The following is a 72,089-nucleotide window of genomic DNA, read 5'->3' on the forward strand; positions in this document are numbered from 1 at the left end:
TGGTCATTCCATTCACACCGCATATTGCATGACATTCGTGGTGTACGACATTTTAGGTTACTGCGTTTCTGCATTCATATGGTCTAGATACGGCTGATGTTATTCGTGAACTCATCAGGAATTGTATATTGCATCGCATTCTCGGCATTTGATATTTGGCTTTTATGATTCCTTATTTGCATAGTTGTTCTATATTGCTTACTCTGTTATCTTATGATTTATGATCTTGTCAGTATTTCTGCTTACTCTGATAATTCATGATCTTGTCAGTCTTTCTGCTTATTTCGATAATGTACGATTTATAGATTAGTAGCATTTCTGGTATTGCATGATGATGGCATTGTATTGAATACTTGGCACTTATCTTGTGCACACACTTACACCACCCTCTAAGCTTTCTATAACCTGATGCACGATAGATGCGTGCAGATGATGATAGGTTGCAGCAGTGTTGAGCTTGGAGCGTGTAGCGGTCTTCTGGAGCTTATTTTCGATTTATGTATTTTCCTTTTAGTATTGTATTTAAATGTTTACATTAGTGGATATGTGATGATGATGTTGTCTTTGTAATTTGGGTATACTTGTGATTATGCTTATTACGAGTTAAATGTACATTGACAAAAAAAGAAAAATCCTCCTTGTAGGATCCTAGGATCGGAATCTGGCATATGAATGATAGGAGCCGAGAACGGGGTACTACGGAGGCTGTCGGCACCAGATTCGGCGATCAGGATTCCTGTGAATCCGATTCTCGGGTTTGGGGCGTGACATCCCCAGCTCATGAGGTTACCATCTTAGGATGTTTAATGGAACCCATATAGGGAAAATACCATAACAAACCATATAGGGCGAAATCAAAACAAGCCACACATGACAAATGTTAAAATAAGCCACATAGGACGAATATGAAAACTATGCGATAAAAGACCATCCTTGAAAACTATTGGACACAACAACTCATGGATGGTAGGTCCACATCAATGGCTAATTTAAACCACCATTCAATAACCACTAAGCCGAAGGTCCATTACTATCACAACCAGTCGGGTTACATCCTAAGTATGGGTGTACACATATAGGTGGGGGTTTCCCACTGGCGTACCAGTTTAAGTTCCATAAGCAATCCACAAATAATCCACAAGCATGAATAAATATGTAGGATAAATATTAAGCAGGCAATATAGCAATTCAATTTCCACTAGCTACCACATGTGATTATAAGAGAGATATATTAATTATAAATTTAAATAAAAACTATAACTTAATCTAATGGAAAGATGGAAAGCTCAAGGGGAAGAATCATCACTTATAGGGTCGTATTCGCGTTCTTGGTCTAAGTTTTTTTATGGGCCAAAGTCACCTAAGGAATCACCTAAATTTATAGCTTATGTTTGTCAAGTATTCCTACAGTTTTGTCCAACTAATATGAGGGTTTGAAGGGACACGATAACAAGGCCTTTTAGTCTTTCGTTAGAGGGAATGGGCCCACCATATTTTTATCCAACAAGGTGGTCTCATGGATGGGCCCAAGTAAGAGCTTGGATTATAAAAAAAATCATTACAATAGTTGTACATACAATATGTGTTTCACTGTACACTATCCTCTGTTGGGGCATATGGCTTACTAATGATGGTTAGCATTGTCCCAGCATAGCCTATGTAAATCAGTATTGTCCCAATATGGTTCATGTAAATCGGCACCGTCTAACTATAAATTGGCACCATCTAAATATAGTTTATATGGGTCAGCGCCGTCTAACTTTGGACCTCGTGGATGCATCAAGCAGGCCATGGTGCAGCAGCGGGGCCCCTTGGTTGGACGGAATGGATATACAGTAATTACATCAAGGGGGGGGGGGGAGGTAATGATTTTCACCGTTTAAAATCCATCGGGCCCATTATAACGTTTATTTTTCATCCAATCTGTTCATGAAGACCTGAAAGGGAAAAACAATTTTCATAATGATCCAAAGCTTTTGTGACCCCAACGGATTTAATGGTGGCCGGTCAATCTTGCATTGATTTTGCCGTGAGGTCCACTTGATGGATGGATCTATTTTATTTTCCGTCTCAAGCCCGCAAGGAGGATAGACAGTTCAGATGTAACGCTTGCCTCGAGATGGGACCTCAGGAGCTTGTTGATGTCATCGCAACAGGTGGGTCCCACCATTTGGGTGGTACAGATGAAGCACATACACCTGGACGTCACCACAACAATCTTTTTTTTCTTTTCTTTTATAACTGTGCAGGGCAAACCAGCCAATCCTCGCCCGTCAGTGGGTCCCACGTGGGGCCCACTACGTGTGTGTATATATATATATATATATTTTTTTTTTTTAAAGAACAGGGTCCAGCATCCAGACCTGGACACTGGGACAGACGATGTGGGTTTTGAATACATCCATCAAGGTGGACTGCACATGTACGAATGGTGCAGATTCCACCTAGCATCATGGTGGGCCACAACAGTTGCTGACGTCACAGCAGTGGGTGCTGGGCCCACGTTGGCGTGGTGCGGCCCACCTGCAATTTGGTGAGGCTCAGCACAACCCACGACCCTCTGCATGGGGATTTTTTTTAAAGGCCGCTTTTCAGCCATTTCTCAGGCCGAAGACAGCCTTTTGTATAGGCCTTTGGTGAGGCTGATTCTAGCCCTAAATCAAAGCTCTTACAGGGACATTTTTGTCCCACTTTCAGATCCAGGAACGGCCAGGATTTAGCCTGTTTTCTGGCCCACTTTCAGCCCTAGGAACGGCCAATATTTCCTGTATTTTATGGCCCGATTTTGGCTTGGTCCTGGGCTCACTGCATGGCTGCTATCCAACTGAGTTTTCAGCTGTTTTTAGACTGGAAGACCAGCAGATTTCAGGTTATATTTTCCGCTGAAAAACCTACTGGTATCAGCCATTTTTATTGTGAACTCGGGCCTGCTCTTCGGCCTATTTGCATCACTATGAGAAAGAGGGATTTTAGCGACGAAACTTTTAGCGACGAAATAAATTTTCGTCACCAAAAGTCAGTTTTAGCAACGAAAACAAAACTTCTAGCGACGAAAATTTTCGTCGCTAAAGGGTATAAACAATGTTTTCGAAAATTCGAATGGATTACTTTTAGCTATGAAAATTTTCGTAGCTAAAAACCCTAGATGAGACTTTTAGCGATGAATATTTTCGTCGCCAGGGGCAACAAACAAATTTTAAAAGAATATTTTTAGCTATGAAAAGTTTCGTAGCTAACAATTAGGGATGAGACTTTTGGCGATGAAAATTTTCGTCGCCAAAGGCTGCAAACAATTTCGAATGGCTTACTTTTAGCTACGAATATTTCGTAGCTAAAAATCTTGGATGAGACTTTTAACGACGAATATTTTCATCGCCAAACGCTGCAAACAACATTTCACTCTACTAGTATGGATTACTTTTAGCTACGAATATTTTCGTAGCTAAAACTCCTGGATGAGACTTTTAGCGACGATTAGTTTAGTCGCTAAAGGCTGCAAACATATTTTCAAAAAATTGGAATGGATTACTTTTAGCTACGAAAATTTTCGTAGCTAAAAATCTTAGATCAGACTTTTAGCGATGAATATTTTCGTCGCTAATGGCTTTGAAAAGCTAATGGATTACTTTTAGCTACGAAAATGTTCGTAGCTAAAAACCTGGATATGACTTATAGCGATGAAAGTATGCGTCGGTAAAAACACTTTTACCTACGAAATATTTCGTAGGTAAAAGTCTCTTTTTTTAAAAAAAATATTCCATCTCAAATTTCCTGATATACACCTGTTAGAATATAATTCATCATATTCTTCCTGATATACACCTGTTATATAATATATTTCATCATATTCACATTCACATCCATCTAAACCCAAACTACGTAAATTCATCCAGACATAAATTACATTTATCCAAACATAATCTGCATCCATCTAAACACAAACAATCTTATGGAAAAAAATAAATAAAAAGAGAGAACATATGAGAGGTGATCCAGACAAATAAAAAGAAAAACAACCTTCAACCTTAACCTAAACCTAAACCTATAACCTACACTTAGGTTTAGGTTAAGGTTATAGATTTAAGTTATAGGTTTAGGTTAGGTTTAGGTTTAGGTTATAGGTTATAGGTTATAGGTTGTAGCTTTAGGAAATTGAGAAGAGGTTAAGGTTTAGGTTTAGGACATCGGGTTGGGGTTCGGGATCGGGTTTAGGTTGGGTTTTCAAGTTTAGGTTTAGATTTAGGTTAGGGAGCTAAGATTAGGATTAGGTGTAGGTTTATGTTTAGGGATTTGAGAATACGTTTCGGTTTTAGGCTTTGGTTTAGGTTTTAGTTCATAGGTTTAGGTTTTAGGTTTATGTTAAGGTTAGATTATAGGTTATAAGTTTAGGTTACAGGTTATAGGTTTTAGGTTAAGGTTTAGGTTATAGGTTTTGGTTTAGGTTAAGGTTATAGGTTCTGCTTTAGGTTTAAGTTTAAGTTTTAGGTTTAGGTTAAGGTTATAGGTTTAGGTTAGATTTAGGTTTAGGTTTAGGTCATAAGTTATAGCTTTAGGGAATTGAGAATAGGTCAAGGTTTAGGTTTAGGAAATCGGGTTCGGGTTCGGGATCGGGTTTAGGTTTGGGTTTTCAAGTTTAGGTTTAGGCTAAGGAGTTGAGATTATGATTAGATATAGGTTTAAGTTTAGGGATTTGAGAATACATTTAGGTTTTAGGTTTTAGTTTATAGGTTTAGGTTATAGGATTAAGTTTAGGTTTTAGGTTTTAGGTTTAGGTTAAGGTTTGGGTTTTAGGTTTAGGTTTAGGTTTAAGTTTTAGGTTATAGGTTTAGGTTTACGTTTAGGTTATAGGTTATAGGTTAAGACTTAGGTTATAGGTTAACATTTAGGTTATAGGTTTTGGTTAAGGTTTATGTTTAGGTTTAGGTTATAGGTTATAGGTTATAGCTTTAGGGAATTGAGAATAGGTTAAGGTTTAGGTTTAGGAAATTGGGTTCGGTTTCAGGATCGGGTTTAGGTTTGGGTTTTCAAGTTTAGGTTTAGGTTTAGGTTAGGGAGTTGAGATTAGGATTAGGTATAGGTTTAGGTTCAGGGATTTGAGAATACATTTATGTTTTATATTTATGTTTAGGTTTAGGCTTTAGTTTATAGGTTTAGGTTTTGATTTTAGGTTTAGGTTATGGGTTATAGGTTATGGGTTAAGGTTTAGGTTATAGGTTTTGGTTTAGGTTAAGGTTATAGGTTTTGGTTTAGGTTTATGTTTAGGTTTTAGGTTTAGGTTAAGGTTATAGATTTAGGTTATAGGTTTTCGTTAGGTTTAGGTTATAGGTTATGGTTATAGGCTATAGCTTTAAGGAATTGAGATTAGGTTAAAGTTTAGGTTTAGGAAATCGGGTTCGGGTTCGGGATCGGGTTTAGGTTTGAATTTTCAAGTTTAAGTGTAGGTTAAGTAGTTAAGATTAGGATTAGGTGTAGGTTTAGGTTTAGGGAGTTGAGAATACATTTAGGTTTTAGGTTATAAGTGTAGGTTATAGGTTTAGGTTTAAGTTAGGTTATAGGTTAAGGTTTAGGGAATTGAGAATAGGTTAAGGTTTAGGTTTAGGAAATCGGGTTCAGGTTCGGGTTTAGGTTTGGGTTTTCAAGTTTATGTTTAGGCTAAGGAGTTGGATTAGGATTAGGTGTAGGTTTAGGTTTAGGGATTTGAAATTACATTTAGGTTTTAGGTTTAGGTTTAGGTTTTAGTTTATATGTTTAGTTTATAAGTTTAGGTTTAGGTTAAGGTTAGGTTATAAGTTATAAGTTTAGGTTATAGGTTATAGGTTATAGGTTAAGGTTTAGGTTATAGGTTATAGGTTATAACTTTAAGGAATTGAGAATAGGTCAAGGTTTAGGTTTAGGAAATCGGGTTCAGGTTCGGTATCGAGTTTAGGTTTGAGTTTTCAAGTTTAGGTTTATGTTTAGGTTAGGGAGTTGAGATTAGGATTAGGTGTAGGTTTAAGTTTAGGGATTTGAGAATACATTTAGGTTTTAGGTTTAGGTTTAGGTTTTAGGTTTAGGTTTAGGTTTTCGGTTATAGGTTTAGGTTAAGGTTAGGTTATAGGTTATAGATTAAGGTTTAGGTTATAGGTTAACGTTTAGGTTATAGGTTTTGATTAAGGTTTATGTTTAGGTTTAGGTTATAGGTTATAGGTTATAGCTTTAGGGAATTGAGAATAGGTTAAAGTTTAGGTTTAGGAAATTGGGTTCAGGTTCAAGATCAGGTTTAGGTAGGGTTTTCAAGTTTAGGTTTAGGTTTAGGTAAGGGAGTTGAGATTAGGATTAGGTGTAGGTTTAGGTTTAGAGATTTGAGAATACATTTAGGTTTTAGGTTTAGGTTTAGGTTTAGGTTTTAGTTTATAGGTTTAGGTTTTGGTTTTAGGTTTAGATTATGGGTTATAGGTTATGGGTTAAGGTTTAGGTTATTGGTTTTGGTTTAGGTTTAGGTTTTAGGTATAGGTTAAGGTTATAGATTTAGGTTATATGTTTTCGTTAGGTTTAGGTTTAGGTTTAGGTTATAGGTTATGGTTATATGCTATAGCTTTAAGGAATTGAGAGTAGGTTAAAGTTTAGGTTTTGGAAATCGGGTTTGGGTTCGGGATCGGGTTTAGGTTTGGGTTTTCAAGTTTATGTGTAGGTTAAGTAGTTGAGATTAGGATTAAGTGTAGGTTTAGGTTTAGGGATTTGAGAATACATTTAGATTTTAGGTTATAAGTGTGGTTTAAGTTTAAATTAAGTTATAGGTTAAGGTTTAGGGAATTGACAATAGGTTAAGGTTTAGGTTTAGGAAATCGAGTTTGGGTTTTCAAGTTTATGTTTAGGCTAAGGAGTTGAGATTAGGATTAGGTGTAGGTTTAGGTTTAGGGATTTGAGAATACATTTAGGTTTTAGGTTTATGTTTAGGTTTTAGTTTATATGTTTAGTTTATAAGTTTAGGTTTAGGTTAAGGTTAGGTTATAGGTTATAAGTTTAGGTTATAGGATAAGGTTTAGGTTATAGGTTATAGGTTATAGCTTTAGGGAATTGAGAATAGGTTAAGGTTTAGGTTTAGGAAATTGGGTTCGGGTTCGGGATCGGGTTTAGGTTTGGGTTTTCAAGTTTAGGTTTAGGTTTAGGCTAGGGAGTTGAGATTAGGATTAGGTGTAGGTTTAGGTTTAGGGATTTGAGAATAGGTTTAGGTTTAGGTTTAGGGATTTGAGAATAGGTTTAGGTTTAGGTTAAGGTTATATATTATGGTTAAGGTTATAGGTTTAGGTTTAGGTTTATGTTTAGTTATAGGTTTTTGGTAAAGGTTTAGGTTATAGTTATAGGTTTTGGGATTTGAGAATAGGTTTAGGTTATAAGTATAGGTTTAGGTTAGTTTATAGGTTATGGCTTTAGGGAATTGAGAAGAGGTCAAGGTTTAGGTTTAGGAAATTGGGTTCGGGTTCGGGATCGGGTTTAGGTTTGGGTTTTCAAGTTTAGGTTTAGGTTTAGGGAGTTGAGATTAGGATTAGGTGTAGGCTTAGGTTTAGGGATTTGAGAATACATTAAGGTTGAGGTTTAGGCTTAGGGATTTGAGAATAGGATTAGGTTATAGGCTTAGGTTTAGGTTTAGGGATTTGAGAATAGGTTTAGGTTATAGGTTTAGGTTTAGGTTAAGGGTATATGTTATGGTTAAGGTTATAGGTTTAGGTTTAGGTGAAGTTTCTAGGTTTAGGTTTAGGTTAGGTTATAGGTTATTGGTTAAGGTTTGGGTTATAGTTATAGATTTTGGGATTTGATAATAGGTTTAGGTTATAAGTATAGGTTTAGGTTAGGTTATATGTTATAACTTTAGGGAATTGAGAATAGGTTAAGGTTTAGGTTTAGGAAATCGGGTTCGGGTTCGGGATCGGGTTTAGGTTTATGATTTCAAGTTTAGGTATAGGTTTAGGCTAGGGAGTTGAGATTAGGATTAGGTGTAGGTTTAGGTTTAGGGATTTGAGAATACATTAAGGTTTAGGTTTAGGTTTAGGGATTTGAGAATAGGTTTAGGTTATAGGTTTAGGTTTAGGTTAAGGTTATATGTTAAGGTTAAGGTTATAGGTTTAGGTTTAGGTGAAGTTTATCGGTTTCGGTTTAGGTGAGGTTATAGGTTTTTGGTTAAGGTTTAGGTTATAGTCATAGGTTTTGGGATTTGAGAATAGGTTTAGGTTATAAGTATAGGTTTAGGTTAGGTTATAGGTTATTGCTTTAGGAAATTGAGAATAGGTCAAGGTTTAGGTTTAGGAAATCGTGTTCGGATTTGGGATCGGGTTTGGGTTTGGGTTTTCAAGTTCAGTTTTAGGTTTAGGCTAGGGAGTTGAGATTAGGATTAGGTGTAGGTTTAGGTTTAGGGATTTGAGAATACATTAATGTTTAGGTTTAGGTTTAGGGATTTGAGAATAAGTTTAGGTTATAGGCTTAGGTTTAGGTTTTGGGATTTGAGAATAGGTTTAGGTTTAGGTTAAGGTTAAGGTTATAGGTTTAGGTTTAGGTTATAGTTATAGGTTTTAGGGATTTGAGAATAGGTTTAGGTTATAGGTTTAGGTTTAGGTTTAGAGATTTGAGAATAGGTTTAGGTTATAGGTTTACGTTTAGGTTAAGGTTATATGTTAAGGTTAAGGTTATAGGTTTAGGTTTAGGTTATAGTTATAGGTTTTGGGATTTGAGAATAGGTTTAGGTTATAAGTATAGGTTTAGGTTAGGTTATAGGTTATAAGTTTAGGTTACAGGTTATAGGTTATAGGTTAAGGTTTAGGTTATAGGTTTTGGTTTAGGTTAAGGCTATAGGTTTAGCTTTAGGTTTATATTTAGGTTTTAGGTTTAGGTTAGTGTTATAGGTTTAGGTTTAAGTTATAGGTTATAACTTTAGGGAATTGGGAATAGGTCAAGGTTTAGGTTTAGGAAATCGGGTTCGGGTTCGGGACCGGGTTTAGGTTTGGGTTTTCAAGTTTAGGCTTAGGTTTAGGCTAGAGAGTTGAGATTAGGATTAGGTGTAGGTTTACGTTTAGGGATTTGAGAATACATTAAGATTTAGGTTTAGGTTTAGGGATTTGAGAACTGGTTTAGGTTACAGGTTTAGGTTTAGGTTTAGGGGTTTTAGAATAGGTTTAGGTTTAGGTTAAGGTTATATGTTAAGGTTAAGGTTATAGGTTTAGGTTTAGGAGATGTTTATAGGTTTAGGTTTAGATTAGGTTATAGGTTTTTGGTTAAGGTTTAGGTTATAGTTATAGGTTTTGGGATTTGAGAATAGGTTTAGGTTATAAGTATAGGTTTAGGTTAGGTTATAGGTTATAGCTTTAGGGAATTGAGAATAGGTGAAGGTTTAGGTTTAGGAAATCGGGTTCGGGCTCGGTATCGGGTTTAGGTTTGGGTTTTCAAGTTTAGGTTTAGGTTTAGGCTAGGGAGTTGAGATTAGGATTAGGTGTAGGTTTAGGTTTAGGGATTTGAGAATACATTAAGGTTTAGGTTTAGGTTTAGGTATTTGAGAATAGGTTTAGGTTTAGGTTTAGGGATTTGAGAATAGGTTTAGGTTATAGGTGTAGGTTTAGGTTAAATTTATATGTTAAGGTTAAGGTTATAGGTTTAGGTTTAGGTTATAGTTATAGGTTTTGGGATTTGAGAATAGGTTTAGGTTATAAGTATAGGTTTAGGTTAGTTTATAGGTTATAGCTTTAGGGAATTGAGAAGAGGTCAAGGTTTAGGTTTAGGAAATTGGGTTCGGGTTCGGGATCGGGTTTAGGTTTGGGTTTTCAAGTTTAGGTTTAGGTTTAGGGAGTTGAGATTAGGATTAGGTGTAGGCTTAGGTGTAGGGATTTGAGAATACATTAAGGTTGAGGTTTAGGCTTAGGGATTTGAGAATAGGTTTAGGTTGAGGTTATAGGTTTAGGTTTAGGCTATAGTTATAGGTTTTGGGATTTGAGAATAGGTTTAGGTTATAAGTATAGGTTTAGGTTAGGTTATAGGTAATCGATTTAGGGAATTGAGAATAGGTCAAGGTTTAGGTTTAGGAAATCGGGTTCGGGTTCGGGATCAGGTTTAGGTTTGGATTTTCAAGTTTAGGTTTAGGTTTAGGCTAAGGATTTAAGATTAGGATTTGGTGTAGGTTTAGGTTTAGGGATTTAAGAATACATTAAGGTTTAGGTTTAGGTTTAGGTATTTGAGAATAGGTTTAGGGTATATGTTTAGGTTTAGGTTTAGGGATTTGAGAATAGGTTTAGGTTATAGGTTTAGGTTTAGGTTAAGGTTATATGTTAAGGTTAAGGTTATAGGTTTAGGTTTAGGTGAAGTTTATCGGTTTCGGTTTAGGTGAGGTTATAGGTTTTTGATTAAGGTTTAGGTTATAGTCATAGGTTTTGGGATTTGAGAATAGGTTTAGGTTATAAGTATAGGTTTAGGTTAGGTTATAGGTTATTGCTTTAGGAAATTGAGAATAGGTCAAGGTTTAGGTTTAGGAAATCGGGTTCGGATTTGGGATCGGGTTTGGGTTTGGGTTTTCAAGTTCAGTTTTAGGTTTAGGCTAGGGAGTTGAGATTAGGATTAGGTGTAGGTTTAGGTTTAGGGATTTGAGAATACATTAATGTTTAGGTTTAGGTTTAGGGATTTGAGAATAGGTTTATGTTATAGGCTTAGGTTTAGGTTTTGGGATTTGAGAATAGGTTTAGGTTTAGGTTAAGGTTAAGGTTATAGGTTTAGGTTTAGGTTATAGTTATAGGTTTTAGGGATTTGAGAATAGGTTTAGGTTTAGGTTTAGAGATTTGAGAATAGGTTTAGGTTATAGGTTTACGTTTTGGTTAAGGTTATATGTTAAGGTTAAGGTTATAGGTTTAGGTTTAGGTTATAGTTATAGGTTTTGGGATTTGAGAATAGGTTTAGGTTATAAGTATAGGTTTAGGTTAGGTTATAGGTTATAAGTTTAGGTTACAGGTTATAGGTTATAGGTTAAGGTTTAGGTTATAGGTTTTGGTTTAGGTTAAGGCTATAGGTTTAGCTTTAGCTATAGGCTTAGGTTTCAGGTTTAGGTTAGTGTTATAGGTTTAGGTTTAAGTTATAGGTTATAACTTTAGGGAATTGGGAATAGGTCAAGGTTTAGGTTTAGGAAATCGGGTTCGGGTTCGGGACCGGGTTTAGGTTTGGGTTTTCAAGTTTAGGCTTAGGTTTAGGCTAGAGAGTTGAGATTAGGATTAGGTGTAGGTTTACGTTTAGGGATTTGAGAATACATTAAGATTTAGGTTTAGGTTTAGGGATTTGAGAACTGGTTTAGGTTACAGGTTTAGGTTTAGGTTTAGGGGTTTTAGAATAGGTTTAGGTTTAGGTTAAGGTTATATGTTAAGGTTAAGGTTATAGGTTTAGGTTTAGGAGATGTTTATAGGTTTAGGTTTAGGTTAGGTTATAGGTTTTTGGTTAAGGTTTAGGTTATAGTTATAGGTTTTGGGATTTGAGAATAGGTTTAGGTTATAAGTATAGGTTTAGGTTAGGTTATAGGTTATAGCTTTAGGGAATTGAGAATAGGTCAAGGTTTAGGTTTAGGAAATCGGGTTCGGGCTCGGTATCGGGTTTAGGTTTGGGTTTTCAAGTTTAGGTTTAGGTTTAGGCTAGGGAGTTGAGATTAAGATTAGGTGTAGGTTTAGGTTTAGGGATTTGAGAATACATTAAGGTTTAGATTTAGGTTTAGGTATTTGAGAATAGGTTTAGGTTATAGGTTTAGGTTTAGGTTTAGGGATTTGAGAATAGGTTTAAGTTATAGGTGTAGGTTTAGGTTAAATTTATATGTTAAGGTTAAGGTTATAGGTTTAGGTTTAGGTTATAGTTATAGGTTTTGGGATTTGAGAATAGGTTTAGATTATAAGTTTAGGTTTAGGTTAGGTTATAGGTTATAACTTTAGGGCATTGAGAATAGGTCAAGGTTTAGGTTTAGGAAATTGGGTTCGGGTTTGGGTCCGGGTTTAGGTTTGGCTTTTTAAGTTTAGGTTTAGGTTTAGGATAGGGAGTTGAGATTAAGATGAGGTGTAGGTTTAGGTTTGGTGATTTGAGAATACATTAAGGTTTAGGGATTTGAGAATAGGTTTAGGTTATAGGTTTATGTTTAGGTTATAGTTATAGGTTTTGGGATTTGAGAATATGTTTAGGTTATAAGTATAGGTTTTGGTTAGGATATAAGTTATAAGTTTAGGTTACAGGTTAGGGTTATAGGTTTAGGTTTAGGTTATAGGTTTTAGCTTTAGGGAATTGAGAATAGGTCAAGGTTTGGGTTTAGGAAATCAGGTTCAGGTTCGGGACCGGGTTTTGGTTTGGGTTTTCAAGTTTAGGTTTAAGTTTAGGCTAGGGAGTTGAGATTAGGATTAGGTGTAGGTTTGAGTTTAGGGATTTGAGAATACATGAAGGTTTAGGTTTAGGTTTGGTGATTTGAGAATAGGTTTCGGTTATTGGTTTAGGTTTAGGTTATAGTTATAAGTTTTGGGATTTGAGAATAGGTTTAGGTTATAAGTATAGGTTTAGTTTCGGTTATAGTTATAAGTTTTGGGATTTGAGAATAGGTTTAGGTTATAAGTATAGGTTTAGTTTAGGTTATAGGTTATAAGTTTAGGTTACAGGTTATAGGTTATAGGTTAAGGTTTAGGTTATAGGTTTTGGTTTAGGTTAAGGCTATTGGTTAGCGTTAGCTATAGGTTTAGGTTAGGGTTATAGGTTTAGGTTTAGGTTATAGGTTATAGCTTTAGGGAATTGAGAAGAGGTCAAGGTTTAGGTTTAGGAAATCGGGTTCGGATTCGGGTTCGGGACCGGGTTTAGGTTTGGGTTTTCAAGTTTAGGTTTAGGTTTAGGCTAGGGAGTTGAGATTAGGATTAGGTGTAGGTTTAGGTTTAGGGATTTGAGAATATATTAAGGTTTCGGTTTAGGTTTAGGGATTTGAGAATACATTTAGGTTTTAGGTTTAAGTTTAGGTTTTAGTTTATATGTTTAGTTTATAAGTTTAGGTTTAGGTTAAGGTTAGGTTATAGGTTATAAGTTTAGGTTATAGGTTATAGGTTATAGTTTAAGGTTTAGGTTATAGGTTATAGGTTATAGCTTTAGGGAATTGAGAATAGAAATCGGGTTCGGGTTCGGGACCGGGTTTAGGTTTGGGTTTTCAAGTTTAGGTTTAGGTTTACGCTAGGGAGTTGAGATTAGGATTAGGTGTAGGTTTAGGTTTAGGGATTTGAGAATACATTAAGGTTTAGGTTTAGGTTTAGGGATTTGAGAATAGGTTTAGGTTATAGGTTATAGGTTTAGGTTTAGGGATTTTAGAATAGGTTTAAGTTATAGGTTTAGGTTTAGGTTAAGGTTATATGTTATGGGTAAGGTTATAGGTTTAGGTTTAGGTGAAGTTTATAGGTTTAGGTTTAGGTTAGGTTATAGGTTTTTGGTTAAGGTTTAGGTTACAGTTATAGGTTTTGGGATTTGAGAAAAGGTTTAGGTTATAAGTATAGGTTTAGGTTAGGTTATAGGTTATAGCTTTAGGGAATTGAGAATAGGTGAAGGTTTAGGTTTAGGAAATCGGGTTCGGGTTCGGAATCGCGTTTAGGTTTGGGTTTTCAAGTTTAGGTTTAGGTTTAGGATAGGGAGTTGAGATTAGGATTAGGTGTAGGTTTAGGTTTAGGGATTTGAGAATACATTAAGGTTGAGGTTTAGGTTTAGGGATTTGAGAATAGGTTTAGGTTTAGGGATTTGAGAATAGGTTTAGGTTATAGATTTAGGTTTAGGTGAAGTTTGTAGGTTTAGGTTTAGGTTAGGTTATAGGTTTTTGGTTAAGGTTTGGGTTATAATTACAGGTTTTGGGATTTGAGAATAGGTTTAGGTGATAAGTATAGGTTTAGGTTAACTTTTAGGTTATAGCTTTAGGGAATTGAGAATAGGTTAAGGTTTAGGTTTAGGAAATCGGGTTTGGGTTCGAGATCGGGTTTAGGTTTGGGTTTTCAAGTTAAGGTTTAGGTTTAGGCTAGGGAGTTGAAATTAGGATTAGGTGTAGGTTTATGTTTAGGGATTTGAGAATATATTAAGGTTTCGGTTTAGGTTTAGCGATTTGGGAATAGGTTTAGGTTATAGGTTTGGGTTTAGGTTTAGGGATTTGAGAATAGGTTTAGGTTTAGGTTAAGGTTAAGGTTATAGGTTTAGGTTTAGGTGAAGTTTATAGGTTTAGGTTTAGGTTTGGTTATAGGTTTTTGGTTAAGGTTTAGGTTATAGTTATAGGTTTTGGAATTTGAGAAAAGGTTTAGGTTATAAGTATAGGTTTAGGTTAGGTTATAGGTTATAGCTTTAGGGAATTGAGAATAGGTGAAGGTTTAGGTTTAGGAAATCGGGTTCGGGTTTGGGATCGGGTTTATGTTTGGGTTTTCAAGTTTAGGTTTAGGTTTAGGCTAGGGAGTTGAGATTAGGATTAGGTGTAGGTTTAGGTTTAGGGATTTGAGAATACATTAAGGTTGAGGTTTAGGTTTAGGGATTTGACAATAGATTTAGGTTATAGGCTTAAGTTTAGGTTTAGGGATTTGAGAATAGGTTTAGGTTATAGGTTTAGGTTTAGGTTAAGGGTATATGTTAAGGTTAAGGTTATTGGTTTAGGTTTTGGTGAAGTTTATAGGTTTAGGTTTAGGTTAGGTTATAGGTTATTGGTTAAGGTTTGGGTTGTAGTTATAGGTTTTGGGATTTGTGAATAGGTTTAGGTTATAAGTATAGGTTTAGGTTAGGTTATAGGTTATAGATTTAGGAAATTGAGAATATGTTAAGGTTTAGGTTTAGGAAATGGGGTTCGGGTTTGGGATCGGGTTTAGGTTTGAGTTTTCAAGTTTAGGTATAGGTTTAGGCTAGGGAGTTGAGATTAGAATTTGGTGTAGGTTTAGGTTTGGGGATCCAAGAATACATTAACGTTTAGATTTAGGTTTAGGGATTTGAGAATAGGTTTAGGTTATAAGTATAGGTTTAGGTTAGGTTATAGGTTATAGCTTTAGGGAATTGAGAATAGGTCAAGGTTTAGGTTTAAGAAATTGGGTTCGGATTCGGGATCGGGTTTAGGTTTGGGTTTTCAAGTTTAGGTTTAGGTTTAGTCTAGGGAGTTGAGATTAGGATTAGGTGTATGTTTAGGTTTGGGTTTTCAAGTTTAGGTTTAGGTTTAGGCTAGGGAGTTGAGATTAGGATTATGTGTAGGTTTAGGTTTATGGATTTGAGAATACATTAAGGTTGAGGTTTAGGTTTAGGGATTTGAAAATAGGTTTAGGTTATAGGCTTAGGTTTAGGTTTAGGGATTTGAGAATAGGTTTAGGTTATAGGTTTAGGTTTAGGTTACGGGTATATGTTAAGGTTAAGGTTATAGGTTTAGGTTTAGGTGAAGTTTATAGGTTTATGTTTAGGTTAGGTTATAGGTTTTAGGTTAAGGTTTGGGTTATAGTTATAGGTTTTGGGATTGGAGAATAGGCTTAGGTTATAAGTATAGGTTTAGGTTGGGTTATAGGTTATAGCTTTAGGGAATTGAGATAGGTCAAGGTTTATGTTTAGGAAATTGCGTTCGGGTTCGGGATCGGGTTTAGGTTTGGGTTTTCAAGTTTAGGTTTAGGTTTAGGCTTGGGAGTTGAGATTAGGATTCGGTGTAGGTTTAGGTTTAGGGATTTGAGAATATATTAAGGTTTAGGTTTAGGTTTAGGAATTTGAGAATTGGTTTAGGTTATAGGTTTTGGTTTAGGTTTAGGTTTAGGGATTTGAGAATAGGTTTTGGTTTAGGTTTAGGGATTTGAGAATAGGTTTAGGTTATAGGTTTAGGTTTAGGTTAAGGTTATATGTTAAGGTTAAGGTTATAGGTTTTGCTTTAGGTGAAGTTTATAGGTTTCGGTTTAAGTGAGGTTATAAGTTTTTGGTTAAGGTTTATGTTATAGTTATAGGTTTTGGGATTTGAGAATAGGTTTAGGTTATAAGTATCGGTTTAGGTTAGGTTATAGGTTATTGCTTTAGGAAATTGAGAATAGGTCAAGGTTTAGGTTTAGGAAATTGTGTTCGGGTTCGGGATCGGGTTTAGGTTTGGGTTTTCAAGTTCAGTTTTAGGTTTAGGCTAGGGATTGAGATTAGGTTTAGCTGTAGGTTTAGGTTTAGGGATTTGAGAATACATTAAGGTTTAGGTTTAGGTTTAGGGATTTGAGAATAGGTTTAGGTTATAGGCTTAGGTTTAGGTTTAGGGATTTGAGAATAGGTTTAGGTTTAGGTTAAGGTTATATGTTAAGGTTAAGGTTATAGGTTTAGGTTTAGGTTATAGTTATAGGTTTTAGGGATTTGAGAATAGGTTTAGGTTTAGGTTAAGGTTATATGTTAAGGTTAAGGTTATATGTTTAGGTTTAGGTTATAGTTATAGGTTTTGGGATTTGAGAATAGGTTTAGGTTATAAGTATAGGTTTAGGTTAGGTTATAGGTTAAAAGTTTGGGTTACAGGTTATAGGTTATAGGTTAAGGTTATAGGTTTTGGTTTAGGTTAAGGCTATAGGTTTAGCTTTAGCTATAGGTTTAGGTTTTAGGTTTAGGTTAGCGTTATAGGTTTAGGTTTAGGTTATAGGTTATAACTTTAAGGAATTGAGAATAGGTCAAGGTTTAGGTTTATGAAATCGGGTTCGGGTTTGGGACCAGGTTTAGGTTTGGGTTTTCAAGTTTAGGTTTAGGTTTAGGTTAGAGAGTTGAGATTAGGATTAGGTGTAGGTTTAGGTTTAGGGATTTAAGAAGACATTAAGATTTAGGTTTAGGTTTAGGGATTTGAGAATCGGTTTAGGTTTAGGTTTAGGGGTTTAAGAATAGGTTTAGGTTTAGGTTAAGGTTATATGTTAAGGTTAAGGTTATGGGTTTAGGTTTAGGAGATGTTTATAGGTTTAGGTTTAGGTTAGGTTATAGGTTTTTGGTTAAGGTTTAGGTTATAGTTATAGGTTTTGGGATTTGAGAATAGGTTTAGGTTAGGTTATAGGTTATAGCTTTAGGGAATTGAGAATAGGTGAAGGTTTAGGTTTAGGAAATCGGGTTCAGGTTCGGGATCGGGTTTAGGTTTGGGTTTTCAAGTTTAGGTTTAGGTTTAGGCTAGGGAGTTGAGATTAGGATTAGGTGTAGGTTTAGGTTGAGGGATTCAAGAATACATTAAGGTTTAGGTTTAGGTTTAGGTATTTGAGAATAGGTTTAGGTTATAGGTTTAGGGATTTGAGAATATGTTTAGGTTATCGGTTTAGGTTTAGGTTAAGTTTATATGTTAGGGTTAAGGTTATAGGTTTAGGTTTAGGTTATAGTTATAGGTTTTGGGATTTGAGAATAGGTTTAGGTTATAAGTATAGGTTTAGGTTAGGTTATAGGTTATAGCTTTAGGGCATAGAGAATAGTTCAAGGTTTAGGTTTAGGAAATCGGGTTTGGGTTTGGGTCCGGGTTTATGTTTGGGTTTTCAAGTTTAGGTTTAGGTTTAGGCTGGAGAGTTGAGATTAGGATTAGGTGTAGGTTTAGGTTGGTGATTTGAGAATACATTAAGGTTTAGGGATTTGAGAATAGGTTTAGGTTTAGGTTATAGTTATAGGTTTTGGGATTTGAGAATATGTTTAGGTTATAAGTGTAGGTTTAATTTAGGTTATAAGTTATAAGTTTAGGTTACAGGTTAGGGTTATAGGTTTAGGTTTAGGTTATAGGTTTTAGCTTTAGGGAATTGAGAATAGGTTAAGGTTTAGGTTTAGGAAATCGGGTTCGGGTTCAGGACCGGATTTTGGTTTGGGTTTTCAAGTTTAAGTTTAGGTTTAGGCTAGGGAGTTGAGATTAGGATTAGGTGTAGGTTTAGGTTTAGGGATTCGAGAATACATTAAGGTTTAGATGTTGGTTTAGTGATTTGAGAATCGGGTTCTGTTATTGGTTTAGGTTTAGGTTATAATTATAGGTTTTGGGATTTGAGAATAGGTTTAGGTTATAAGTATTAGTTTAGTTTAGGTTATAGGTTATAAGTTTAGGTTACAGGTTATAGGTTATAGGTTAAGGTTTAGGTTATAGGTTTTGGTTTAGGTTAAGGCTATAGGTTTAGCTTTAGCTATAGGTTTAGGTTTTAGGTTTTGGTTAGGGTTATAGGTTTAGGTTTAGGTTATAGGTTATAGCTTTAGGGAATTGAGAATTAGTCAAGGTTTAAGTTTAGGAAATCGGGTTAGGGTTCGGGACCGGGTTTAGGTTTGGGTTTTCAAGTTTAGGTTTAGGTTTAGGCTAGGGAGTTTATATTAGGATTAGGTGTAGGTTTACGTTTAGGGATTTGAGAATACATTAAGGTTTCAGTTTAGGTTTAGGGATTTAAGAATACATTTAGGTTTTAGGTTTAGGTTTAGGTTTTAGTTTATATGTTTAGTTTATAAGTTTAGATTTTGGTTAAGGTTAGGTTATAGGTTATAAGTTTAGGTTATAGGTTATAGGTTATAGTTTAAGGTTTAGGTTATAGCTTTAGGGAATTGAGAATAGAAATCGGTTTCGGGTTCGGGTTCGGGACTTGGTTTAGGTTTGGGTTTTCAAGTTTAGGTTTAGGTTTAGGCTGGGGAGTTGAGATTAGGATTAAGTGTAGGTTTAGGTTTAGGGATTCTATAATACATTAAGGTTTATATGTTGGTTTAGTGATTTGAGAATAGGTTTCTGTTATTGGTTTAGGTTTAGGTTATAGTTATAGGTTTTGGGATTTGAGAATAGGTTTAGGTTATAAGTATAGGTTTAGTTTAGGTTATAGGTTATAAGTTTAGGTTACAGGTTATAGGTTATAGGTTAAGGTTTAGGTTATAGTTTTTGGTTTAAGTTAAGGCTATAGGTTTAGCTTTAGCTATAGGTTTAGGTTTTAGGTTTAGGTTAGGGTTATAGGTTTAGGTTTAGGTTATAGGTTATAGCTTTAGGGAATTAAGAATTAGTCAAGGTTTAAGTTTAGGAAATCGGGTTCGGGTTCGAGACCGGGTTTCGGTTTGGGTTTTCAAGTTTAGGTTTAGGTTTAGGCTAGGGAGTTGAGATTAGGATTAGGTGTAGGTTTAGGTTTAGGGATTTGAGAATACATTAAGGTTTCGGTTTAGGTTTAGGGATTTGAGAATACATTTAGGTTTTAGGTTTAGGTTTAGGTTTTAGTTTATATTTTTAGTTTATAAGTTTAAATTTAGGTTAAGGTTAGGTTATAAGTTATAGGTTATAGGTTAAGGTTTAGGTTATAGGTTATAAGTTATAGCTTTAGGGAATTGAGAATAGAAATCGGGTTCGGGTTCGGGACCGGGTTTAGGTTTGGGTTTTCAAGTTTAGGTTTAGGTTTACGCTAGGGAGTTGAGATTAGGATTAGGTGTAGGTTTAGGTTTAGGGATTTGAGAATACATTAAGGTTTAGGTTTAGGTTTAGGGATTTGAGAATAGGTTTAGGTTATAGGTTTAGGTTTAGGTTTAGGGATTTTAGAATAGGTTTAGGTTATAAGTTTAGGTTTAGGTTAAGGTTATATGTTATGGTTAAGGTTATAGGTTTAGGTTTAGGTGAAGTTTATAGGTTTAGCTTTAGGTTAGGTTATAGGTTTTTAGTTAAGGTTTAGGTTATAGTTATAGGTTTTGGGATTTGAGAATAGGTTTAGGTTATAAGTATAGTTTTAGGTTAGGTTATAGGTTATAGCTTTAGGGAATTGAGAATAGGTCAAGGTTTAGGTTTAGGAAATCGGGTTCGCGTTCGGGACTGGGTTAAGGTTTGGGTTGTCAAGTTTAGGTTTAGGTTTAGGCTAGGGAGTTGAGATTAGGATTAGGTGTAGGTTTAGGTTTAGGGATTTGAGAATACATTAAGGTTTAGGTTTAGTTTTAGGGATTTAAGAATAAGTTTAGGTTATAAGTATAGGTTTAGGTTAGGTTGTAGGTTATAGCTTTAGGGAATTGAGTTTAGGTTATAGGCTTAGGTTATAGTTTATAGTTTTAGGTTATAGGATTAGGTTTTAATTATAGGTTTTGGGATTTGAGAATAGGTTTAGGTTATAGGTTAAGGGTGTGGTCCCTGAAAATACAGATATAAACACGGCCGTCTCGAATTTGCCAGGCGCTTCCAATGTTGTCCATAGGAAATGGACAGCTTCATCATAGACATAACAGCGGTTTCCATCTTCTAGGGACCCTCGCTCAACATCCGGATAGCTCCGACGCACATCCGGGTCTACTCCATTAATTTCAAGCAAATACAGATATAAACACGGCTTGCTCCAATTGGCCATGCCCCTCCAATGCTGTCCATTGGAAATGGACAGCTTCATCATGGTCATAACAGCAGTTCTCATCTTCCAGGGACCCCCGCTCAACATCCGGATAGCTCCGACGCACATCCGGGTCTACTCTATTAATTTCAAGCAAATACAGATATAAACACGGCCTGCTCCAATTGGCCAGGCCCCTCCAATGCTGTCCATATGAAATGGACAGCTTCATCATGGTCATAACAGCGGTTCCCATCTTTTAGGGACCCTCGCTCAACATCCGGATAGCTTCGACGCACATTTGGGTCTACTCCATTAATTTCAAGCAAATACAGATATAAACACAGCCTGCTCCAATTGGTCAGGCCCCTTTAATGCTGCCTATAGGAAATGGACAGCTTCATCATGGTCATAACAGCAGTTCCCATCTTCCAGGGACCCCCACTCAACATCCGGATAGCTCTGACGCACATCTGGGTCTACTCCATTAATTTCAAGCAAATACAGATATAAACACGGCCTGCTAGAGAGGTTGGGTGAAGAGAGCAAGAGAAAGGGCTATCCTAGACCATCCATTCACTTAGATATTATGATCTAAGTGAATGAATCATATATGGTGGGTCATCCTGCTTGTGAATCAGAGGGGTGGTTTTAATAAATTTTCACTCTACTAGTTGATTAGATGGGCAAATAGAAGTAGACTGCACATCTTGAATTTTTCTACAGAGGTCCACAGATCTTGACCATGTAGATCCATGGGATTCTGTTCGCATTGTTGAGAAGTCCTAATAATGATAGAGACCAAGGACTGCAAATAATGATAGAAGTCCTAATGCATTGGAATCACCATAAAAGAGCATATAACATGAATTAATAAGATCCCATTTAATGAATGAATGCAGAAAAGATACCAATAAAGCATTCAACAATGATAAGAAACTAAGTTTTTCCAAAAAGAGCCCCATCCAACAATGTAGTGGTTGCTCCAACACATCCAAATCCATGTCATTCTACTGAAAAGAGCCCCGATTGCTCCACCTCACCAAAACAAATGTTATTTTTTTTGAAAAAATAGCCCCAAATATAAATGCCCATTTTCAACACATCTTTAAAATGGCCACCCAGCTAAATTCCTAAAATCCTCACATCCTCTATTCATAAAATCCCCAAACCTTAACCAAAAACCTATAACCTAACCTAAACCTAAACCTATAAACTTAACCTAAACCTAAACCTATAATCTTAACCTTAACATATAACCTAACCTAAACCTATACTTATAACCTAAACCTATTCTCAAACCCCTAAACCTAAACCTAAACCTATAACCTAAACCTATTCTCAAATCCCTAAACCTAAACCTAAACCTTAATGTATTCTCAAATGCCTAAACCTAAACCTACACCTAATCTTTATCTCAACTCCTTACCCTAAACCTAAACCTAAACTTGAAAACCCAAACCTAAACCCAGTCCCGAACCTGAACCCGATTTCCTAAACCTAAACCTTGACCTATTCTCAATGCCCTAAAGCTATAACCTATAACCTAACCTTAACCTATACTTATAACCTAAACCTATTCTCAAATCCCAAAACCTATAACTATAACCTAAACCTTAACCAAAAACCTATAACCTAACCTAAACCTAAACCTATAAACTTAACCTAAACCTAAACCTATAACCTTAACCTTAACATATAACCTTAACCTAAACCTAAACTTATAACCTAAACCTATTCTCAAATCCCTAAACCTAAACCTAAACCTATAACCTAAACCTATTCTCAAATCCCTAAACCTAAACCTACACCTTAATGTATTCTTAAATCCCGAAACCTAAACCTACACCTAATCCTAATCTCAACTCCCTAGCCTAAACCTAAACCTAAACCCGATCCTGAACCGGAACCTGATTTCCTAAACCTAAACCTTGACCTATTCTCAATGCCCTAAAGCTATAACCTATAACCTAACCTAAACCTATACTTATAACCTAACACTACCAAAAAAATGATCAAAAGCTACGGACTATGATAGTTTTTGGCTATGGATATAGACTGTAGCTATATTGCTACGGCTTAAATTCGTAGCTAACAATAATCGAACTGTAGCTAAAAGCTAAAACCACCACTCACGCCTACAACCTTAGATGGCCCCATAAAGGACTCTACAATACACATTAAAATATGTGTGCTCCATGTAGGGCGTCTATTCATTTTGAAAGAGCATTTTTGGGCAAGAGCCCAAAAAAGGAAGTAGTTTGAAGGCTCAAGTAGACCACATGGTAGGAAACAGTGGAGATTAAACACCTACTATTGATCAATGGTATGGTTCAAGTTGACTGTCGAATTATCTATATTTTTGAGTCAATCCCTATAAAAAAAGTAAAAATTTAATGGACGGATTGGGTATATGAAATGTATCATGATGGATCCCACAAAGCCGCCCTTAAGAGGGCTGTTCGTCCATGACCGTCAAAACTGTATGTAAGCGGATGTGAGGTAAATGGCTACGGACCATGGCTTTTAGCTATAGATTAAAACTGTAGCCAGGGCGTAGTAGGTAAATATGTGAAAACTCTTCCTGCGCTGCCCTTTTTCTTTTCCCCCCTTGCACGAAACCTTTCATCTCCCTCCACTCCAAACCCATTCCACATCTCTCTCTCTCTCTCTCTCTCGATCTTGATCTCCCGCGCCCCTTTTCTCTCTCTCTCGATCTCCCCTCTCATGAACCCCTCTTCTCTCCCTAACCATTCTCTCTCTCTGAATCTCACGAAGACTTCCCTCTTTGACGCCATAATCCGCGTCCATTTTAGGTATGCAAGAATGATTTTCTTCTTCTTTTTTTTCTCTCTTTTGAATATTTATATTGCTGTCTTATTTTTGTGGAATTGGATTGGGTTTTTTTATATATTTTATTTTTATTTTATTTTAGGTTTTTTTTCTCTTATGAATGATATAGATGTTTTAATGGCTCTCTTTTCGCCCTTCATTTTTTGTGAAAATCCTCTCCCTTCCTCTCTCATTAGTCCTTGCATCATTGGCATCCATCTCTGTGACTTCCATTTGGTTCGGATCTTCGTTATAGCAAGCGAATTGGAGTTAGGTAGCTGGAAGGATTTCCAGTTTGAGGTTGGTCTCTGTTGGCAGGGTGAAGAGTGTCAGCTTCCCATCTCTGCAGCCCCCCGATTCCAGATCTGTTGTGCGGCCAAAAAGGAGACAGTTGACAAAGTCTGCGAGATTGTGTGGAAGCAACTGTGCTTGCCTGCCGAGATAAGTTCTTTTTTTTTAAAGAAGAAAAGGTCATGAAAATTATGTCTCATGAAAATTATGTATATATATCCATTTTGTGAAGAGAATGGATCTCATGAACTCTTATTGGCTGAAGATATGGGACCCAGTCCTTAAATGATGGGACCCATTGGTTATTGCACAGGTCCTAAATCTAGAAATGGATGGTTTTAATTATTTTGTCAGTCCTCAACTCTTCAACGTAGTATTTTTGTTACATTGCATTGCTATTTATCATTTTCATATGTATGTTACCCATGTTAAAATCTGAAACTTTCAGATTATATGATTGAATTGTTGAAATTTTGTACGGACATCAGTACTGTCGAACATTGCCAAAATGACGAGGGGAATGTCGTGGGACTGGTGATCACATTGGGAGAGATTTTGTTGTATTTTCTATTATTCCTTGTAATGGGGATCCTGATACCCTTTTATAGACTTCAATTTACCACCCCAATAGTCAATCATCAACTCTCCCAAGGTGCAATGGTCTTCATTTGGGAAATGTTAATTCGCATCAAAATCTCATAAGCTTAGTTGGCCACTCAGAATAGAGGCCACTGCTGCACAAGAGCCAGAATATACAAACATCAGGTATTCAAACCTTCCACTATTTTAACCTTAATTTGTAGCTGACTGTAGTTCAGATCACAGCTTAGATTATTATCAGATTACACAGCTAGTTTATAACAGAGTTGTCAGAGGGTCTGATGTAATGTGTCACAAGTATGTTCCTAGCATGGTTGGGCCAAAAGAAGGTCTCTGTATGTTTTGTTCTTACTCTATGTTATTTGACTATTCATGTATTATCTTGATTGTATTTTGAAAGTTTTGAGTTTGTTGTTTATTTCATACAGGGTTCTTGCATCAGAGATACAGGACAAGATTTTATTTATGATTAATAATATTTCATCTTCAAATATGGATGTGAAAGTAAAATAATTTACTGATATCCTGAGAGACTAGTACTATCCATGGTTTGCTCAATATATGGTGATGAAAAGGTAAGAGAAATCTTATGAATAACCTTTAGTTCATAAGCTGAATTTTACTTTACTGGGACATTATATTTGCTCAGTATATGGTGATGAAGAGGTGAGAAAAGGTTTCTTCTAGTTAATCACTATCTTTGGAGTTTTCAAATTTGAGCATCGATCTATTTAGCTAAGTGTATAGAAAACAACACATGTACATTGATGCATTTGGCCCCAAAGTCCCCCTATCTAGCTAATTAGTATTTGCTTCACTTTTGAGTTTCATCCAACTATTTTCTTTGTGAAGGACCATCAAAATGTGAGATTACTGTGGCATGACTTGAAGAAAGGCGATTTCTATCATCTAATGGCAACTCCAAAGTCCTTGCACTTATCATCTAGGTCTTGCCGTCCAACAATATGTGCAGTTCATCATGTGCTTTCTCACTTTTAGCTTCCTTTCTCCTTTAAATATGTGAACTCTAGTGTAGCCAATAAATTAAACCTTTGGAATTTGTACTTTCTATATCTAGTGAGAAGCTTTGTACCACAACAAAATATTGAATTTTGGAGCATAAAGTGTTACATTAGTTGAGGAAGTTGTGCTCTTGCCCCGTGCGAGCTCTAAGCTATTCATTAGTTGGGCCCATTAGTGTTATGTGCTGCAACATGATCATCAGATGGTCCACATGTGTAGCCATTGATGAGTTTCAAATATCATCATTTTTTCCATATATAATGTGGCCCACCTGGTGCTAGGCCTGACCTGATTTTTGGTTCGTGGGTAATTTACTGGGATCTACCTGGTGAAAAGCCTGGATCCCGCTTGTAGGTTTGGAAAAGGGGAGCTACTTGTTGTTGGAGCCTGCATTGAATTATAGTCAGTGCTCTTGCCATTATATAAACTGGAATAAGAATTCCAATAGTCCTCAACAATAGTAGCTGTTTGTCAGAGCAAAAAGACAGGATCAAAACATTATAATTCAAGGATGAATGCTAACATCGGATGTTATCTGCACTTCCATTAGGTGAGTCCCATCACTAACATGCCCTGGCCCAAAAATCAAGCCAGTTAGCTCATCAGGTGGGCCACACATGCAAATTTAATGTAGATTGTTGCTTAACAATGCAGACCCAAATCCATTTCCTAATGTGTTAACAAATAACAATGCAAAAACAGGTTGGTCCCTATCTTTATGGAGACAACAACACAAGGCTCTTCACTTATTGGACTGTAAGTTTATACTTCTTTCATTTTTAAAATCTTTTATTGCCCTTTATTATGATTCATGTTTCCTTTACAAGTGATAAGCTTTTTCAAATGACATGGGTTATTTGTATTTTATTTGTTTCTATTGGAAGTTGGGTCTCAAGTAACATGAATTTTTTGTGTCTCTCATTTTCTTTTTTGCTCCCTTTTCTTCACTCCCTGTAGTAACTTGTGCATGTACTCCTTTTCTCCTTTTTAGAGGTTTTGACTACTCATTTTCCTTTCTATTATGCAACTGTAACACCAATCGGTTTTTCCACGATCACAATTCCATTTTCCAAACCTTGCTATGTTAAATTTTTTCCTTCAAATCAGTTAGTGATTTTTTTTTTTATTTTTTTTTATTTTACCATGTATTGTAACTCTTTTTGTAAAAAATCAGTAAAGTGATTTGGGTGATCTCTTGTTTTGGTTAATATCTGTTAGATTGGCATGTTGTTTGTATGGAAATTTTTTTTTTTAACTAAAAATAAAATTGAGTTGAATTCTAAGATTGCAAGTGGCCAAACCGGGCATACTTGGTCGCTTAAAATGTAAATGATATGTTTTTTTCCTAATCCATTCTATTACTTAGTTTGTTAAACAATTTCTGACTAAGAAATTATGGGACTAATGTTAAGTCTATGATGATGATGATGATCCCAAATCTGATTTGTGTAAAAATCTTGTTTGGTTATTTTTGCATAATGGGTGTCAGAGTTCCACTTCTGCATTGTATAAGATTGTTCTTCACTTTCTTTTAGGAAATCAATATTACGCTTACATTTTAAAACCTGGATTGCATTTTGACCTGTTTCCATTGTTAAATTACTTCCAAATGGTTCAACCGTGCGTAAATGAATTTTTTTTTTAAAAACTTCTGATGTCTAGTTAAATACACATATAAAATAATCTCTAATTTACTCTCAACTTGTGAAAGAAAAGAATCAAATAATCCTTTGATCAGAGAAATTATCCTCGGGTCTTGAGTACAAGTGGGGCAAATGGTTTACTGATCCGGAGTCTAATAGGCCCATAGTGCATATGTCATAGAACTGTTACTGGTTCTCGTTTTTATTCTGAGATTCTCTTTAATTCTTATGCTCAAATGGTTTAGGGGAGAAAACTACCTACTATTGGGCTGCTTCAGATGTGTCGAGTTCTTCCTTCTAAACATGTGCTGCTCCTGCTTCAAATCAATAATTCTGTTATTGATTTGAAGACTGATGTTGTGGAAAATGTTGCCTGTTGCTTGGATACAAATAAAATCCAGTGTTGCTTGGACACGTAAATAAATCTTGCAGACTGACTTTAGTTGTCCACACTAAGATTGCAGAGAGAACTTATTTTCCTGTAATTTATTTGTGTCGGTACTTCAAAAAGATGTGTATCATAATTTTATGTTGTGACCTTTAGTATAGAAGTCATACTTTGATCATATCTTCTTTTTGTTTCTGGGTACCATAGGCTGTAATAGAAAGTCAACACTAAGTCATACTCTGATCACTTTGATATGATGGGACTAACTGTGGTTGGACCATGTTCCAACAATCCTCCAGATTGAAAGATCCTTGCTAGAGAATATTTGGTCTGTTGCTGGTTGAATGGGAACCATTGTTGTTTCTCTTAGTGATTATTTATTTATTTGTTGGTAACCTTGGCTTGAAAAGCCAAGTCCTCAATGTTGAACAGTAGGCTGCCTTTCGTTTGGGACTCAAACCCTACTGTGTCAGACCATTGTTGTATTTTTTTTTCTTAAATCGTTTATGTATATGTATGGTTAGGATGTGTTTGGATGATACCTGTAAATGGGGTTAACTGTAACTGATTTACAGTTAAATGGTTTATAGTCTGTGTTTGGATGCTGAAAATTGCCTGTAAATGCTTTTCTACGGCTTGCAGGTTTTGACCCTTCCACTTTCATGCTTGATTAAAGTTCTTCTCTGCCCTTTGATTTTACAGATGGTGGAAAAGCTATTTTATTTGACAGTATGTGTTGTACTAATGTTCTGCATTTTTGGAGTCATATCATTTCTAGCAAGCTTATGTTTTTTAATGCTATAAATTTCAGGTTTTATCATGGTGATCTAGTGCTAAATCCTCTTACACCTTGGGATAGACCTCCATTGAAAAACATTTTCTGTATACGTGGGATAGATATGAAGACTGAGGTAATGCTATTTTATTTGAATAATAATCATTTCTAAATTCTTCTTTATTTTTTTAAAATTTCTTTTCGTAATTGTGACTTGTGGTTTAAATTAGACATTATTAATTAAAGTGGTTTGCTTAGAAAGTTGTTGATGTGATCATTATTTGATTTGGCTTATATATGTGAATTTTTCATGCGTCAATTTGTTGCATGCTACTTTTTGACTTTTTTTTTCCTTGTTTGGAGGATTTACATCACTTTAGCCTAAATTTAGACCATATAGAGGATTTGTTTTTTTTTTGCTTTTTTTTTTTAATTTTTTTTTTTTTAATTTTTTGTTTTTTAATTCAAGACCATTTTCAATTTATTGTAATAAATATTATATTTCTTTTATTGTGTAGTAATATAAATTTTGTTTAATATTCAGTTTTAATTGTATTGCATCATTTTTTATGTTTAAACTAATTATACTGATGTAGCTTATACCCATTATATCTCACAGTTACAACAAAGTGGGTTGCTTAAAGGGGATGATCTCATGGATCACTTTTTCCGAATCCTCATGGTAAACTTTTTCCGTGGTTTTTATTATGTTTCCATGAGAATCCTCCAGACCCTCACAATTGTTAAGAGTTTTCCTTTTCTTTCTACTTATAATTTCAGGAAATTTCTATAGCAAATTTTTTGGCCACTGACATGATTAATCCAAGCTCATTGTCCCTACAAATGCCACAACAAGTCCAGCATCTCTCATTTGCTGTTATTGATATGTATGCAAAGCTTGTGGTTTTAGTTATTAAGGTAGCGATCTCTTTTTTTTCCTTCTGACTGAGCTTCATGCAATGAATGGAAACTAATTTGATGAATGTTTATATCATAGTTTGGGTATCTATGAACAGTATCAGGAGCAATGGGATGATCTGTTGCAACCCCATGTGTGAGTTCTCTTTCTTTTCCTGAGGAAATACCAAGTTCATCATTCTTCTCTTCCCTTAAGCGATCATAATAACCATGCTCTTGTCCTGCGAATCCTAAACCATCATGCCATTTCGACTCATGATAGCTTGCAGGTCTCTCCACTTGATCCTTGTAAAATGGACTGTTGTCATTAGGCAAAGCCAGAGATATGGTGTTTGTCATATTTAAAGAATCTAGCTCGGCGCTCAGGGATGAATTATTTGCTTTACTGTCTTGGATCATGACCGGGTAAGAAGGTTGGCCAGCAGCAACACCGTCTCTCTGAGATGTAGCTCCATCTGAATTCTCAAGTTTCAAATTTTCACTTTCTTGTGGCAATTTCTCATTTTGGCTAACATCAGCTGACTGCAATTGGCTAGTGGATGCAACCCTTTTAGTTCGCCCTTCAGCCTTCTTATTGTGGAATTCCTCTAGCTGGAAAAAGAAGCAAATGAAACTTCAGGAAGCAAGGGAGATTCATAACCTGACTGGCCAGAACAATGTTATCAATCAACAAAAATACTGCAAATGCATATATGAATGCAGAGCTGTTTCACTTACATTTATAGAGGTTTCGACTATATAGCAGAAATGATTCCATAATTGCAATTATAATGCAGGTGAACAACTAGGATTGGCAGAAGAATAATTCAATTTGCAGTAGAGGCTCCATGTTTCCAAAAGCCAACAATGATAGTTGTGTTCAATCATATTCACATCACCCTTTGTTCAAACAAATTCACATGAGCAAGGAAAAAATTGTAAGATTTTTTAGCAGTGTCACCGTCCGTCCGTCCCTCCCTCTATTGCTTTTTGAGCAACCGGAAATACCACACTAAAAAATTCCTGCAATGTCCGATGTTGCATCAGAAAGATAATCCACTGTATGCAACTACTTGATGATGAGTTTGTTTGCAATCTTGCCTAAGAGTAATTTGGGTTTGTTGTATATGATTAAAGAATTCTTTTAGTTGCTTACTTGATTGCTAGTCTAACTAGTTGTGGTTTTTTCTTGGCAGGTTGTGGGTTTGTTGTATATGAAGTTCGATCAATAATGGTAACTCCCTCTCCTTTTTATTGCATTGTAAAAAGAAATGCATTTGCTTGGTTTGCTAGTTGCAGGTGGTTTAACTGAAAATCATATCTACTTTGCAAACCATGTTGAGATTTTTGGAGGTAAGCAGGCACAGTCATTGTGGATGGGGCATCCTGTAATTGACAACCCGTGCACATTACGATACTAGCCATGTATATAACATGTTCCCCCATTTTAACAATGGAAATGTGGAATTTGTTGCGGGAATTTTTTGTTTGATTCAAATCAAACTCCTTCCATCTCATGACTTAGTTGGGATTCTTGTGCAGATAGTGGAATATATACGTGTCTTTTAATGGATGTTGTGAAATGAGGTTTGTTCATGCATGGATCTATGGAATTGGGTGAAAGAAGATTTGGATTGAGCTTTGTGATTTATTTTTACTTTGTTTTTTTTTTTCATGTTGATATAGAAGCCTATGGAGTTTTTGAATGTGTTTACCAATGGCAGATCCTGTTTAAGGAATTTAAGAATTGCGTCCGAGTTGGTAGGAAATGTAGGTTTTTTTGGTTAGGCTTTGTTGGAATAAATGAATGTGAGAGCCTTCTGGAATTGGGTGATGTTGATTATCTCAGGATATGTAGCTGATGGGGTGTTATGGTTGAGAATTCTATTTCATGGGATGAAGTGGATTATTACATTCTTATTTCTAGCAGTTCATGGAAGAAAACACCTGATGAAGAAACTCATGAGTTGATCTGCCAGGGCATGTACTACAATGGTAAGAGATGCCATTATTATATATTCATTATTGTTATTTTTTAAAAATAGGCAGTAGCTACGGCTATTAACTGTATCCGTTTATCTGGAAACCGTAGCTGTTGCTGATTTTAGCCTATTGCTACAGTTTTCTCTCTACTTTTAGCTAGAGATATAATCCGTACTTGTAGATACTTAAGAGCTATGGAAGCAATGGCTACGGTTTTAATTCGTACCTATTGTTTCTATGGCTACGGATTAAATCCATAGCCATATCATTAAGACTTATGGCTACGGTACCAATGGCTACGGTCGTGCTACGGATTATAACCGTAGCTATAGGCCTTTAGCTATGGCTTTAATATGTAGCCTTCACCTAGTTTTCTGGTACTGTAAACCTATTCTCAAAACCCAAAACCTATAACTATAACCTAAACCTAAACCTATAACCTTAACCTTAACATATAACCTTAACCTAAACCTAAACCTATAACCTAAACCTATTCTCAAATCCCTAAACCTAAACCTAAACCCATAACCTAAACCTATTCTCAAAGACCTAAACCTAAACCTAAACCTTAATGTATTCTCAAATCCCTAAACCTTAACCTACACCTAATCCTAATCTCAACTCCCTAGCCTAAACCAAAACCTAAACTTGAAAACCCAAACCTAAAAACGATCCCGAACCCGAACCCGATTTCCTAAACCAAAACCTTCACTTATTCTCAATTCCCTAAAGCGAAAACCTATAACCTAACCTAAACCTATACTTATAACCTAAACCTATTCTCAAATCCCAAAACAAATAATTATAACCTAAACCAAAACCTATAACCTTAACCATAACATATAACCTTAACCTAAACCTAAACCTATAACTTAAACCTATTCACAAATCCCTAAACCTAAACCTAAACCAATAACCCAAACCTATTCTCAAATCCCTAAACCTAAACCTAAACCTTAATGTATTCTCAAATGCCTAAACCTAAACCTACACCTAATCCTAATCTCAACCCCCTAGCCTAAACCTAAACCTAAACTTGAAAACCCAAACCTAAACACGGTCCCGAACCCGAACCCGATTTTCAAAACCTAAACCTTGACCTATTCTCAATTCCCTAAAGCTATAACCTATAACCTAACCCAAACCTATACTTATAACCTAAACCTATTCTCAAATCCCAAAACCTATAAGCTAAACCATAACCTAAACCTATAACCTATAACCTATAACCTGAACCTATAACCTATTCTCAATTCCCTAAAGCTATAACCTATAACCTAACCTAAACCTATACTTATAACCTAAACCTATTCTTAAATCCCAAAACCTATAACCATAACCTAAACCTTAACCAAAAACTTATAACCTAACCTAAACCTAAACCTATAAACTTAACCTAAACCTAAAACTATAACCTTAACCTTAACATATAACCTTAACCTTAACCTAAACTTATAACCTAAACCTATTCTCAAATCCCTAAACCTAAACCTAAACCTACAACCTAAACCTATTCTGAAATCCCTAAACCTAAACCTAAACCTAAACCTTAATGAATTCTCAAATGCCTAAACCTAGACCAACACCTAATCCTAATCTCAACTCCCTAGCCTAAACCTAAACCTAAACTTGAAAACCCAAACCTAAACCCAGTCCCGAACCCGAACCCGAACCCGATTTCTTAAACCTAAACCTTGACCTATTCACAATGCCCTAAAGCTATAACCTATAAACTAACCAAAACCTATACTCATAACCTAAACCTATTCTCAAATCTCAAAATCTATAACTATAACCTAAACCTTAACCAAAAACCTATAACCTAACCTTAACCTAAACCTATAAACTTAACCTAAACCTAAACCTATAACCTTAACTTTAACATAAAACCTTAACCTAAACCAAAACTTATAACCTAAACCTAAACCTAAACCTATAACCTAAACCTATTCTCAAATCCCTAAACCTAAACCTAAACCTTAATGTATTCATAAATCCCTAAACCTAAACCTACACCTAATCCTAATCTCAACTCCCTATCCTAAACCTAAACCTAAACTTGAAAACCCAAACCTAAACCCGACCCCGAACCCGAACTCGATTTCCTAAACCTAAACCTTGACCTATTCTCAATGCCCTAAAGTTATAACCTATAACCTAACCTAAACCTATACTTATAACCTAAAGCTATTCTCAAATCCCAAAACCTATAAATATAACCTAAACCTAAACCTATAACCTTAACCTTAACATATAACCTTAACCTAAACCTAAACCTATTCTCAAATCCCTAAACCTAAACCTAAACATATACCCTAAACCTATTCTCAAATACCTAAACCTAAACCTAAACCTTAATGTATTCTTAAATCCCTAAACCTAAACCTACACCTAATCCTAATCTGAAATCCTTAGCCTAAACCTAAACCTAAACTTGAAAATCCAAACCTAAACCCGATCCCGAACCCGAACCCGATTTCCTAAACCTAAACCTTGACCTATTCTCAATTCCCTAAATCGATTACCTATAACCTAACCTAAACCTATACTTATAACCTAAACCTATTCTCAAATCCCAAAACCTATAACTATAGCCTAAACCTAAACCTATAACCTCAACCTTAATATATAACCTAAACCTAAACCTACACCTAATCCTAATCTCAAGTCCCTATCCTAAACCTAAACCTAAACTTGAAAACCCATACCTAAACCCAGTACCGAACCCGAACCCGATTTCCTAAACCTAAACCTTGACATATTCTCAATTCCCTAAAGCTATAACCTATAACCTAACCTAAACCTACACTTATAACATAAACCTATTCTCAAATCCCAAAACCTATAACCTAAACCAGAACCTATAAACCTATGGCATAAACCTATAACATAACCTGAACCTATAACCTATTCTCAAGTCCCTAAAGCTATAACCTATAACCTAACCTAAACCTATACTTATAACCTAAACCTATTCTCAAATACCAAAACCTATAACTATAACCTAAACCTTACCCAAAAACCTAAAACCTAACATAAACTTAAACCTATAAACTTAACCTAAACCTAAACCTATAACCTTAACCTTAACATATAACCTTAACCTAAACCTAAACTTATAACCTAAACCTATTCTCAAATCACAAAGCCTAAACCTAAACCTATAACCTAAACCAATTCTCAAATCCCTAAATATAAACCTAAACCTTAATGTATTCTCAAATCCCGAAACCTAAACCTACACCTAATCCTAATCTCAACTCCCTAGCCTAAACCTAAACCTAAACTTGAAAATCCAAACCTAAACCCGATCCCGAACCCGAACCCGATTTCCTAAACCTAAACTATGACCTATTCTCAATGCCCTAAAGCTATAAACAATAACCTAACCTAAACCTATACTTATAAACTAAACCTATTCTCAAATCCCAAAACCTATAACTATAACCTAAACCTAAACCTATAACCTTAACCTTAACATATAACCTTAACCTAAACCTAAACCTATAACCTAAACCTAATCTCAAATCCCTAAACTTATTCTCAAATCCTTAAACCTAAAACCTAAACCTATTCTCAAATACCTAAACCTAAACCTAAACCTCAATGTATTCTCAAATCCCTAAACCTAAACCTACACCTAATCCTAATCTCAACTCCCTAGCCTTAACATAAACCTAAACTTGAAAACCCAAACCTAAACCAGATACCGAACCCGAACCCAATTTCCTAAACCTAAACCTTGACCTATTCTCAATTCCCTAAAGCGATAACCTATAACCTAACCTAAACCTATACTTATAACCTAAACATATTCTCAAATCCCAAAACCTATAACTATAACCTAAACCTAAACCTATAACCTTAACCTTAACATATAACCTTAACCTAAACCTAAACCAATAAACTAAACCTATTCTCAAATCCCTAAACCTAAACTTAAACCTTAATGTATTCACAAATGCCTAAACCTAAACCTACACCTAATCCTAATTTCAACTCCCCAGCCTAAACCTAAACCCAAACTTGTAAACCCAAACCTAAAACCGGTCCCGAACCCGAACCCGAACTCGATTTCCTAAACCTAAACCTTGACCTATTCTCAATTCCCTAAAGCTATAACCTATAACCTAACCTAGACCTATACATATAACCTAAACCTATTCTCAAATCCCAAAACCTATAACCTATAACCTATAACCTGAACCTATAACCTATTCTCAATTCCCTAAAGCTATAACCTATAACCTAACCTAAACATATACTTATAACATAAACGTATTCTCAAATCCCAAAACCTATTACTATAACCTAAACCTTAACCAAACACCTATAACCTAACTTAAACCTAAACCTATAAACTTAACCTAAACCTAAACCTATAACCTTAACCTTAACATATAACCTTAACCTAAACCGAAACTTATAGCCTAAACCTATTCTCAAATCCCTAAACCTAAACCTAAACCTATAACCAAAACCTATTCTCAAATCCCTAAACATAAACCTAAACCTTAATGTATTCTCAAATCCCTAAACCTAAACCTACACCTAATCCTAATCTCAACTCCTTAGCCTAAACCTAAACCTAAACTTGAAAACCCAAACCTAAACCCTATCCCGAACCTGAACCCAATTTCCTAAACCTAAACCTTCACGTATTCTCAATGCCCTAAAGCTATAACCTATAACCAAACCTAAACCTATATTTATAAACTAAACCTATTCTCAAATCTTTTAACCTATAACTATAACCTAAACCTAAACCTATAACCTTAACCTCAACATATAACCTTAACCTAAACCTAAACCTATAACCTAAACCTATTCTCAAATCCCTAAACTTAATCTCAAATCCTTAAACCTAAAACCTAAACCTATTTTCAAATACCTAAACCTAAACCTAAACCTTAATGTATTCTCAAATCCCTAAACCTAAACCTACACCTAATCCTAATCTCAACTCCCTAGCCTTAACCTAAACCTAAACTTGAAAACCCAAACCTAAACTAGATCCCGAACCCGAACCTGATTTCCTAAACCTAAACCATGACCTATTCTCAATTCCCTAAAGCGATAACCTATAACCTAACCTATACCTATACTTATAACCTAAACCTATTCTCAAATCCCCAAACCTAAAACTATAACCTAAACCTAAACCTATAACCTTAACCTTAACATATAACCTTAACCTAAACCTAAACCTATAACCTAAACCTATTCTCAAATCCCTAAACCTAAACCTAAATCTTAATGTATTCTCAAACGCCTAAAACTAAACCTACACCTAATCCTAATCTCACCTCCCTAGCCTAAACCTAAACCTAAACTTGAAAACCCAAACCTAAACCCGATCCTGAACCCGAACCCGATTTCCTAAACCTAAACCTTGACCTATTCTCAATTCCCTAAAGCAATAACCTATAACCGAACCTAAACCTATACTTATAACCTAAACCTATTCTCAAATCCCAAAACCTATAAGCTAAACCATAACCTAAACCTATAACTTATAACCTATAACCTGAACCTATAGCCTATTCTCAATTCCCTAAAGCTATAACTTATAACCTAGCCTAAACCTATACTTATAACCTAAACCTATTCTCAAATCCAAACACCGATAACCATAACCTAAACCTTAACCGAAAACCTATAACCTAACCTAAACCTATACCTATAAACGTAACCTAAACCTAAACCTATAACCTTAGCTTTAACATATAACCTTAACCTAAACCTAAACTTATAACCTAAACCTATTCTCAAATCCCTAAACCTAAACCTAAACCTAAACCTATAACCTAAACCTATTCTCAAATCCCTAAACCTAAACCAAAACCTTAATATATTCTCAAATCCCTAAACCTAAACCCACACCTAATCCTAAAATCAACTCCCTAGCCTAAACCAAAACATAAACTTGAAAAGTCAAACCTAAACCCGATCCCGAACCCGAACCCGATTTCCTAAACCTAAACCTTGACTTATTCTCAATGCCCTAAAGCTATAACCTATAACCTAACCTAAACCTATACTTATAAACTAAACCTATTCTCAAATCCCAAAACCTATAACTATAACCTAAACCTAAACCTATAACTTTAACCTTAAAATATAACCTTAACCTAAACCTAAACTTATAACATAAACCTATTCTGAAATCCCTAAACCTAAACCTAAACCTACTCTCAAACCCCTAAACCTAAACCTAAACCTTAATGTACTCTCAAATCCCTAAACCTAAACCTACACCTAATTCTAATCTCAACTCCCTAGCCTAAACCTAAACCTAAACTTGAAAACCCAAACCTAAACCCGATCCCGAACCCGAACCCGATTTCCTAAACCTAAACCTTGACCTATTCTCAATGCCCTAAAGCTATAACCTATAACCTAACTTAAACCTATACTTATAACCTAAACCAATTCTCGAATCCCAAAACCTATAAGTATAACATAAATCTAAACCTATAACCTTAACCTTAACATATAACCTTAACCAAACCTAAACTTATAACCTAAACCTATTCTCAAATCCCTAAACCTAAACCAAAACTTATAACCGAAACCTATTCTCAAATCCCTAAACCTTAATGTATTCTCAAATGCCTAAACCTAAACCTACACCTAATCCTAATCTCAACTCCCTAGCCTAAACCTAAACCTAAACATGAAAACCCAAACCTAAACCCTGTCCCGAACCCGAACCCGATTTTCTAAACCTAAACCTTAACCTATTCTGAATTCCCTAAAGCTATAACCTATAACCTAACCTAAACCTATACTTATAACCTAAACCTATTCTCAAATACCAAAACCTATAACCTAACCTAAACCTAAACCTAAACCTATAAACTTAACCTAAACCAAAACCTATAACCTTAACCTAAACATATAACCTTTACTCAAAACTAAACTTATAACCTAAACCTATTCTCAAATCCCTAAACCTAAACCTAAACCTATAACCTAAACCTATTCTCAAATACCTAAACCTAAACCTAAACCTTAATGTATTCTCAAATCCCTAAACCTAAACCTCCACCTAATCCTAATCTCAACTCCCTAGCCTAAACCTACACCTAAACATGATAACCCAAACCTGAACCGGATCCCGAACCCGAACCCGATTTCCTAAACCTAAACCTTGACCTATTCTCAATTCCCTAAAGCTATAACCTATAACCTAACCTAAACCTATACTTATAACCTAAACATATTCTTAAATCTCAAAACCTATAACCATAACCTAAACCTTAACCAAAAACCTATAACCTAACCTAAACCTAAACCTATAAACTTAACTAAAACCTAAACCTATAACCTTAACCTTAACATATAATTTTAACCTAAACCTATACTTATAATCTAAACCTATTCTCAAATCCCTAAACCTAAACCTAAACCTATACCCTAAACCTATTCTCAAATCCCTAAACCTAAACCTAAACCTTAATGTATTCTCAAATGCCAAAACCTAAACCTACACCTAATCTTAATCTTACACCCAAGCCTAAACCTAAACCTAAACTTGAAAACCTGAACCTAAACCCGGTCCCGAACACGAACCCGATTTCTGAAACCTAAACCTTCACCTATTCTCAATGCCCTAAAGCTATAACCTATAACCTAACCTAAACCTATACTTATAACCTAAACCTATTCTCAAATCCCAAAACCTATAACCATAACCTAAACCTTAACCAAAAACCTATAACCTAACCTAAACCTTAACCTATGAACTTAACCTAAACCTAAACCTATAACCTTAACCATAACATTTAACCTTAACCTAAACCTAAACTTACAACCTAAACCTATTCTCAAATCCCTAAACCTAAATCTAAACCTATAACCTAAACCTATTCTTAAATTCCTAAACCTAAACCTAAACCTTAACGTATTCTCAAATGCCTAAACCTAAACCTAAACTTGAAAACCCAAACTTAAACCCCGTCCTTTACCCGAACCCGATTTTCTAAACCTAAACCTTGACCTATTCTCAATGCCCAAAAGCTATAACCTATAACCTATCCTAAACCTATACTTATAACCTAAACCTATTCTAAAATCCGAAAACCTAAAACTATAACCTAAACCTTAACCAAAAACCTATAACCTAAGCTAAACCTAAACCTATAAACATAACCTAAACCTAAACCTATAACCTTAACCTAAACCTATTCTCAAATCCCTAAACCTAAACCTAAACCTATAACCTAAACCTATTCTCAAATCCCTAAACCTAAACCTACACCTAATACTAATCTCAACTCCCTAGCCTTAACCAAAACCTAAACTTGAAAACCCAAACCTAAACCAGATCCCGAACCCGAACCCGATTTCATAAACCTAAACCTTGACCTATTCTTAATTCCCTAAAGCGATAACCTATAACCTAACCTAAACCTAGACTTATAACCTAAACCTAATCTCAAATCCAAAAACCTATAACTATAACCTAAACCTAAACCTATAACCTAAACTTATTCTCAAATCCCTAAACCTAAACCTAAACCTTAATGTATTCTCAAATGCCTAAACCAAAACCTACACCTAATCCTAATCTCAACTCCCTAGCCTAAACCTAAACCTAAACTTGAAAACCCAAACCTAAACTCGGTCCCAAACCCAAACCCGATTTCCTAAACCTATACCTTGACCTATTCTCAATTCCCTAAAGCGATAACCTATAACCTAACCAAAACCTATACTTATAACCTAAACCTACTCTCAAATCCCAAAACCTATAACCTAAACCATAACCTAAACCTATAACCTATAACCTATAACCTGAACCTATAACCTATATTCAATTCCCTAAAGCTATAACCTATAACCTAACCTAAACCTATACTTATTACCTAAACCTATTCTCAAATCCCAAAACCTTTAACCAAAAACCTATAACCTAACCTAAACCTAAACCTATAAACTTAACCTAAACCTAAACATATAACCTTAATCTTAATATATAACCTTATCCTAAACCTAAACTTATAACCTAAACCTATTCTCAAATCCCTAAACCTAAACCTAAACCTATAACCAAAACCTATTCTCAAATACTTAAACCTAAACTTAAACCTTAATGTATTCTCAAATGCCTAAACCTAAACCTACACCAAATCCTAATCTCACTCCCTAGCCAAAACCTAAACCTAAACTTGAAAACCCAAACCTAAACCCGGTCCCGAACCCGAACCCGATTTCCTAAACCTATACCTTGATCAATTCTCAATGCCCTAAAGCTATAACCTATAACCTAACCTAAACCTATACTTATAACCTAAACCCGGTCCCGAACCCGAACCCGATTTCCTAAACCTATACCTTGACCTATTCTTAATGCCCTAAAGCTATAACCTATAACCTAACCTAAACCTATACTTATAACCTAAACCTATTCTCAAATCTCAAAACCTATAACTATAACCTAAACCTTAACTAAAAACCTATAACCTAACTTAAACCTAAACATATAAACTTAACCTAAACCTAAACCTATAACCTTAGCCTTAACATATAACCTTCACCTAAACCAAAACTTATAACCTAAACCTATTCTCAAATCCCTAAACCTAAACCTAAACCTATAACCTAAACCTATTCTCAATTCCCTAATCCTAAACCTAAACCTTAATGTATTCTCAAATTCCTAAACCTAAACCGACACCTAATCCTAATCTCAACTCCCTAGCCTAAACCAAAACCTAAACTTGAAAACCCAAACCTAAACACGATCCCGAACCCGAACCCGATCTCCTAAACTTAAAACCTTGACCTATTCTCAATGCCCTAAAGCTATAACCTATAACCTAACCTAAACCTATACTTATAAACTAAACCTATTCTCAAATCCCAAAACCTATAACTATAACCTAAACCTAAACCTATAACCTTAACCTTAACATATAACATTAATGTAAACCTAAACCTATAACATAAACCTATTCTCTTATCCCTAAACCAAAACCTAAACCTATAACGTAAACCTATTCTCAAATACCTAAACCTAAACCTAAACCTAAACCTTAATGTATTGTCAAATCCCTAAACCTAAACCTACACCTAATCCTAATCTCAACTCCCTAGCCTAAACCTAAACCTAAACTTCATAACCCAAACCTAAACCCGATCCCGAACCCGAACCCAATTTCCTAAACTGAAACCTTGACCTATTCTCAATTCCCTAAAGCGATAACTTATAACCTAAACTAAACCTATACTTATAACCTAAACCAATTCTCAAATCCCAAAGCCTATAACTATAACCTAAACCTAAACCTATAACCTTAACCTTAACATATAACCTTAACCTAAACCTAAACTTATAACCTAAACCTATTCTCAAATCCCTAAACCTAAACCTAAACCTATAATCAAAACCTATTCTAAAATCCCTAAACCTTAATGTATTCTCAAATCCCTAAACCTAAACCTACACCTAATCCTAATCTCAACTCCCTAGCCTAAACATAAACCTAAACATGAAAACCCAAACCTAAACCCTGTCCCGAACTCGAACCCGATTTCATAAACCTAAACCATGACCTATTCTCAATTCCCTAAAGCTATAACCTATAACCTAACCTAAACCTATACTTATAACCTAAACCTATTCTCAAATCCCAAAACCTATAACCATAACCTAAACCTTACCCAAAAACCTATAACCCAACCTAAACCTAAACCTATAAACTTAACCTAAACCTAAACCTATAACCTTAACCTTAACATATAACCTTAACCAAAACCAAAACTTATAACATAAACCTATTCTCAAATCCCTAAACCTAAAACTAAACCTTAATGTACACTCAAATCCCTAAACCTAAACTTACACCTAATCCTAATCTCAACTCCCTAGCCTAAACCTAAACCTAAACTTGAAAACCCAAACCTAAACCCGATCCCGAACCCGAACCCGATTTCCTAAACCTAAACCTTGACCTATTCTCAATGCCCTAAAGCTATAACGTATAACCTAACCTAAACCTATACTTATAACCTAAACCTATTCTCGAATCCCAAAACCTATAACTATAACCTAAACCTAAACCTATAACCTTAACCTTAATATATAACCTTAACCTAAACCTAAACCTATAACCTAAACCTATTCTCAAATCTCTAAACCTAAACCTAAACCTATAACCTAAACCTATTCTCAAATACCTAAACCTAAACCTAAACCTTAATGTATTCTCAAATCCCTAAACCTAAACCTACACCTAATCCTAATCTCAACTCTCCAGCCTAAACCTAAACCTAAACTTAAAAACCCAAACCTAAACCCGGTCCCGAACCCGAACCCGATTTCCTAAACCTAAACCTTGACCTATTCTCAATGCCCTAAAGCTATAACCTATAACCTAACCTAAACCTATACTTATAACGTAAACCTATTCTCGAATCCCAAAACCTATAACTATAACCTAAACCTAAACCTATAACCTTAACCTTAACATATAACCTTAACCTAAACCTAAACCTATAACCTAAACCTATTCTCAAATCTCTAAACCTAAACCTAAACCTATAACCTAAACCTATTCTCAAATACCTAAACCTTAATGTATTCTCAAATCCCTAAACCTAAACCTACACCTAATCCTAATCTCAACTCTCCAGCCTAAACCTAAACCTAAACTTGAAAACCCAAATCTAAACCCGGTCTCGAACCCGAACCCGATTTCCTAAACCTAAACCTTGACCTATTCTCAATTCCCTAAAGCTATAACCTATAACCTAACCTAAACCTATACTTATTACCTAAACCTATTCTCAAATCCCCAAACCTATAACATAAGCCATAACCTAAACCTATAACCTATAACCTATAACCTGAACCTATAACCTATTCTCAATTCCCTAAAGCTATAACCTATAACCTAACCTAAACCTATACTTATAACCTAAACCTATTCTCAAATCCCAAAACCTCTAAGTATAACTTAAACCTTAACCGAAAACCTATAACATAACCTAAACCTAAACCTGTAAACTTAACCTAAACCTAAACCTATAACCTTAACCTTAACATATAACCTTAACCTAAACCTAAACCTATTCTCAAATCCCTAAACCTAAACCTAAACCTATAACCTAAACCTATTCTCAAATCTCTAAACCTAAACGTAAACCTTAATGTATTCTCAAATCCCTAAACCTAAACCTACACCTAATCCTAATTTCAACTCCCTAGCCTAAACCTAAACCTAAACTTGATCTATTCTCAATTCCCTAAAGCTATAACTTATAACCTAAACCTAAACCTATAACCCTAACCTAAACCTAAAACCTAAACCTATAGCTAAAGCTAAACCTATAGCCTTAACCTAAACCAAAAGCTATAACCTAAACCTTAACCTATAACCTATAACCTGTAACCTAAACTTATAACCTATAACCTAACCTAAACCTATACTTATAACCTAAACCTATTCTTAAATCCCAAAACCTATAAACTTAACCTAAACCTTAACATATAACCTTACCCTTAACATATAACCTTAACCTAAATGTAAACCTATAACCTAAACCTATTCTCAATTCCCTAAACCTAAACCTATAACCTAAACCTATTCTCAAATCCCTAAACCTTAATGTATTCTCAAATCCCTAAACCTAAACCTACACCTAATCCTAATCTCAACTCCCTAGCCTAAACCTAAACCTAAACTTGAAAACCCAAACCTAAACCCGGCCCCGAATCCGAACCCGATTTTCTAAACCTAAACCATGACCTATTCTCAATTCCCTAAAGCTTTTACCTATAACCTAAACCTATTCTCAAATTCCAAAACTTATAACTATAACCTAAACCTAAACCAAAAACCTATAACCTAACCTAAAACTAAACCTATAAACTTAACCTAAACCTAAACCTATAACCTTAACCTTAGCATATAACCTTAACCTAAACCTAAACCTATAACTTAAACCTATTCTAAAATCCCTAACCCTAAACCTAAACCTATTCTCAAATCCCTAAACCTAAACCTAAACCTAAACCTTAATGTATTCTCAAATCCTAAACCTAAACCTAAACCTATAACCTATAACCTATAATCTATAACCTAAACTCAAATCCCCTAAACCTAAACCTACACCTAATCCTAATCTCAACTCCAATTCCCTAAACTTAAACCTAAACTTATACCTAGTCTCTATTCCCTAAACCTAAACATATAATCTAAACCTATAACCTAGCCTAATCTTAAAGTTATTTCCGTAAACTGACTTTAGTCATTTCATTGTAGACATGGATAAGAGTTGAATGCGAGCTAAGAACAGGTTTGGCTCAGAGTATAAACAAGGGGTTTAAGAGTTCGTGAAATTTGTACGAAATCGGGCAGATTTAAAGAATAGGATTAGGTGTCCATGTCGAAAATGCAAGAACATGATATATAAGACTTTAGACAAAGTAGAGGATGATTTGTTCATAGTTGGGATTGACCAGGGTTACACTTGGTGGATCTATTATGGTGAAGATATGACCCATAGAGTTGAGCCCTCCAAAGTCCTCGCTGACCCAATTGTGCCGAATGACGAGGATGAAGACATTGACGAAATGCAAGATATCATAAGGGATGTGTTCAGGGGAACAGCTGCGGATACTGATTTTGCAGTGACAAGCAGTAGCCAAGATATTCCTCCAATGGGTGATGTCGAATCAGAAAAGTTTAGTAGGTTGTTGAGGGAGGCAGAACGTCCACTTTATCCGGGCTGTGAGAACTTCTCCAAGTTAAATTTTCTTACAAAGTTACTTCATTTGAAGACAATAAATCGTTGGAGTAACAAATCGTTTGACATGTTGCTTGAGTTGTTGAAAGAAGCGTTACCGGACGGTGAGACATTGCCAAAGTCTCATTACGAGGCAAAATCATTAATGCGAGACTTAGACCTTGGTTATGAACTCATACATGCATGTATAAATGATTGTTTATTATATTGGAAAAAGCATGATAAGGCTGAAGAGTGTCAAGAATGTGGAGAGTCTAGGTGGAAGAATGACAGAGCCAGGGGTAAGAAAATCTCACGAAATGTGTTAAGGTACTTCCCATTCAAACCCAGATTGTAAAGATTATTTATATCTCGTAAGACGGCTGAAGATATGAGGTGGCATAAGGAGAAACGCGTTCATGATGATAGTACACTGAAGCACCCTGTGGACGCTGAAGCCTGGCAAAATTTTGACAAGCAACATGGCTGGTTTGTAGAGGATTCTCGCAATGTTCGACTAGGCCTTGCAAGTGATAGTTTTAATCCATTTGGTAATATGAGTAGCTCGTACAATATGTGGCCAGTGGTACTTATGCCCTGTAATTTACCTCCTTGGTTGTGAATGAAAGAGTCATTTTTCATGATGTCATTGCTTATTTCTGGACCCAGGTTACCTGGGAATGACATTGATGTGTATTTGCGACCGTTAGTAGACGAGTTAAACGAGTTGTGGAGTCAAGGTGTATAAACGTATAATCTTTGATGGCAAACAAGATCATAGGCCACCTCCAAAAGAGCTATCTAGAGAAGACGTGATGCAACAACTGAGTAACATTGGAGAGGTTAGATTTGGTAAGACATCGCACTTGAAGAAGAGGAAACATACAGTATCAGACTATAACTAGAGAAAGAAGAGCATCTTTTTTGAGTTGCCCTATTGGAGTGATCTGAAATTGCAACACAACTTAGATTTCATGCATATTGAGAAAAATATATGTGACAATGTCTTTGGAACATTGATGAATATAGAGAAGAAAACAAAAGACAGTTTTAAGGCTCGTTTGGATCTACAAGAAATGGGTTTAAGGAAAGAGTTGCACTTGCAACCATATGAAAATTCGTATACTATACTAACAGCCTGCTACACGTTGACAAAACTAGAGAGAAAGCGTTTATGTGAATGGTTGAGATCGGGGAAGTTTCTCGATGGGTATGCGTCAAACATATCTCGGCGCGTAAACGTTACAGACTGTAAGGTAACAGGAATGAAAAGTCATGATTGTCACGTCCTTCTGTAATGCCTACTGCCGGTTGCGATTCGTGGATTCTTGAGCAAGGATATCAGTGCGGCACTGATTGAGTTGAAGATATTCTTTAAGGATTTGTGTTCGAGATCGTTGAATGTAGATGTTATTAAATGATTGGAGAGGGACATTGCCGTAATCCTTTGTAAACTTGAAAGAATATTTTCACCTGCAATTTTCGATGTCATGGTACACCTAGCGATTCACTTACCGCACGAGGCGAAGCTTGCAGGCCCAGTACAATATCGTTGGATGTATCCAATTGAAAGGTGGTACCAATATGTTAAAATTTTTATTCATTCCATAAACTACATATATTCATGTTTTCATACGTATAACATAGTAGTTTTGTGTATAGATACCTTCACACACTGAAACAATTTATGAGAAATAAGGCACGACCGGAGGGGTCGATAGCTGAAGTGTGCATTGATAATGAGTGCCTTACATTTCGCTCCATGTATCTTCGTGGCATAGAGACTAGATTCAACCGAGAAGATCGGAATGCCGATGAAGGGCAGGAGCATGAACAAGGACTCATATCTATATTTGCACATAACATTCATCCTTTAGGATCCCTGACATTTCAGGATATGGACCTTGGGGATCTAGCAAAGGTGCGATGGTATGTGTTGCATAATTGTGAAGAAATAGAGTCGTATTTGGAATAAGTCTTCCCTCGATTATTATTTTCTATATATACGATGATCTTAATGTTTCTTGCTGATGATGTGCCATTTATGTGTAGCGAACACATAGACGAGATGAGGTCCAAATTTCTCACAAATTATGATCGAATGCATCAGATCAGTTTCCAGAATGGTTCGCCAACCGTGTAAGATTTCACATTGTACCTCATCACACTTAGCATTTTTATTGTATTGCACATTATTTCAACTCATGAAAATCCCTAAACAATTATATTCTGTACATGATAATATATGAAGACGTTGTGCACGAGTAACTTTGCGGATACGTCTGATGCATTATACTCACTGGCATGTGGCACTGATAGATGTGTATCTAGATATACAGGTTGTATTGTAAACGGGATTCAATTCTACACCGAAAATGTGAGAAGTACAGGACCACACAAAATAGTGGGGTGGTTGTGAAGGGAACAAATGAGGAGGATGAAATTGACTTTTATGGCATTTTGACAAATATTATTGAGCTAAGTTATTGTATGAGAAAGCGGGTGTACTTATTTAGATGTGATTGGTGGGACATTGGAAATAAGAAGTTGAGAATACAGACTGACAACTACTTTACGAGCGTAAATTTATCTCAGAAGTGGTTTAAGGATGACCCATTTGTCCTCGCCAGCTAAGCCGAACAAGTATTTTACCTCGTTGATACCAAGTTAGGCAGCTCTTAGCACGTGGTGTAGAAAATAAAACCCAGGAATGTATTTGACGTTCTCGTACGAGAAGTTGAAGATAGCGAGGACGGGAGAAATGACACGTTTAGGGTTGAAGAAGCATATTAAGAAGACATGCCATCTAGGGATACAGGGACTGATTCAAGTGTTGATATTGATGTGGTGCAATTAGATAGAGATGATGTGCCACCTGATCATGTTGATGCCTCAATAATACGTGATATTGTTATAGATGATAGCAGTTTCATTGATGATGATATTATAGACAATGAGGATGAAATACTGATCAATGATAGTGCTGGTGAAGAAATAGCTCTAAGCGATAGTGATACAGACGACGATTATTAAATGTACACATGATTTACATGTTATTTTTCAATTCGAATAATTTATGTATTCCATGTATACGTGAAAATTACAAGTCATGATTAATTTTTTTTATTGACTTGTTTATAATCCACATTTGCAGTTGAGTCAATTTTTGATCATGTCCTCCTTAAACCGGAGCGTAGCAGAATCACGCAACATATTTCATCAGCTATTGCAGATGGATGTTTCGGTCCTATCTTCTTCTGGTAGGGCCATAGAGATACCCGGTCTGGTCTATGAGTGTAGAGTGGAATATATCGACGATGACCCAGAGGAAAGATTATGCCATCTCAAAGAAATTTCGTGGCTGATGGAGATATATAATCGCGAGAAATGAGATATGAAAGATGCGACTCTGTCACTTGCACATTTGAATGGAGTCCTAAGAGACCAGATATCTCCTATTGTGACTGGCATGTTGGCTGTAAATATGTCGAGTGCTTCGCATGAAATGACATATGTTTCTGAAGCATACGATAGCTTATGCAGGGAGTACTTCGGATAGTTTACCTCAAAGTTATTTCGTATTACAATGAAATATGTATATTTAATATAGAATGACAATGTATAATGGAATTTTCAATGATTATAAATTAAAGTTTACAGTTTTATTATATTCTGCTTGCATTATAGTGTAATGCTCTAATCATATTTTAATCATCTCTCTAACCATAAATACATGCATTGTACCTTTAACACTACTTGTACAACGTTTTAGTATATTCCACTTGTATTGACATTGTTTAAATTTATAAGTTCGTAGCTAGCACATATTCAGTGATGGCACCAGGTGGGAGAGTACGTCGTTCGCGCACTGGATCTACCCCTTCTACTCGTGAAGTGATGGAGCCAGCATCGCCGTCACATGTTGCATCGCAGGCGTCTGATCCCTCAGTCGCGCATACACCGGGCACTGCATGTAAGTCTAGACGTATATTTCTTTTAATGATTTCTGTTTATGTTTAAACTTACGTATTTCTTTTGCAACAGCGTCGTCGACCAGCCGACGAAGACGTAGACCCACGCGCAGGTTGCTTTTAGAGCGACTTATGCATGAGGGTAGGGTGATGGTAGAGTTCCCACAGGACTGTATTAGACCTGTTGAGAACAATGCCATGTTGTTTACGTCAGAGGTCGGTGTCTTATGCCGATCTCTGATCCCCCCACCACTTCCCGTTGGGGAGACGTGACAGATGATGTGCGGTAGCTCATCCGTCAGCGCCTTCAGGTAAATTTTAGTAAATTAAAATTTATTTTATAAAAGTTCATTTACAGTTAAGTTATTTTCTTAATAAGTTTATTATCTTAATCTATTATTTACGAAACTGTAGGATAAATTTGACTTGGATTTGAGTGTTCTGCACATCTCCCATGCCATCGACGACATGATGAAGGAGCGATTCAAGGATTACCACAGTAAGTTACACCGGTAATACAAGCGGTGCATGAGCCACGAGGAGGCCGTACAGTTCGCACCGCTGCACGTGACCGATGAGGACTGGCGGATACTCTGCGATAGTTTTCGTCTGATTCTTTTCAGGTAATATTTACATATTTATGATATCTTAATGTAATAATTAAATTCGCAATTAATAACAATGTATTATGAATAACGTGTTCAAAAGAGGAGAAAAATAAATTCTGACAATAGAGGAAAGTTAGAAGTGAACCACGTAGCTGGTTCAAAGTCATTTGTACGACTTCGTCACGACATGATAAGAAAGTACTGATAATTATTACGTTTATATATTCTTTCCATGCATTTATATTAATTTTATTGTCTTTTCGATTGCGCAGCGAGATTCTGTCACTGGCCAGGAGCCCGGACCAGTAGACTTCTACAAAGGGACTCACTGTCGGCAGGCGACAGGATCTTGGGTACATCTTAGAGCCAGCGAGATTTGGGTAAAGATCCTTACATTGTAAAATTTATTTGCATTAAATTATAATAATGTCATTTATTATGAAAATTCATATGTTTTCATTACAGGAGGAGATGAACACCTTACGTAGTCAGCCCACTCCCGATGGTACTCAACGGAGTGAGCCAGAGATCCTGAGTCAATTGCTTGGCACCCGTTCTGGATATGTTCGTGGGTTTGGCCATGGTGCCAAGCTCATGGCACCTGCTAGAGCTGCCTCTAGCCGATCCATCGTCGTTGGCGACAGCGCCGTACGCCGAGCTGATACCGCAGAGAGAGAGGTTCAGCAGCTACGGGTCGTCGTCGATGACATCAAAGATCAGCTGGACAGACAAAGGGAAGAGCAGGCGAGGCAGAGGGAGGAGCAGGAGAGGAGGATGGAGGAGATGCGGGTGGAGCATGAGCGACGGATGATAGAGATGTTTCAGGTTATCGCTGCACGCTTACCCACTGATGCCCTAGCGCCTCCGCCTTCATCTGTGTGATTTTTTTTAATATTTTTTTATTATATTAAGTTTATATGTATTTATGCATGAATGAATGTGATGCGGATAAGATTGTTTGTGTTTGGATGAATGTAGTTTATGTTTGGGTTAGGGTTAATTTAATTAGATGGATGTGAATGTGAATATGATGAAATATATTATATAATAGGTGTATATTAGGATGAATATGATGAAATATATTGTTAACAGGTGTATATTAGGAATTTTGTGCAGAATTTTAAGCGGTATATTTTAAAAAAAAAAGACTTTTAGCGACGAAAATTTTCGTAGCTAAAAGTATTGTAATTTATTTTTAGCATCAAAAATCTTCGCTGCTAAAAAGGCTTGTAAAGTTTTTTAGCGACGAAAATTTTCGTTACTAAAGGTGTAATGAATTTTTTGGCAGTGAAAATTTTCGCTGCTAAAGGTCATGTAAAGGTTTTTTAGCGACGAAAATTATCGTCACTAGAAAGGAACGAATTTTTAGCAGCGAAACTTTTCGCTGCTAAAAGTATTGTTCAGCTTTTTAATGATGAAATATTTCGTCGCTAAAAGTTGAATATTTTTTGGCAGCGAAGATTTTCGCTGCTAAAAGTCTTGTACAGTTTTTTTTGCGACGAAAATATTCGTCGTTAAAAGTAACGAATTTTTAGCAGCGAAAATTTTCACTACTAAAAGTCTTGTATAGTTTTTTTTGCGACGAAAATGTTCGTTGCTAAAAGTAATGAATTTTTAGCAGTGAAAATTTTCGCTGCTAAAAGTCTTGTATAGTTTTTTTTGCGACGAAAATATTCGTCCCTAAAAAACTGAACAATACTTTTAGCAACGAAAAGTTTCGCTACTAAAAGTCTTGTACAGTTTTTTGGCGACGAAATGTTTCGTCACTAAAAGTAACGAATTTTTAGCAGCGAAAATTTTTGTTGTTAAAAGTCTTGTACAGTTTTTTTAGCGACGAAAATTTTCGTCGCTAAAAATCTTACTTTAGCGACGATTTGAATTTTTCACCATTAAAATCCATGCACGTTGGTCTTTTAGTGACGAAGTTAGCGACCAAAATTTTCGTCGCTAAATGTATTTGGCTACGAAAATCTGACTTTTAGCGACGAAAAGTTTCGTCGCTAAAAGGGGTATTTCTTGTAGTGCATGGTCGGATGCTGAAAAGGCCTAGCTATATGTCTTGGAGGGGGGGGGGGGGGGGGAATAATAACAGCAGAATAAAAAATAAGATAGCCAAGAACAAGAAAGATAATAATTCATAATACAAAATGTAAAGAAATCACAAAATCTAGTTGTTCTAAGGACAACCTTTCACCATAAAAACCAAGGGTTTATGGCAGGACAACCTTACTAGAACAATTAGAGAATTAAAAGCTAAAACTGTAAAGAAACGGAAAGGAAATAGTAAGAATTGAAATCTAAACTATTACAACATTCCCCACAGTGCTTGAAATGTAAATATTACAACATTCACATCCACACATACATCCCACAATTTTGAATGATAAATGATATATAAATTAAGCAAACATTCAAATCACAATACACAAAGAATTATAGTGGTTTGCCTGTGTATTCACCAACTGTTAAACAACAGCCACACAGATTGCTACTCCACTCTTAATATCCTCACATAGGGGATATCAGCGTTCACTATGAAAATAGGTTTCACAGGTTCAGCTAAAACCTTCAAAATTATATCTTTTAATGGGTTACACAATTCAAAAACCCCACTTCTGAGTTTTCCTGGCTCTCCTCAGATAACCAATAGATTGAGATTTTTTTGGCTTAATCTCAAATAAAAACCAAAATGAAGGAAATTTACAATACAGTAAAATACCTGGATTTCTCCTTTTGTAGCAGCTCGGAAGAAGCAATCAGAATAGAAGTTCGAATGTGGAAGTTCAATGTCTAATACTCACTTTGAAATGGTTTTAAGTTCTAATTGATTTTAAATTAAATCCAATTAGGGCTAGCTTTATTTGATTTTGAATCTAAGAAGTGGAATATCCCAATTCCTCTTTCAAATTAGATTGGAATATAGAAACAAAATCAAATAAGAAAAAGCTAACAATAGAGAAATTAAATATGCACAATTAGCTTAAGATTGAACACAGACTTATCTCAGAGTGATGCCTTGATTTTACTTGAATTGCCTTCTAAAACTCTGAAATTCATGTTCTATTTATAGTTGCAGAAATCGTATCTACGACTGGTCTTGAGAACACTACGACTAGTCGTAGATTGAACAGATTTTTAAAATTTTAAGCGCGATCGGATAAAACCGTTTCACGACTAGTCTTAGGGTGTCTTGAGGCACCTGATTTGATCATTATAGTTTAAGTCGAAGGTGCACGACTGGTCCTAGAACGAGTCGACACTGTTCCTACGACCGGTCGACCAGTCTCCAGGACTGGTCTAGCTTAATCAAAAAATTTTGACAAATTACAACAACTTAGGACTGGTCTAGAAATTTCTTGGATTGGTCGAGCCAGACCTAAGACTAGTCGAACAGAGTTCAGGACTAGTCCTATAATAGACCAAACATCTATAAAATTGTTCAATTTAAATTATGTATGCAAAATGACTTACCTTAAGGTTAATCTAAGGTCAATCATACCTTGAAAGTGAGGTATGAACATTGAGACTTCATTTCTTCAAATGATAGTTGACCTTTGAAGATTGTGAAGCTTAAGATCTTTCTACTTGATGTAATCTTGAGCTTGAGATCTTTTAGAGCTTGAATTACACTTCATCTTGCATTGTACACTAACTTGAGTCTTTGAACAAGACCACTTCTTTTGTTGTAGATTGTACTTGCATTTCTTGAAATGGTTTGAAGAAGTTTTTCGTTCTTGACTTAAAGCAAAGTGTTTAAAGATGTGATGTGATGTCGTGAACATATATACCTATAAGCTACACAAGACATAGATTGAGGTTTTAGCACCACAAAATTTAACAACCAAAGGAGCAAGAAACCATAGCACTTACAGATGCGGCTAGGTCCAAGCTCTAATCATGGCCCAAAATACGGCCTTCATCATGGCTGAGAAGGAAAAGAGAAAAAAGAAAATCGAAGGACTGAGTCATTACCTGGCCGAACCTGCAAGGTGGTTGATGCCTCCACCAACACTCTCTTTCTTTTCTTTCTTACTTTCTCTCTTTCTCTCTCTCTCTCTCTTTCTTCTCTTTATTTCTCTTCCTTGCTGGTGTGGAAAATAGAGGGTAGTGGTTTCCTATTTATAGGTAGGGAGAGGTGCCTCCAACAGTTGGAAAAAGCTCACTATATGCAACGGTTAAGATTGAAGGATAGCTATGTATGGGCCCCATCCATGTTTAGGGATGGATTGCTAACACCTTGGCCAACCTGAAAGTACATTCCCAGGGTCTTGTGGGGCCCATCTTGCGATCAGGCTTTGATGGGTCAACGGGGAAGATGACCCAAGCATCAATGACAGATCACTGTTCCACATGTTTTGCCATGATCTGGTCTGTTTGAGCAGACCAGATGGGTTCTTAGATCAGTGTGGGGTCCACTTTTTGGATAAAGATGTGGGTCTTGATCCATCTCATGAGAAAGCTTGGTTCTCACCATCTTCTCATGAGATGAGATATGGTGTTTTCTCATTTTGTACCACTGTGCTGGGAGGGCTGGGATGACCCCACGTGGCCCCATCGGACAGTCGCAGGTGTGACAGCTTCTTATAGCCAAAAATGGAAATCCTACTTTTTCCTTCCTTACGGCTTGCCTAACTATTTCCAGTTATGAAGATGCCTCCCCTGACTGGCTCGTGGGAGGTTTAAATCCCTTGGATTTAAGGGGTGTTGACTTGTAAGAGAAGCCACCTGATGGTCTCTGATCTTAGATCCTAGCCACATATGAAAGGAATGGACGGTCCAGGCCCAACTCCTTTATTCCTATGCATGGGTCCAAACCCCTATACCTTTTTGGTTGGGCAGACCCCACGAGAAAAATGGACGGCTTAGATCGTTCGAAAAGTGGCCAGGGTGGTCCACTTTGGACTCCGAAGTCCATCAATTCAAATTTACAATTTGGCAGGAGGAATTTCCTCTCTTTTTCGAAAGTGGCTTGGTCAATGGTCGCTTGACCAGCTGGCTTAGTCCAGTGCACATCATGCACTATCACTAGGGTGCACGTGCACTCCGATTGGGGGCCCTATATGATGTTTGTGACTAATCTCCACCGTTCATTTACCCTGAGGGCCAGATATAAGGATCCCAGCCCAGTTTGGGGCATATATGAGCCCAGGTGGGCCCCACGACTTGATTCGGGTCTCATTTATGGATTTTTCATTGATTTGTTGGTTGGATCAGCCCAAAATTGAACATCAACGGTTAAAACGGTCCAAGGGACTATTTAAGCTAAGACCCAATGGTCAGGTTACGGATATATGGCCTGTTCTGACTTTATGACACTAAATATTATGTTATACTACATTTAATAATATTATTTACTATTATAATAATAATAATTATTATTATTATTATTTTTATTATTACCATTATTATTATTATTATTATTTTCACTATCATTTTATTATCATTATTATTATTATTATTATTATTATTATTATTATTATTATTATTATTATTATTATTAAAAATTATTTTCCTTATATATTATATCATATATAATTTATATTATCACAAATTGTTAATATATGTAAATTATATGAATGTCAGTAAGCAGAGATTAATGTATATATATACATATATGTTATTTGTATACTATTTGTATGTTCATATATGTGTTAGGTTTTTAAAAGTTATATAAATCATTAAATTGTTTAAAACATGTTATTCATTATAAATTTTTCCAGTATATGTTATTTTTATATATTACAAAATCTATAGTTTGTAATTTATGCATATGATATGGATTATAGTTACATATCCCTTTAACATGTAACTTCAAATATTTATAAAATATATATAAACAACATTTCATAGTATATATATTTAGGTTGTATTATATTTTTTTGTATTTAATTTAAATTAAATCACATGGTAACACTCGAGTATTGGAAAGTATGAGGTGTTACACGGGATCCGCGTCTTTCCATTGATGGAGTCTCCGAGGAAAAATGTTCACCTGACGAGTCCGCTACATGGTCCTCTGAGAGGTCAATCGTATCGTCAAGATCATCTTCCTAGTCTCTCCAGGCCTTATTGAGATCTCGCTGAATCCGAGAGAATGATGTGGCCATACTCATACTTCCTTTCACATATCGTCGAGTGGCCTGATCTGATCCGATGATAACCGCAAGGTCATCCATTCTATCAATTCTTTTCTCACGGAGTCTTTCAACACATGGGTGAGACTGCAACCATAAAATAAAGTTGTAAGTTAGAAAAAAGTATATGTGATATATTGGTTTGTGAAGGTGTTTTATAAGATGCACTTATATAAATCATACCATAAGGTATTTCTCCCAGACCTCATCAGGGGCCGTAACCACTATGCGCTCATTATCCCATCCAAACCCATTGGCTGCCAGCATGTCCTTCACAATATTATATTCATGCTTGTAATACCTCAATTGGTTCCACACATTCTACCAGTTGACAACTATGTCTGTATGCTTCACGACCTCTTTAGCCGTTGCTTGGTAGGCTTCTCTCTTGAAACCATTATCCACCTTAAGTCCCAAAGCAACCTGTTCTAGCAGCGTGTCGAAAAGAACTTGATCTATTTCTACAATCTATTTGATTTTAGCCACTCGAGACAGAGGCTTAGCGAGGGATTTAATGGTCTTCCCACGTGATGAATAACGAGTTGGCATCACAGGTGTCCTAACCGATGATTGTGTTAATGTCGATCTATCATTAGACCAGAAGTCTGCCATGTCACATACGCACATAGCACGTGTCAAGTACATATTAATTTCATCTAATGTCAACATTTTTCGTGAGAAATTAAACATTCCTGATCAAAAATATATTTCATACTTTTACAAATTATGCAAAATTCCATAGTCAAGTAATTAATATTACGATAGCACCTAAGTATTGTCTAGTTCGCATGGAAAATTGCAAATCATAAATAAAATTAATTTGACTATCTACTCCTACTATTCTGGTTTGCATTTGCCCACATTCGAGAAGCAATATCATCCCGCACTCAAATCCAAGCAACCTTTTTTTGCTAAGTAACACACAACAACCATTGCCTCTCGTTATTCATTGACACCTCAAGCAGTGTTGGGCTACTCTCCCCTTCAGCAAAATCCATTTTTGCGTCATGTGACTCTTGATGAGACTTATGTCCGGTTCGTATGAAATTGTGTAACACACAACACACTACAACAATTTTCACTTTTGTGTGTAACTCATACTGAATGAACATATTTAATATGGGAAATCTGCCTTTTATTACACCAAAACAATGCTTGATTACATTTTGCAATTGTGTATGTCGATAATTAAACAGCTCCATGTTCGCAGGCACTCTCCCGGTTCGATACTCCTGTAAGTGGTATCGCACGCCCTGGTATGGAGCCATAAAACCGGGTGAATGCGCATATCCATCATTGACAACATAATATTTCCATACACAGTTGAATTAATGTTCCATTAAATGGACACTCGAAGATTTCACAAGTATTAAATAGATGGGCAATCTTTAAAAATCTAACCAGCACCATGCGGGACATTTAATGGATCATCTGTTCGGGTTGGAGCATTGTGTAGCACCCTCACATCCAAAGCTGAACCCTCCCAACCGGCCAATATGTATAGAAAATTAATGTCAAATGAACATGCCGCGAGTACATTATGTGAGAGGAATCCTTTTCGATTGTGGAAGCTCGCATGATTTGTTACTTGGACCTGAGCAGGTATGTGTGTCCCGTTAATTGCACCGACACAATCCTAGATGCATTTCATCAATTTCTCTTAGGGACGGACTTGTTAGTAGGGGTATGGGAATAACAACATAGAAATACATTGGCTATCAATGAAAATGATACCTGAAAGTATGGAGCCCAACTAATATTTCTTTAGATCTCGGAGGGTGTTTCTGATCCTAGCTATTTAATGAACATTGGGTATAATGATACAATATCATCTAAGACACGGTTAAAGTGATGGCTAACGGTTTCGCCGGATCGAATAAATCTGTGCCCTATGACCCGATTGCGAACAATGTGGCCCATAGTGTGGAGGAACATAACCACTTGTTCTTCTAAACTCACATTTTGAGTATTGCGCAAATGTGTCTTCTCGCGAAGTTTAGTACACAACTCAAAGAAAGAATCTCGACTCATCCTAAGTTAAGTTACGTAATCCACATTTGTCTCCCGAATGATAGAGGTGATGAACCTCACCCGCTCATCATCTCCATGTCGCTTCGGTTGTTTAAACATGTATACCCAATAGTATTCCCCTACTACTACTACGCAAGCTGCCATCACTTGCATGACAATAGCCCATTCCATCTCTTCTTCCTCATCATTTTTTAATGTTTGAGATCATGTAATTTGAACTATGATATATATACTTATTAATTTATGAACCTTGGTCCGTGTTAACCATGATGCAATGTGGATGATAACCACGAATTCTTATGCATTTGAACTACGACCCATAAAGGAAATGGTGAGCTTAGGGACAGGTCGTGGCACCCATGACAGGTAGATCGTGGTTCTTATATTGCCTGGGTCGTGTTTCTCTTAAGATTGTCGTGTTTGCGACAACCACGAACCATTACAACTGTGAAGCACGACCATTTTAACACGACAAACATGACCCAGAACAACTACGACCAATGCTTCACGTATATTTTAAAATGACAGCAACGACCAACGTATCAATCCATTGTAGGTTCCATGTATCATGATAACCAATACCTATCCAATGTCAGTCACGACTCATGTTTCATGACAACCATGACCTAAGGTGGATGATAATAACGAGCCTTTATCCATCTAAGCCACGAACACAGATGGAAATCGTGTACATACAATAGGCCGTGGTTTTCATGATATAATGATCGTGATTGTCATGTAAATAGATAGTGTAAAAAAATAATGTGGTGGTTGTCAACAACGACACATGAAACAAGGCAACAATGACCATGCAAAATGATTAACACGAACCTATTTCAAAATGATAACTACGATCAATGCTTCACATCAACTATGAACCATATTACATGAAAATCACGGTCCGTCTAATAGGACAACCACGACCCTTTAATAATGTAAGGCCCGTATCCTAGTCTGTACTATTCCGTCGACTGTCGCGATCCTTCCTGTTGAATTTCGGTAACCTGCGACGTAGAATCGATGTTTGCGCGTGACCCTAAGTCGTATCCTATAGATTTAAGTCGGCTTAATCTGAGACTTGTACCATTGCGACCACACCGTCACAGCGGTTCCAACGCCGCGACTCGCGCACCGATCCGATACCCTGGTAGGGAGATGTGGGCCGGCGTTTATTTCGAAGAAAATGCCGCGCGTTTGTAATCTCAAGAGAATCTCTACAACATGTCTCATCAATCAATCAATCAATCCATCAATCAATCACCTCATGTCAAGTACAAAGCAACCCATGCTTTCTTTCTCCACAAGTCAAGCAACCACCAAGTCAACTCTTTCTCACCCTCTCTCTTAAACAACCATATATGTCAAGTACACATCACACATCACTCACCCTTTCACCCATCACACCCATCCCTCACTTCTCTTACAACTCATTCTCTCTCTCTCATTTCTCAACACAACTCCCAAGCTAGCAAAAAAAATTCACGTCCATGCATTCCAAGAGAGAAAAATGACTTTGTGTGGCCCACCTATCCCACCCCAAAAACCTTCATCCTATCCATTCAACTCTCATCACCCTCCATCAAAGTGAAGCACAAGGAGACGGGCATTCTAATGGACCGAGAAGATCGAACGGTGGGTGCTTCTATAGGCTAGATTGTCATGTTCTTATGATGGGCTAAGTGAGGCCTACCGATCAATGGTATGGATCTCTCTTTGGACCCTAAGATGTGGCTGATGGCTCACCTTGATTATCAATATCATTCCATGATGGGGCCATTCTTCATGAACCCCCATCATGATGTTTACTTTCTAGTTTAAAAAGGGGTCATCTAGACCTTCTATTTCGGTGGAGAAAGGATCTTCACCATTGATTTTGATCGGTGGGCCCATATGAAATGGGACTCACTTGATGTATGTTGTAGATTATGCAAGGGAGGGCTCATAGTGCCAGTGTCCCTCCATCATCACGTGTCTATCTGTCTCTCTCTCTCTCTCTCTCTCTCTCTCTCTCTCTTTCATATTTTTGGTATGATGATGTGGCTGTGTGGCCTGCCTAGATGGACCCCACCATAAGGCATGTATTTTTATCCAAGTCATCTATTGGTGGGGCCCACTTTATAAGAGTTGTATCCACACCACCCATCATTTGGTGGCCCACATGTGTAGCCCACTTGTAATGCACAATCGTCCAATGTCCCTGGACGCTGGACGATTGAATGAAAAACACAAATATTAGCTTGGTGTAATGCATTTGGGGTGGGCCACTTGTGTAGACCCCACCTTGATGCATGTTGTTAATCCACGCTGTTCATTCCATTCCCCAGATCATTTTACCCGTTGAGCCAAAAAATGAAGCTGATCCGAGTATCTGGTGGGCCATAGCATAGAAAACAGTGATTTTCACCATTTAAATTCACCTTAACTTTTCTACACGCCGAAAGATGCCCAATATTAAGCTTGTTGGATTGGTTTTGGATTATAGAATCCATTGGATGGGATGGCTTCTTCCAATGAGGGCCTCACACATGAAAAACCACGAGATTTTGCGATTTCAAAAAAAAAAAAAACAAATATGCAGCAGACGTTGCTGCTGCCTGCCTGCGGCATGTAGGCGGGCAAACAACAGCAGACCTACAGTCCAGCTATGGGCCCCACCATGATGTGTGTTTTGTATATCCACACCGTCCATTTTCTAGGCCCTTAGGGCAGTAGGCTGCCCTCCTAAAATCAGCCACATCCAAAGCTTAGGTGGCCCACATCATAGGAAACAGTCGGGTTGAACCGTTTGCCATTGAAACCCATTTTTGGGTTCATAAAAGTTTTAAATTAATATGAAATTTGTTTTTACTCTTCATTTAGGTTTGCATGACCTTATGAACGGATTGGATGGCTTATAAACATTATGGTGGGCCCCATGTGGGACCCACTGATGCATGTATTGTAACCCACACCATCCCTGGGTGGGACGGCTGGTGTACCTCACTCCAGCAGCCTGCTGGAGTGGCGTCACTAAGCTCTGTGGGCCCCCCCTTGTATCATCCATGTCGTCTATCTATGCACCCCACCATGATGCATGTTCTACATCCAAACCGTCCATCCATTTTTAAAGCTCATTTCATGGCATGAGCTAAAGAATGAGTCAAATCCATAGTTCAAGTGGACCCCACTATATAAAATAGTGGACAGTGACTTCCACCATTCAAACTTCTTAGGAGCCATAGCAGTTTCCACTCAAGCTTATATCTTTTATTTTCAATTCATCTATCATTATGTTAATTTATGAATAGGTTGGTTCTCAAAATACCTCACAGAAGGCCACACTATTCGGTCATTGATTAGGTGGACCACACCATAGAAAATAGTGGGTTTGCCCGTCCACCATTAAAACCCCTTTCAGGTCAGTGTGACCTTGTGATTAGATTGGATGAGAAATAAACATTATCGTGGGCCTTGGGAATTTTAATGGTGGAAATCATTATCATCACTTATCTTAGGTATGGCCCATTTGATATACATAAGGCCCATTTGAGGAGGCCCACCTTGATGTATTTGTGGTCCGTTGTTGAGGCCCACCTTGACATTTATAAGGCCCATTTGAGGAGGCCCACCTTGATGTATTTGTGGCCCGTTGTTGAGGCCCACCTTGACATTCATAAGGCTCACCTTGATGTATTTGTGGTCCGTTGTTGAGGCCCACCTTAACATTCATAAGGCCCATTTGAGGAGGCCCACCTTGATGTATTTGTGGCCCGTTGTTGAGGCCCACCTTGACATTCATAAGGCCTATTTGAGGAGGCCCACCTTAACGTATTTGTGGCCCGTTGTTGAGGCCCACCTTGACATTTATAAGGCCCATTTGAGGAGGCCCACCTTGATGTAGTTATGACCCATCCATTTAGGCCCACCTTGATATACAAGAGGCCCATGTTGTGAGGCCCATTTGATGTATTGGAGGCTCATGGGTCGAGGCCCAATGGGATATACATGAGGCCCATTGAATGTGATTCCACCGTGGTTTATGTGTTGACCTTTATAGCAAGCTATGCCTTGGGAGCAATGTTGGTTTGACGTCTACATTGTAAGAATAATGTTGGTTAAATGTCCGCATTAGAACTCTCCCTAGGGCCCATTAATAAGCCCATACTTGTTGAATGTAGGCCATCAAGGCCCATCTTCATTGTAAGGATAGTTCATCACCATATAAAATGCTTAGTATAACTCCATGATTCATGCCCATACGCATCGTACGTATGCCTGATATGAGGAATGTTTGATCATAACATACACCATTGGGCAGACTATTTAAGGGACTCCTTGTGAGACAGAGTGCTCACATTATCACGCTGTACGAGCAGGATTGCTGCATGACTGGATAGTATAACTCATGCATCTCGCATATATGTGACTTGATCATTGTATGCCCTAGCAACATCAGGGTCGTGGCCTCCACAGGCACATCGTGGATAGCTAAAATGGGATACCGAAAATACTTAGTTTTAGGACTGTGGGCACTTAGGATGTCGGGTGAAAATCTTAAAATTTTTGAGGCCAGGAGGTGCCCCAACTCTAGACTGAGTGGAACATGAGAGCCTGAGTGCCGAATACCAGTAGGCCACGTCTCTCACTGTGTCTTGGTCGGTTGGGAGGGGGTGTGGCCTTATCCGCCCGAGTGAGGGGGCTATAAGCTAGGCTGAGTATGACCAACTCGTAAATGGGTCCGCTATCGACGAGCCAGGTAGGTATTAGCAGACTACTGGTCAGGCGGATAGTGAGGTCTATTTCGCTCACTAGGCTGTGCAGATAGGGAGGAGGCAGTCAGTGTCGAGTGTAATAGACCTCAGTGATTTCCCTAGAGAGCAACCGTACTGATATGTGGACATATTGAGAAGAAATTGCATATCCATTCATTCATTTACTATCCACTCAGGCTAGTGGTGAGTAACTATTTGTTACGTGTACCTTCACATGGCAAGGATTTCGGTTGGGCGCATGACTAGCCTGAGATCAGGAGTTTACCACATTGAGTCGGACTATTCAAATTTAGGTATGAGACTGGTTTAGATAGAAGTCCCTTGTGGTGGACCCCTTAGCTTGCGATACTATGTACTATCATCCTGACTTCCCATTCCAACATGGTCATTTCATTCACACCGCATATTACATTGTATCCGCAGTACTTAGCATTTTGTGTTACTATGTTTTTACACTTCTATGGCCTAGATGAGGTTGATGATATTCGTGGCTCGTCAGGGTTTGCATATTGCATTTGCATCCTCAGCATCTTTTATTGTCTTATTATGTTTTGCATCGCATAGCCTTGGTACGACTAATCGCACTCATGGACTTACCAGTATATTTCCGCTTACTCTGATATCGTATGATTCATGATCATGTCAGTATTTTTGCTTCTTTCGATTATGTATGATTTATGGGCTTTATGGTATACTTGACATTTATCTTGTGCACACACTTACACTACCCTCTAAGCTTTCTATAAGCTTATGCATGATAGATGTGTGCAGGTGATGTTAGGTTGCAGCAGTGTTTAGCTTGGAGCATGCAGCGGTCTTCTGGAGCTTGATTTTTGATTTATGTATTTTCCTTTCAGCATTGTACTCAAATGATTATATTAATGGATATGTGATGATGATGTTGCCTTTATGACTTGGTTATACTTGTGGTTATACTCCATTACAAAAAAAAATTATACTAAAAATTCTCCTTGTAGGATCCCAGGATTGGAATCGAGCACGTGAGTGATAGGATCCGAAAATAGGGCACTAAGGAGGCTGTCGGCGCCAGATTCGGCGATCGAAAATTTTGTGAGTCCGTTTTCTGAGTTTGGAGCATGACAAAAGTTGGTATCAGAGCATAACTTGGGAATACCTGAGGATAACGTCACATATCTACTGATAACTATACTACACTGTGTGATTGTTGAGAACTTAAAATGGTTAGACCCCCGAGTTCAAATAACTTAGAAACTCCCTGATATAGCTCCTTATCATGTGTGCATTTGAGAGTGCCCAAGGATGATAGGCCCTTGTTCCTTCCTGTAGGACATGACACCTAAGAGAATGACCCGAGCGACTTTCATTTCCTCACCTGAGATTCCTGTTCCCCCACCTGAGGCTTCTGCACCCCCACCCAAGCTAGCGCAGCACCGACCATGTCCGTAAGTGCAGACCAGCTACAGCAGATGTTGCAAGCAATGATCGCCATTCTTCAAAGAGGAGACCGAAAGAGGAAGGCCCCCTCCGGTAGCTCCCAAGTGTAGCGATGTCAACGGCCACAGAGGGATAAGAACAGTTCATCCTTCCGAGCATTTGCACCACCTAAACGTCAATCCTCAAGTGTATGCTTTAGATGTGGTGTGATAGGGCACCGTGTTTGGGAGTACTCCCACCCTCAGCAGCCCCTGCCACCTAGATCGTTCTCTGGTACTTGCTTTGGGTGCGGTGGGATGGGGCATCGTAGTAGAGAGTGTCCCCATCCTCAACAGCAGCAGCAATATCCTCAGACATCAGGAGGAGTCGTTGACGATTCGTGTGACTTGGCCCCTGCACCACCTTCCTAGATTGTTCATGAATGAGGTGTCCTGGGAGTTAGAACTTGAGATTTGTGGGTGTTATCCCTATCCCTCAGATGTTTGATTATGTTGGTATGTTGTGTTCTGATTATATATATAGTGGTGTGGTTTTCCTCCCATGGTAAGTTCTGCACTGGTTATATTATGGTTTAAATTTTGAGGATGAAATTTTTATTAGGTGGGGAGAGCTGTAAAGCACGTATCGTAGTCCGTATTGTTCCGTCGACTGCCGCGATCCTTCCCATTGAATTTCAGCAACCTGCGACGTATAATCGATGTTTGCGCATGACCCTAGGTCGTATCCTATAAATTTGAGTTGGCTTAATCCGAGACTTGTATCATTGCGACCGCACCGTCGTCGCGGTTCTAATGCCGCGACTCACGCACCGATCCGATACCCTGGTAGGGAAATGTGGGCCAGCATTTATTTTGAAGAAAATGCCACGCGTTTGCAATCCCAAGAGAATCTCTACAACATGTCCCATCAATCAATCAATCAATCCATCAATCAATCACCTCATGTCAAGTACAAAGCAACCCATGCTTTCTTTCTCCACAAGTCAAGCAACCACCAAGTCAACTCTTTCTCACCCTCTCTCTTAAACAACCATACATGTCAAGTACACATCACTCACCCTTTCACCCATCACACCCATCCCTCACTTCTCTTACAACCCTTTCTCTCTCTCTCTCTCTCTCATTTCTTAACACAACTCCCAAGCTAGCAAAAAAAATGCACGTCCATGCATTCCAAGAAGAAAAATGACTTTGTGTGGCCTACCTTTCCCATCTCAAAAACCTTCATCCTAGTCATTCAACTCTCATGACCCTCCATCAAAGTGAAGCACAAGGAGACCGGTGTTCCAACCGACCGAGAAGTTCAAATGGTGGGTGCTTCTATAGGCTAGATTGTCATGTTCTTATGATGGGCCAAGTGAGGCCTACCGATCGATGGTATAGATCTCTCTTTGGACCCTAAGATGTGGCCGATTGCTCACCTTGATTATCAATGTCATTCCATGATGGGGCCATTCTCCATGGACCCCATCATGATGTTTACTTTCTAGTTTAAAAAGGGGTCATTTAGACCTTCTATTTCGGTGGAGAAAGGATCTCCACCGTTGATTTTAATCGGTGGGCCCATATGAAATGGGACCCACTTGATGTATGTTGTAGATTATGCAAGGGAGGGCCCATAGTGCCCGTGTCCCTCCATCATCACATGTCTCTCTTTCTCTCTCTCTCTCTCTCTCTCTCTCTCTCTCTCTCCCTCTCTCTTTCATATTTTTGGTATGATAATGTGGCCATGTGGCCTGCCCGGATGGACCCCACTATAAGGCATGTATTTTTATCCAAGTCATTTATTGGTGGGGCCCACTTTATAAGTGTTGTATCCACACCACCCATCATCTGGTGGCCCATGTGTGCAGCTCACTTGAAATGCTCAACCATCTAGCATCCCTGGACGCTGGACGATTGAATGGAAAACACAAATATTAGCTTGGTGTAATGCATTTGGGGTGGGCCACTTGTGTAGACCTCACCTTGATGCATGTTGTTAATCCACGCCGTCCATTCCATTCTCCAGATCATTTTACCCGTTGAGCCGAAAAATGAAGTTGATTCGAGTATCTGGTGGGCCATAGCATAGAAAACAGTGATTTTCACCATTTAAATTCACCTTAACTTTTCTACACGCCGAAAGATGCCCAATATTAGGCTTGTTGGATTGGTTTTGAACTATAGAATCCATTGGGTCAGATGGATTTTTCCAATGAGGGCCCCATGCATGAAAAAACGTGAGATTTCGCGATTTCCAAAAAAAATGTGCAGCAGACGCTGCTACAGCCAGAGGCGCAAGTAGCGCCTGCGGCATGTAAGTGGGCGGACGACATCAGACACACGGTCCAGCTATGGGCCCCACCATGATGTGTGTTTTGTATATCCATACCGTCCATTTTCTAGGCCCTTAGGGCAGTAGACTGCCCTCCAAAAATTAGCTACATGCAAAGCTCAAGGGGCCCACATCATAGGAAACAGTAGGGTTGAACCATCTACCATTGTAACCCATTTTTGGGTTCACAGAAGTTTTAAATCAATATGAAATTTGTTTTTACTCTTTATTCAAGTCTGCATGACCTTATGAACAGATTAGATGGCATATATACATTATGGTGGGCCCCATGTGGGGCCCACTGATGCATGTATTGTAACCCACACCATCCCTAGGTGGGATGGCTGGTGTACGTCACTCCAGCAGCCTGCTGGAGTGGCGTCACTAAGCTCTGTGGGTCCCCCTTGTATCATCCACGCTGTCCATCTATGGACCCCACCATGATGCATGTTCTACATCCAAACCGTCTATCCATTTTTAAAGCTCATTTCATGGCATGAGCTAAAGAATGAGTCAGATCCATAGTTCAAGTGGACCCCACTTTATAAAATAGTGGATAGTGACCTCCACCATTCAAACTTCTTAGGAGCCATAGCAGTTTCCACTTAAGCTTATATTTTTTGTTTTCAATTCATCTATCACTATATTAATTTATGAATAGGTTGGTTCTCAAAATACCTCACAGAAGGCCACACCATCCGGCCGTTGATTAGGCGGACCACACTATAAAAAATAGTTGGTTTGACCGTCCACCATTAAAACCCCTTTCAGGTCAGTGTGACCTTGTGATTAGATTGGATGGGAAATAAACGTTAATGTGGGCCTTGGGAATTTTAATGGTGGAAATCATTATCATCACTTATCTTGGGTATGGCCCATTTGATATACATAAGGCCCATTTGAGGAGGCCCTCCTTGATGTATTTGTGGTTCGTTGTTGAGGCCCACCTTGACATTCATAAGGCCCATTTGAGGAGGCCCACCTTGATGTATTTGTGGCCCGTTGTTGAGGCCCACCTTGACATTCATAAGGCCCATTTAAAGAGGCCCACCTTGATGTATGTGGCCCGTTGTTGAGGCCCACCTTGACATTCATAAGGCCCATTTGAGGAGGCCCACCTTGATGTATTTGTGGCCCATTGTTGAGGCCCACATTGACATTTATAAGGCCCATTTGAGGAGGCCCACCTTGATGTATTTGTGGCCCGTTGTTAAGGCCCACCTTGACATTCATAAGGCCCATTTGAGGAGGCCCACCTTGATGTATTTGTGGCCCGTTGTTGAGGCCCGTCTTGACATTTATAAGGCCCATTTGAGGAGGCCACCTTGATGTAGTTATGGCCCATCCATTTAGGCCCACCTTGATATGCAAGAGGCCCATATTGTGAGGCCCATTTGATGTATTGGAGGCTCATGGGTCGAGGCCCAATGGGATGTACATAAGGCCCATTGAATGTGATTCCATCGTGATTTATGTGTTGACCTTTATGGCAGGCTATGCCTTGGGAGCAATGTTGGTTTGACGTCCACATTGTAAGAATAATGTTGGTTAAATGTTTGCATTATAACTCTCCTTAGGGCCCATTAATAAGCCCATACTTGTTGTATGTAGGCCATCAAGGCCCATCTTCGCTGTGAGGATAGTTCATCACCATATAAAATACTTAGTTTAACTCCATGATTCATGCCCATATGTATCATATGTATGCCTAATATGAGGAATGTTTGATCATAGCGTACGCCATTGGGTAGACTATTTACGGGACTCCTTATGAGACGAAGTGCTCACATTATCGCGCTGTACGCGCAAAATTGATGCATGACTGAATAGTATGAGTCATGCATCTATCATATATGTGGCTTGATCATTGTACACCCTAGCAACATCAGGACCGTGGCCTCCACAGGCACATCGTGGATGGCTAAAATGGGACACCGAAAATACTTGGTTTTAGCATTGTGGGCACTTAAGATATCGTTGGGTGAAAATTTCAGAATCTCTGAGGCCAGGAGCTACCCCAACATCTAAACCGAGTGGAACATGAGCGCCCGAGTGCCGAATACAGTAGGCCGCGTCTCCCACTGTGTCGTGGTCGATTGGGAGGCGGTGTGACTTTATTCGCCCAAGTTAAGGGGCTATAAGCTAGGCTGAGTATGACCAGCTCGTAAATGGGTCCGCTATCGACGAGCCAGGTAGGTATTGGCAAACTATTGGTTAGGCGGATAGTGAGGTTTATTCCACTCGCTGGGCTATGTAGCTAGGGAGGAGGCAGTCGGTGTCGAGTGTAATAGACCCCGATGATTTCTCCAGAGAGCAACCGTACTAATATGTGGACATATTGAGTAGGAATTGCATATCCATTCATTCATTCACTATCTACTCAGGCTGGTGGTGCGTAACTATTTGTTATGTGTACCTTCGCATGGCCAGGATTTCGGTTGGGCGCGCGACTAACCTGAGATTAAGAGTTTACCACATTGAGTCAGACTATCCAAATTTAGGTATGAGACTGGTTTGGATAGAAGTCCCTTGTGGTGGACCCCGTAGCCTGCGATACCACGTACTATCATCCTGACTTCACATTCTAGCATGGTCATTTCATTCGCACTGCATATTACATTGCATCCGCAGTACTTAGCATTTTGTGTTACTATGTTTTTGCACTTATATGGCCTAGATGAGGTTGATGGTACTCGTGGCTCGTCAGGGTTTACATATTGCATTTGCAACCTCAACATCTGTTATTGTCTTATTACGTTTTGTATCGCATAGCCTTGGTACGGCTGATCGAACTCATGGACTTTCTAGTATATTTTTGCTTACTCTGATATCGTATGATTCATGATCTTGTCAGTATTTTCACTAATTCTGATTGTGTATGATTTATGGGCTTTATGGTATACTTGACACTTATCTTGTGCACACACTTACACTACCCTCTAAGCTTTCTATAAGCTTATGCATGATAGATGTGTGCAAGTGATGTTAGGTTGCAGCAGTGTTGAGCTTAGAGTATGCAGCGGTCTTCTGGAGCTTGATTTTTTATTTATGTATTTCCCTTTCAGCATTGTACTCAAATGATTATATTAATGGATATGTGATGATGATGTTGCCTTTATGACTTGGTTATACTTGTGGTTATGCTCCATTACAAAAAAAAAAATCATACTGAAAATTCTCCTTGTTAGATCGTAGGATTGGAATTAGGCACATGAGTGCTGGGATCCGAGAATGGGGCACTACGGAGGCTGTCGGTGCCAAATTCGGCGATCGAGAATTTTGTGAGCCCGTTTTCTAACTTTGGGATGTGACAAAAGTTAGTATCAGAGCATAACTTGGGAATACCTGAGGATAACATCACATATCTGCTGATAGCTACACTACATTGTGTGATTGTTGAGAACTTAGAATGGTTAGACCCCCGAGTTCAAATAACTTAAAATCCCTGATATAACTCCCTATCATATGTGCATTCGAGAGTACCCAAGGATGATTGGACCTTGTTCCTTCCTGTAGGACATGACACCTAAGAGACTGACCCGAGCAACTTTCGTTTCCTCACCTGAGATTCCTGTTCCCCCACCTGAGGCTTCTACACCCCCACCCAAGTCTAGCGCAGCACCGACCATGTCTGTAAGTGCAGACTAGCTACAACAGATGTTGCAAGCAATGATCGCCATTCTTCAGAGAGGAAACCGGAAGAGGAAGGCCCCCTCCGGTAGCTCCCAAGTGCAGCGATGTTGACGGCCACAGAGGCATAAGAACCGTCCATCCTTCCGAGCATTTGTACCACCTAAACATTAGTACTCAAGTGTATGCTTCAGATGTGGTGTGATAGGGCACTGCATCTGGGAGTGCCCCTACCCTCGGCAGCCCCTGCCACCTAAACCATTCTTTAGTACTTGCTTTGGGTGCGGTGGGATAGGGCATCGTAGGAGCGAGTGTCCCTGTCCTCAGCAGCAGCAATAGGATCCTCAGACATCAGGAGGAGTCGTCGACGATTCGTGTGACTTGGCCCCTACACTGCCTTCCTAGATTATTCATGAATGAGGCGTCCTGGTAGTTAGAGGTTAAGATTTGTGGACATTATCCTCATCCTTTAGATGTTTGATTATGTTGGTATATTGTGTTTTGATTATATATATAGTAGTGTGGTTTCCCTCCCATGGTAAGTTCTGCATTGGTTATATTATGATTTAAATTTTGAGGATGAAATTTTTATAAGATGGGGAGAGCTGTAAGGCCTGTATCGTAGTCCTTACTGTTCCGTCGACTGCCGAGATCTTCCCATCAAATTTTGGCAACCTTCGACGTAAAATCGATGTTTGCGCATGACCCTAAGTCGTATCCTGTAGATTTGAGTCGGCTTAATCGGAGACTTGTACCATTGCGACCGCACCATTGCCGTGGTTCCAATGCCGCGACTCGCGCACCGATTCGATACCCTGGTAGGAAAATGTAGGCCGGCGTTTATTTCGAAGAAAATGCCACGCGTTTGCAATTCCAAGAGAATCTCTACAACATGTCTCATCAATCAATCAATCAATCCATCAATCAATCACCTCATGTCAAGTACAAAGCAACCCATGCTTTCTTTCTTCACAAGTCAAGCAAACACCAAGTTAACTCTTTCTCACCCTCTCTCTTAAACAACCATTCATGTCAAGTACACATCACACATCACTCACCCTTTCACCCATCCCTTACTTCTCTTACAACCCTCTCTCTCTCTCTCTCTCTCTCTCTCTCTCTCATTTCTCAACACAACTCCCAAGCTGGTGGCTAAACTAGGGCAAGCTACGCGTGACCCATATAACATAAAAATCACGATCCATTGTAAAATTAAACAAACGATCCATGACAACTACAATCCATACAACATGACAACCACAACCCATATAATACAGTGACTTTCAGAAGAGAAGCTTGGCATGCAAGCTAAGACTCAGCAAGTTTCTTCCACCTAAGTTTACAAATGGGGATATTATCATCCTCCTCACTCTTATCTTTGATGGTTAAAAACTATGACCCTTTCTTTCGGATTCAGAGCAATCGTCCAGAATAAGCGCCACATGCAGCATGCAAGCTAAGACCCATCTAACATGATAAACACCATAAATGCATCTTGGCCTCCTTTCCAGTAAGACAGCCACAACCGATTTAACATGACAACGACGACCATAATAACATTTACAATAGGAAGAAGATCTCCCTTCAGCCGGCAACCAACGATGGTTGAAGAGACTGTTCTTCCTATTGTGTTGTGATTATGGTCTTGGATGTCATGTTACAGTGGTCGCGGTTGTCATGTTGTATGGGAAGTATTTCAACTCAACGGCGATGATTCCGATGAAACGCAAGAGCTGCGAAGGACAAGGCAGAAGGAAATGAAAGTAGCTAATGTTTTTCCGCTGGCTAGATGCCCGTTGAAATTGTCGATTTGGCAGAATTCGGAAGTTGTCTTCAGAACTTCTAGTGGAGGTCATTGAGCTTCAGGAAGATTGTGAACGTCCCTAAGGAAGGAGAAGGGATTACGAATAAAGGAAGAACGTGATAGGGACTCTATGGTTTCTTCGAATATCTGCTCCATTATTTTAAATGAAAGAGTAAATAAATGCATGAATGCTGATTGACTTGTTTCACGTGACCACCAGAGTACCTCGGCTTCTCGACTCTATTCTTCCACTACCTTGGCAAATGCCTACCTATAGTTGAAATAAAATAAAATACTAACCTCGTAGTGGAAGAGGCTTTCAGACGAGCGAAACGACAAGGAGAAACAACATTGCTTTCTAGTTGTTGGTCCTCTAGGAAAACAAAAGAAGAGGAAGGAGAGGGTCTTTCAATTTCAAATGTACATAAGTGCGACACTTGCTCCTTCCGAAGCTCGTGGTGCAGGTGATCGGTGGTCTGTGGCCTCACCATGATGTATGTGTTTTGTCCAGGCCATTCATCCAGTTTAAAATATCATTTTATGGCTTGAACCGAAAAATGAGAGTGATATAACTCTCCGGTGGACCATACTGCAGGAAAATTATAATCATTTTTGGTGTCCTACCATAAAATGATCTGTACAAATATATGGACGGCATGGATGAAACACATACATGGTGGTGGGGCCCACAGAGTGCCAAGCACCAGCCATTGGCCGGTGTCCCAGGGAGTAGCCGATCCATCCGTTTCTCAGGGGTTGCAACAGCAGGTGACTTTTACTTCACTCCAAGACCGTACAAGTCCTAAACCAAGGTCAGGGGCATTTTCATTCGAAATAATCTCCAAAAGCTGTCAGAAGGCCCTTCTGGGAATATATGGAGTGTCGTAGCGTTCTAGGTAATTTGCCCAAACTTCAAGGCGAGTACAGTCAATTTCCCTACACATTACACCGCTCAACAGATGTTCAATCAGCACATGGTAGGAGCACCAAAGCCTACGACTTTTAGTTCCATCACAACGTGGCATTCA

General features: G+C 37.6%; 1 protein-coding gene and 1 long non-coding RNA gene across 5 annotated transcripts; both read left to right on the forward strand.

Annotated features, from left to right (window-relative positions):
• The first annotated feature begins 24,582 nt into the window (after positions 1 to 24,582).
• LOC131245256 (uncharacterized) lies at positions 24,583 to 30,321 on the forward strand. Of its 4 annotated transcripts, XR_009170815.1 has the most exons (7): positions 24,583 to 24,924; positions 27,654 to 27,740; positions 27,823 to 27,922; positions 28,406 to 28,468; positions 28,567 to 28,704; positions 28,784 to 29,744; positions 29,880 to 30,321. It is a non-coding gene; the product is annotated as an uncharacterized LOC131245256 (long non-coding RNA). The 4 variants fall into 4 exon arrangements; XR_009170814.1 differs by lacking the exon at positions 24,583 to 24,924 and having other exon boundaries at positions 27,136 to 27,740; XR_009170817.1 differs by lacking the exon at positions 24,583 to 24,924 and having other exon boundaries at positions 27,136 to 27,740; positions 28,784 to 29,621.
• Positions 30,322 to 49,220: 18,899 nt separating this feature from the next.
• On the forward strand, positions 49,221 to 49,861 carry LOC131245405 (uncharacterized). Its single transcript, XM_058244860.1, has 2 exons — positions 49,221 to 49,359; positions 49,445 to 49,861. The coding sequence occupies exon 2, from the start codon at positions 49,451 to 49,453 to the stop codon at positions 49,859 to 49,861; it is 411 nt and encodes a 136-aa protein (XP_058100843.1). The 5' UTR covers positions 49,221 to 49,359; positions 49,445 to 49,450.
• The last annotated feature ends 22,228 nt before the right edge of the window (positions 49,862 to 72,089 follow it).

Source organism: Magnolia sinica, chromosome 1, assembly GCF_029962835.1.
Source record: "Magnolia sinica isolate HGM2019 chromosome 1, MsV1, whole genome shotgun sequence".
In the NCBI taxonomy this organism is placed as follows: domain Eukaryota; kingdom Viridiplantae; phylum Streptophyta; class Magnoliopsida; order Magnoliales; family Magnoliaceae; genus Magnolia; species Magnolia sinica.

What these genes read in the sequence shown, in the direction of transcription:
- LOC131245405 (XM_058244860.1), top strand. Translation starts at nt 49,451, where the DNA reads ATGAACACCTTACGTAGTCAGCCCACTCCCGATGGTACTCAACGGAGT.